Source organism: Phragmites australis, chromosome 3 (genome assembly GCF_958298935.1).
Source record: "Phragmites australis chromosome 3, lpPhrAust1.1, whole genome shotgun sequence".
Classification (NCBI taxonomy): Eukaryota; Viridiplantae; Streptophyta; class Magnoliopsida; order Poales; family Poaceae; genus Phragmites; species Phragmites australis.
Genome location: NC_084923.1, coordinates 16659640 through 16731728, shown reverse-complemented (window position 1 = coordinate 16731728; position 72089 = coordinate 16659640). Strand labels below are relative to the sequence as shown.

At 41.8% G+C, this 72089-nt stretch overlaps 2 protein-coding genes and 1 pseudogene across 2 annotated transcripts in view; 2 read left to right on the top strand and 1 right to left on the bottom strand.

Annotated features, from left to right (window-relative positions):
- Window positions 1-15817: 15817 nt before the first annotated feature.
- LOC133912430 (endoglucanase 9-like) lies at window positions 15818-22579 on the top strand. The gene is made up of 6 exons (XM_062355147.1): window positions 15818-16573; window positions 17107-17414; window positions 17504-17965; window positions 21505-21640; window positions 21722-21894; window positions 21974-22579. The coding sequence occupies exons 1-6, from the start codon at window positions 16192-16194 to the stop codon at window positions 22370-22372; spliced, it is 1860 nt and encodes a 619-aa protein (XP_062211131.1). The 5' UTR covers window positions 15818-16191; the 3' UTR covers window positions 22373-22579.
- Window positions 22580-40440: 17861 nt separating this feature from the next.
- On the top strand, window positions 40441-42760 carry LOC133910538 (protein NRT1/ PTR FAMILY 8.3-like; annotated as a pseudogene).
- A 27200-nt stretch (window positions 42761-69960) lies between these two features.
- LOC133912429 (zinc finger CCCH domain-containing protein 22-like) overlaps window positions 69961-72089 on the bottom strand; it is a 4464-nt gene continuing 2335 nt past the window's right edge. Inside the window, exons 4-9 of the mRNA XM_062355146.1 lie at window positions 71969-72054; window positions 71609-71863; window positions 71404-71515; window positions 71028-71237; window positions 70863-70937; window positions 69961-70728 (exon numbers count right to left, since the gene is read on the bottom strand). Coding sequence (XP_062211130.1) covers window positions 70904-70937; window positions 71028-71237; window positions 71404-71515; window positions 71609-71863; window positions 71969-72054 — 697 coding nt within the window. The 3' untranslated portion in view covers window positions 69961-70728; window positions 70863-70903. The remainder of the gene's footprint in view (window positions 70729-70862; window positions 70938-71027; window positions 71238-71403; window positions 71516-71608; window positions 71864-71968; window positions 72055-72089) is intronic.

Below are 72089 nucleotides of genomic sequence, written 5' to 3'. Positions count from 1 at the left end.
TAAGAACTTGAATTTTTCAAATATAATCATATAGTGAGATTGTCATTAATTACCAAAATAGCGGAGATTGAAGGTTCATCTAGCCATAAGTGTGGTTTTGGTAATAATGACAGTACATATGGACTAACAATTATGCTGAGAATTATTTGTAGTATGTTCCATAGCTGATGAATGATTGATAGAGAATGGATTCATTGAGGAATGATATGAAGATCAAAACAGATATGCATCAAGATGAATGAACTCTAATTGATGCTCGGGATTATTTCTTTAGAGATGCATAAGAAATGAAACATGAATTCATTGAAGAATGATATGAGATCAAAAGAAATGTATAGTTATCATTGAGCTCTTAGTGATGCTCTTGAGATGAATGAGAAGTTCAAAAAGATTGACGATAAGCATGAAGGCTAAATTATTTGTAGAGATTAAGTAATTAAAGGTATGAGATTATCAATTAAATTTTATAAATTAACACATATGCTTTGTGTTTGAGGGTGAGTTAGAGTTAGGTTGCATGAGTTGGCAGTTCTCTCCAGTCCCTCTCGCACGTCAAATTTGCTACGACGGCAACCCAAGCTTTGGCAGCGGTTCTCTCCTTATCCTGGCTCTTCCTGCTCCCACTACTACTCCTCTCTCCAGGTCAGCTCCTAGATCTCTCGCTACTACAATTAGGTGATTAGATTTCTAAAGGGAAGGAATTGAGTGAGAGATTGCATTCAAGGATTGGGTGTTTCTCCTATCCGTATCCTGACGTTGTCGTTCCCTAAGGATCGAGTGCGCATTCTTGGATCCTTGCTGGATCCCTATCCATATCAAATCAGCAGGCGCGGAGGCAGTAGGGTATTATAGGTATTATACCACAAAATCTTAGAATCAAGGGTCTTAAAATTCAGGATGTCAAATAACAACAGCTTGTGGTGACTCAGCTTTTGAATCCAGCTTTTAAAATCACAATACATAATCCAAATTATGACAATCCACAGTAAAATAAACAGTCTCTTAATCCTATCTGTCTCCCTTACTGACTTGTTGGGCTGGGCAAAGAAATGCTAATATCAGATGACTTCTTTTTTGAGAGGGTACATTCAGGATACACCCCACCTACACAACACGTACGTATACACACGCGTGTGTCCCTTACATACTAGGATATATTAGAGGGTTATAGACTCTTAGTGTGCAGGAAACATATAATATCACTGAATGTACAGGCGTATATACTCACAACCTACCTAGAATTAAATCCCGTGGGTGAACATACCTAGAAATAAATCCCAAGTGAAGGTGAGCATCTGTGTTCACGCTCAGCGACCTTTGCCAATTGGCCAATTGAGCTCTGTCCAGGTGGCATCTTTCTTGAGGGGGCTTTAGCTGTCTAAAATCCATTCCCTGCTTGGACCAGGCTAGATTTCAGTTTGGGATTTTGGCATGTCTTGGCACTCAAGCTACTATCAAATTTAAAGCCCACTCCGGCATGTGCCCACGCCAAATGAATTTGGCCTTGCCCAGTTGTCCACAAGCCAAATTGTTGGCCGAGCAGGAGACAGCAAAATTGCTGGCCAAATTTTGGCTCCGCTGTATGGTGAGGTGACAGCTGAAGAGTGGGCCGATAAATACTTCACTTTTCAGTTAAAAATTTAAATGACTATATTTCATAAACGATGCATCCAAGTAGTAATCAGTTCGTAGCGTTATATATTCTTGCAATTTAATCTACAATACAAGACCCATGTGGATATATTTTGACAAATGAAAAATAATAACATGTGCCCCTACATGTCATACTACGGTTTTGAAAACTTCAATAAGGCTGGAGTCCAGAAACCAATTTTTTTTATCTCCAAATTTTGGCAATGCCCAACTTTGATTTGGTCACAAATTAAACACTACTTTTAGCCCCAATTTTGGTATTCCCCTAATTTTGATCATGGCCAATATTTGGTTAGATTTGGTGATGAGGGTATCATTTCTTCAGTTCAACCCATATCACATGTTGTTGCTACTAGGACCAATCACTCGGGCTCGTGAACGTGAACTCAATTATGTGGTTGTTTTAAGGAACGAAGGACCAGAAGATAACAACAAATGAGAGTAACATCAAAGGGATATTGTGCCACCTATCTTTAGGCTAGGCCTATGTAATGTAGTCTGCATTTATGTAGTTTCGTCAAATATAGAAAGGTTGGGAGGAGATTTTGCCATACCTCTTGTGCTGGTCGAAATCCCTTCCCCCATCTAACTATTTATACCCTGGCTACACTTCTTCACACAGCGGGTTTTCTTGTGTTTAGTTTAGCCATTGCGCAAAATTTCTGTTCTTGAGTTGTATCGGACGACCACCTGTTAAGATAGTCATTTGAGAATCCCGCATCTTCTGTCGACAACTTTGAGATCTTCAATTCTCTTTGCAATTTTAGATTGTTCATTTCTTATTCTTGCTAGTTCTTCGATTACTCGTAGGAATCGAACCTTGTGTTCAGGTTGATCATGCTATCCAGCAAGGTCAATAATCTTTTGGAGTTGGTCCTATGATTGTTAAGGCGCTCACGAAATGTTTGTTTGTAGTCGGATCATGAGAGTCAGTTCCACCAGATCGATAGTTATCATCTCATCGAAAGATTGGGACACCTCAACTATATGAAGTGGTACCAGATTTTCAGGTTGCTCGATGAGATTTTTCCTACTCTTGTAGTTAGGTTTTATCTTCCTATATTTCACATAAAACCACCACAAACAAAAACAAATCATAGATTTGTCTATCCAAAACCTTTGTGCATTGCATTTTCATTCTGTTATTTTGCATTGTTGAGTTTGTATTGCATCATCGTTTCATGTTGCTGGCTGTGCAGCCGACTTGTATTACTCACCCAGCACTGCAAACCTCCTTGTTCTCCCCACGCAGCTACCTAGACCTACTATATTCTTGTTACCAAAAAAGCGCATGCCTTTTCCAAGTAGCAAGAGATCTGTTGTTATTTTTTTGGAAGGGTAGCTGTCGGTGTATCAAGAACCGGGGGTCCCTGAGTCCCGAGGCCAGGCCAGCCATCCACCACATGGCGCCATCCCGCGAGGTCCCTCCTGCGGGGTGAGGAAAGTTCAAGTCCCGGGAGAAGGTGCTCGAGGCCACAGTCACTGGTCCTCGAGCACCCCGGTTCCCCGATGATCCGCGGAGTCTAAGTACCGGGAAGAAAGTGCTCGGGGAGGTGCCCGGTCACCCCCGAGCGCCCTAGTCCCCCGACGATCAGAAGAGCTAAGTTCGGGGAGAGAGTGCTCGGGGCTGCATGTGGCAGCTCACGAGCGCTCGGTTCCCCGAGGGTCCGCGTAAGAGTGCTCGAGAGAGAGTGCTCGGGGCTGCACGTGGCAGCCCCCGAGCACTCGGTTCCCCGAAGGATCGTGTGAGAGTGCTCGGGGAGGTGAACAGTACCCCCCGAGCACCCGGTACCCCGAGGACAAGGATAGGCATTCTCGGGAGAGAGTGCTCGAGGAGGTGAACAGTACCCCCGAGCACTCGGTGCCCCGACGACCCATAAAGACCCCCGAGGCACCCGTCGATGAGGTGTCAATCAGTCAGAGGTCCGAGGCCGCATTTAATGAGCGTACGTGGCCTGACATCCCCAACTGCTCCCGTCCCAGTGTCAGTTCCTGCCATATTTTGGCAGAGAGGCGTGGGGCTATTAATTGCACGGGTCCTGTCCCGTATCATCCAGCGTGTCTCGGGATAACATCGCCAGGATCAAGGCGTTCCGTCTGCCGCCCTGCCATGGCAGAGGAACAAGACAGGGCGGGCACGCTGGGTTGCTCTGCGGCTGCCCGGTGGGCCCTCTCTACGGCACCCGTTGCCAGGGCGTTTATGATGACAGGTGACCGGGCGTGCGACGTTTTTTTCCACCCCCGGTCACTTCACCCAGAAGACATGATGACGCCCTTCCCAGTCACGGCGTCTTGCAACTTGTGCCCCCTCCTTCCCGTTCGGGGCATGTCTCAGCCGGCGAGTGCATAAAAGAGTCGGCACACAGAAGAGAAGAAGAAGACGAAGAGAACCCAACCTAATCCGAAGGTCCAAAGATCGATAGGGAATTCGAGCAAGCCAACAATCCAAGCATCGAACACAGAAGCACCAAGAACCGAACCATAGATCAACTCAAGGCACAGTCCCTGCCCAAGAACAAGGAGCCTCAAGCTCTTAGTTAGACAAATATTCTTGTAACCAGCAACATCCTTGAGGGACTTCCTCAGGACAGTTATTACATCCATACAGGAGTAGGGTATTATGCCCCCGTGCGGCCCGAACCTGTCTAAATTTCGGTGTATTTACTTCTCTTTGCACTAGATCATCACCCCCACCACCGACCGTTGCATTTACTCTCATTCATTTCTCCGACGAACTTATTCAGGATCATCCCCCCGGCCGAATCTCTAAAAAGGGGTCTCTCGGGATCCCTGCAACAGGAGTTAATCCTCCGACAGTAGCAATCCGACAATACACAGAAATCAATTCTAAAAATTTTTTGGTTGTTGTCACTGATCCGTTAGCCAAAGAAGAAAAGTATCCATGTATTTTTTTTTCTTGTGTCCTACACTGCCATATACACCTTCCATTCATCTCAAAAGGAAAATCGTCGCAATTTTTTTATTCCTTTTGTTCCGCACCCAACAAAAGTAAGACCAACAAGGCCACTCTATGAAAATAGCAAGAAAAGATACAAGTTTTATCTAAGTTCTACTTTCTTTTTAGAGAGGGTATCTTTTAATTACCCTTTTTACCCCTCATCTTTACGAATTTGTTGCTTTGTGACACCTTTCCCTGGACTCGTAACAGGCCATAAAGGAATTTTTGGTTGCTGCTGATTGCAAAAAAAAAGGAGAGAAAAAAAACAAAAGAGAAAAAAGAAGGAAAGAAAGAAAGAAGAAAGGAAGAAAAGAAACATAAGCATACACAGCTAGATATTTTCCATTGCCCCCTTTTTTTGTTTTTTTTTTGTTGTCCAGTAGTTTTTCCATCATCTCCCTAGCCACATTAAGAGCAGCAGCATTAACATGCATTTTGAACACCTATTCAACTTTGCATTTGTTGCATTGATTGTCCTACTTCTTGCTACTAATTTGAACTTTCCTAGCCACAGCTTTTTCCTATAACGAACATACTTGTTTCACTGGCAATCGCTCCACCAATCTCCTTACAAGTTTTGACACCGCGGGTGGCCATCGTCCCTGTTGGCTTGGTAAGAATTGGTAAGGGTTCGATAACAGCTTGAGAGTGTGGGATTTGATATAACCACATCCCATTAGTTTGCATGACATATAATTGTGTTCTTTGTTTTTTTTTCTCTTTTTCCTAACCATGACAGGATCCGCAAAGCATTCTGAACATGAGGCACAATCTCCTCATACATGGAGCATCATACAACATTTTGAGCGCCAAATGAGGCTGCACATAGAAGGGCTTGAGGAGGATGTCAGGATAACAAATGGGCGCCTTGCTCAACTTGAGAGGGTGCCCAGATTGAGACCAGTGCAACTCTCACTGAAATGAAGAAGGCTCAAGCCACCACCAAAACTAATATGGTAAATATTGTGGCACGCCTTGATGACCTGTCACAAACACTTGGTACTGTTGTACAAGCCAAGTTGCCCACAGTGAGATAGAAGAACAATGTGATGTTTATTACGTGGGTGATACCAAGTAGGAAGAGATTATTAACCACAACACTGCTCGGGATCATCATTGGCAGCATTTTAATCAACAAAGTATGCGCAAAAAACAGCCTCGATGTGCAGTACATAATCAAAATGATTCTTTTTCTAAGGTTAAATTCACTATACCTATGTTTAATGGAAAATATGATCTGAATGGTTATCTTAATTAGGAGCTAGCTATTAATCAAAAGTTTGTATGCCATGCTTTTCCTGTAAATAACCATTAGGGTTGCTACTAGTGAGTTTACGGATTGCATCTACTTGGTGGGGTGAACATTGCCTTAAGCATCTCAATAATATTCCCACAACTTGGGAAGCTTTAAAATTGCTCATGAGACATAGATTTGTTCCCCCATACTATGCTCATGACATGATAAATAAATTATAATGTTTATATCAAGGTATCAATTCTGTAGAAGAGTACTATCAGGAGTTGCAAATTGGTATATTGCATTGTGGTTTAGTTGAGAATGAGGATGCAGCTATGGCACGGTTTTTGGGTGGGCTGAATCATGACATCAAAGACATTCTTGATTACAATTTTTACAATTTTGTTACTCGATTATTCCATATTGCTTGCAAAGCTGAACATGAGGTCCAAGGACGACAAACGAGGACACGAGCTAGTTTTTCTGCAGGTCGCACAAACTCTTGGAAGCCAAGCATCGCAATAGTAGTGGTTTCTCATTTGACTATACCGAATCTCTCCAACAACAAACATCGCACTACTATTTTAGCTCCAGCACCACAAGCTTCTGCAACAGGCGAACCTGCACACCATGGTTTGGCACAGAGTACCTCAGTTGCTTCTACTGGGCAAACCAAAGACATCCAATGTCATCACTACAAGGGCTATGGACGCATCATACGTGATTGTCCAAAAAAGCAAGTGTTGGTTATACGTGAGGATAGTGAGTACTCTTCTGTTAGTGACTTGGATGATGAAACATATGCCATGCTTGTCACTGACATGGTAGGACAAAATGATACATTTGATCACGAAGAGCATGTTGTTGCTAAGGATGATGATAGGTATCTAAGTATTGTAGTACAACGTGTCCTCAGTACTCAGATTGTGAAAGCGGAACAAAATCAACACCATAACTTGCTTCAAACTAAAGGCATCATTAAGGAGCATTCAATTCGCATCATAAAACAAAGAAAAAACAAAAACAAATCATAGATCTGTCTATCCAAAACCTTTGTGCATTGCATTTCCATTCTGTTTTTTTGCATTGTTGAGTTTGTGTTGCATCATCGTTTCATGTTGTTGGTTGTGCAGCCGCCTTGTATTACTCACCCGACACTACAAACCCTTCTTGTTCTCACCACACAACGACCTAGAGCTACCATATTCTTGTTACCAAAAAAATTGCCAACCTTTTCCATGTAGCAAGAGATATATTGTCATTCTTTGGAAGGGTAGCAATCTGACAATAGACGGAAATCAATCCTGAAATTTTTTTGGTTGCTATCGCTGATCCATTCGTCAAAGAAAGAAAGTATCCATGCATTTTATCTTGTGTCCTACACCGCCATATACACCTTCCATTCATATCAAAAGGAAAATTGTGGCAATTTGTTTATTCCTTTTGTGCCGCACCCAAACAAAGGAAGGACAACAAGGGCACTCCACAAAAATAGCAATGAAAGATACAAGTTTTATCCAAGTTTTACTATTTTCAGAGAGATATCTTTTAATTACCATTTTACCCTCATCTTTCCGAATTTGTTGTTGTGTGACACCTTTCCCTGGACTCAAAATATGCCATAAAAGAATTTTTGGATGCTGCTGATTGCAAAAAAAAAAAAGAGAGAGAGCAAAAAAAAAAACAAAAAAAAGAGACAAAAAGAAAGAAATAAAGAAACAGACAAAGAAATAAAGAAATAAAAAAAGATAAGTATATGCAGTTGGCTATTTTTCATTGCCCATTTTTTTGTTGTCCAGTAGTTTTTTCATCATCTCCCTAGCCACACTAAGACCAGCAGCAATGACATGCATTTTGAACACTTATTGAACTTTGCATTTGCTGAATTGATTATGCTACTCCTTGCTACTAATTGAACCTTCCTAGCTCAACCTTTTTCCTACAATGAACATGCTTGTTTCACCTGGCAATTGCTTCGCCCTATCTCTTGTGTTGTCCGAAATCCCTTCCCCATCTACTTATTTATACCCTTGGCTGAACTTCTTCGCGCGGCGGGTTTTCTTATGTTTAGTTTAGCAACTGTGCAAACTTTATGTTCTTCAGTTGTGTCAGACGACCACCTGTCAAGACATTCATTTGAGAACCCCATCTCTTGTGTCGACAACTTTGAGATCTTCAATTCTCTTTGCAATTTCAGATTGGTCGTTTCTTATTCTTGCTAGTTATTCGATTTCTTGCAGGAATTGAACCTTGTGTTCAGGTTGGACGTGCTATCCTACAAGATCAATAACCATTTGGAGTTAGTTTTGCGATTGCTAAGGCACTCACGAACTATTCGTTTGTAGTTGGATCGTGAGAGTCAGTTCCACCAGATCGATAGTTATCATCTCATCGAAAGATCAGGACACCTTGACAATATTAAGTGGTATCAGATTTTCAAGTTGCTCGTTGAGATTTAGGTTTTGTCTTCCTAGAGTCCACATAAAACCGCCAAAAAAAACAAAAACAAATCATAGACCTATCTATCCAAAACATTTGCGCATTGCATTTTCATTCAGTTATTATGCACTGTTGAGTTTATTTTGCATCATCATTTTTTGTTGTTGATTGTGCAGATGCCTTGTATTACTCGTCCGGCACCTTGTTCTCCCACACAGCTACCTATACCTACCATATTCTGTTAAAAAAAACCGCCTACCTTTCCCAAGTAGCAAGAGATATGTTGTTATTTTTCTGAAACGGTAGCAATCCAACAATAGACGGAAATCAATCATGGAAATTATTTGGTTGCTATGTTGTTCCGTTCGCCAAATAAGGAAAGTATCCATGCATTTTTCTTGTGTCATACACTACCATATACACCTTCCATTCATATCAAAAGGAAAATCACGACAATTTATTTATTCCTTTTTGTGCCACACCCAAAGAAAGGAAAGCCAATAAGGACACTTCACAAAATAACAAGGAAAGATACAAGTTTTATCTGAGTTTTACTTTGTTCAGAGAGAGTATCTTATAATTATCCTTTTAACCCTCATCTTTTAGAAATTATTGCTACGTGACACTTTTCCATGGATTCAAAATAGGCCATAAAAGAATTTTTTGTAGCTGCTAATTGAAGAAAAAGGAGAGAAAAAAAAAGACAAAAAAGAAAGAAAGAAAGAAAGAATGAATGAATGAAAGAAGGAAAGAAAGATAAGCATACGCATCTGGTTGTTTTCCGTTGCCCGTTTTGTTTATGTTTTTTTGTTGTCCATTAGTTTTTTTTAATCATCTCCTTAGCCACATTAAGACCAATAACATTGACATATATACTGAACACTTATTTAACTTTGCATTTGCCGAATTAATTGTGATACTCCTTGCTACTAATTTGAACTTTCCTAGCTCCATCTTTTTTCCTACAACGAACAGACTTTTTTGCCTGGCAATTGCTCCACCCTATCTCTTGTGCTGACCAAAATCCTTTCCCCCATCTACCTATTTATACCCATGGCTGAACTTCTTCACACGAAGGGTTTTCTTATGTTTAGTTTAGCCATTGTGTAAACTTTATGTTCTTTAGTTGTGTTGGACGACCACCTATCAAGATATTCATTTGAGAACCTCACATCTTGTGTCAACAGCTTTGACATCTTCAATTCTTTTTGCAATTTCAGATTGGCCATTTTTTATTCTAGTTAATTCTTCGATTACTCGCATGAATTGAATCTTGTGTTCAGGTTGATCATGCTATCCAGTAAGATCAATAATTATTTGGAGTTGGTTCAGAGTTTGCTATGGCACTCACAAACTGTTTGTTTATAGTCAAATTGTGAGAGTCAATTTCATCATATTAATATATCATCTTATGGAAAGATCAGACACCTCCACTATATCATTTGGAGTCTTGAACCAAACAACCCCAAGCTGCCTGGGTTCTATGGTCATCTGAGATTGGCTAGGTACACAAAAGCCTCTGTGTTACGAGGCCACAAGAAATTTTCTCCTCTTATGAGGCAACTTTATGACCATCTATGTTTCTTCATATTCATGCTCCAACAATGGTGATGACATCAAGTTTTATGCTTCGCCAATGCCAGTAGGCATAGTTAGTGACGCCAACGATCGACGAAGAACTACAGTTGAGGAGGTGACGGCCGAAGCCACACGACGTGGGGGCGAAAGAGGAGGCGCCATGGGTCGTTGTGGAAAGTGGTAGCACGATGGCATGGTCGAGTCATGCTAGTGGGAGCAGAAGCAAGCATAAATCTCAAAGCAATCCGAGGGCTGGTAAGGTACCTGCTCTTTAGCGAGAAAATATGCACATTACGTTTGAATAGGTTTTCTCTGTCCTAATAGCAATAACAAAAGGTTTTCGACGTATAAGCATTTGCGATTGTTTAATTAAAATATGATATATAGAAACTTTTTAGTGTTTTTAATATTGGAAAATATTGTTTTCCCTGAGATTACAATAATAAAATATAAGTGATCACGAAATAAGTCGATTATAAATATTATTTCATAGTTTATAGATACTCGAATATGTCAATTACAATGATCATAGATACTCAAATAAATCAATTACAATGATCATAAATACTCAAATAAGTCAGCATCATCTGAGAGTAGAAATAAATAATTACGATTGTCTATAAGACCATCTCCAACAGATACTTAAAAATTCATCCCTTATAATACTATTACAACCCCTTTAATACTATTACAACATCATCTAATATTATTATAGTATTTTTTATTTTTTTAATCTCCAACAACTACTCTATTTATTACTTTCTATTACCCTTCTCCTACATTCGGATCTACAGTCATCTTCTCGCTATAGTGGTGATGGAGCTCATCAGTGTAGAACCGGAGCATTGGACTGGCGCCACCTCCAGCAGCGGCACCGCTAGTGGTTCTACGCCTGGCGCAAGTTTGAAGCAGCTGCTGCAGTCCCCTGGCGGGTGCATCAGCATTGGCCACCATCTTGTCTTAGCTCTCTCTGAATGGCAAAACAAGGTTCAAACGTAAGACTTGAAGCACTAGAACCGTCAAAGACCTGACATAAATAGGATTTGATGATAAAAAAGTAGTCGTCGAAGATAAGTGCTCGATAATATATTCATAATTAAATAAAAGTATCTTCAAGATTAGAAATCGAGTAGAAAATAAGACATACAATATATATAATTTTAGAACCTCGATTAGAGTAACATCATACATCATATGTGGATGTTGTTGTATATTGATCACCTTAAGTACAAACAGTGTAGCTAAATTTACAACAATGAAGGAGATTGAATCTATACTAGTCTATGATCGAACTCGTCGAGTATCTTCAATTGCTAAGGTTTTGGTGTCTCTTGCCTCAAGTTCCTCTCCTCCTTTCATGGGTTTACATCCCCGCCTTTTATATAGGTCCAGGTACTAGCTTGGTTTAAACCGTAGTTGATAGGAAGTTTTTTTTTTATCTTATTAGCCAAGGCAAGGCAACCGAATCTGATTTGAATACTAGTTGTACTTAATCGGGTAACCCGATCAAGATCTTCCTAATGTATATCTCCGTAATCCCCGAGCGTATTAGGTCATGCAGATTTAAATTCACAATATTCGAAGTTGGTGGGCACATGCATGATATACTCTATTTATATATAACATACTCTTATACATATATATCTTATAGTTAGATATTCTGATACAAATAATATAGAAGCATTTGTAGAAATATGAGGAACCATACCTGTCAAAGACAAAATTATCAGTGCAGAGAGCTAAATTGAAATTCACCCCCAAATCATCTTGTGTTGCTGCTTTGACCGAACACACCTTGACCTTATATACTAGTTACATCATAATATATTAGAATGGTATGCGCCCACTAGCTTCCCATTAGATAAGCAATGGCATGGCATAGCATCAGATAATGCAATAAGGTGGCTCATTGCGTGATAATTATTGCCTATATAAAGACAGGCTGAAAATCGTAGAGCTATAGCAGAACTACAGGCAAGAATGTGGACGAAACAGCCGGCGAGGCGCAAGCAATCGAACGAGAGGGAGAAGCGGCCGATCAGAGAAGGGTGGGATGGCGGAGAGCTGCGCGCGCACCCGACGGTGATGAATTCACGGTTCCTTCTTCTCCGGCTGATGCTGATCAATTTCTTTCGATTCCACAAGCTCAAAGAAGAGGAATCAATCTTACCGCTGCAGCTCCCTGAAGAGGTAGACAAAGGCTAACCCGCCGTCGCTGATACACACGCCGTCACCGCCCGTCGCTGGTCACACCTCGCCACCGCTCAAGAACACGCCCACCACCGGACCACTCCCAAATAGGCCCATAATTTGTTATGTCACTGTCAATTCATCTATAGATAGCATAAAAGATTACCTCTTCAACAATTAAATTTGAAGACTTCTATTATACATCTAAAATAGCATAAAAGATTACCTCTTTAACAATTAAATTTGAAGAGTTTTACGGTCCATTTAGTTTATCCGATGGTTTAGATTAGTCTAATGATACTTTTTTGCTTACTAGTATCATAGTTATCATTAAAGAGTGTCATGGGTATTATAAAAATAGGAGTAGAAAAAATGATGACAAATTTGTAAATTATATACATCAATAGACCATGATACTTATAATACTCCTTAATTGGATAGGTGTTGATGTATTCTCTAGTTTTCTGGTATACTTATTTCCTGATACACATGTACGAGTGGTAATCGAATATGGCTATCAGATCACAAATTGCATCGAATTATTCTAAATAATACCAGTGACATGTGGATTGTCTGCGGTACATATGGAAGAATCGAACATGGACCTCATATATTTCACCAATACTAAGATAATTATAATAATACTTATTTAAATAGACAGTTAGATCATAATAATGATACTCTCAACTATCTTAGTATCGTAATGTATTGTAAAGACCTCTTAATTTTTACCACACTGCATAAAGTTTTTATAGATCTCGCGTGTTACATTATTTTATTTATTCCTTCACCTTTTCCAACCATCTCATCCTCATCTCCACGGCGGCATCACATTATGCTCACAAGCCACATGTATTCTACTCCAAAGCCACCAACCTTCTCCTCCACCTCGTCCACTGACCTCTCCCTCCACACTTGATGTCGTCTCCCGCCGGCCAATGCGCCCTCCTCTTTCCCGCTTGCTACCGTGCCTTCCTTCACGTGCTCAACCGCTACCCTCATCACCGTGCCGTTGGGAGTGACCCTACTCTTCCATCCTTACCGTCAAGCACCTCCCTTCGCCTTCCAACTCGGTGCCGCCTTCTCTTGGTTCCCCATGGTGGAACCAGTGAGATCTTACCGCCGCGGCTCTTTGCTCCCCACGTCGATTGCACCTTCTTCTTATCGTAGCGGGTGGGCCCTTGCCCCGATGACCACCCGCCGCCTCCCTCTCCCTCCACTGTTCCATGGTCAACTCGAACAAAAATACGATGAATGTGGGGTGGGCCCCGCTTAAGCATGGTGCGCGTGTTATAGTTTGACGTTGGCTATGGCGATTGCTTTTCTCTCCTCCACATCACCAATATATCTTAGGTGGATTCACTAAAGATATGTGAGGTGGTATTATTGGAGCTGTCCTTACCTCCACATGGTTTTACACATGCCTTTGTACAGGCACCGGTCTATAAACCGATCAACTCAATGTATGTTTTGCCTGCAAACTAGTTTATAGAGGTGGCAACTAGGTAGCACCAGCGCGCGCGAAAGAGAAGATCACAACAAAGAATCCTATCGAAAGATTTAGGTAGTGTTTGGTTCTTTGAATGAGTTGGTACATGTATTGAATGATTCTTAATATGATTAGATCCTTGTGTGTTGGTTGGTTGAATCGTATTATCTCATTTAGGACAAGTGATATATATTTTGAGAATATTTTCTCAATATCTTGTACCATACTATTCAGAAAAATTAGTTGAACTACAAATATAAGTTCTGTCAACGTCACTAATCAGTTGTGGTTAATGATCCTCAGTGATTATTAAGTATTTTTAGGTAAATATTAGCTACAATAGATAGTATTAACTATAACTAATTAATATTATAGGTATTTAATAATGACTATTGACAACTTAAGTTATGACTAATTAAAATTAGTAATAATTAGCATAGTTAGTTGGTAATAACAAATAACAATTACTATTTTTAAAATAATTAAGTTATACATAAACATAATATATAATTTTTAAATAACTAAACACGTTCTTATATCATATAACGTATCTAATATAATATATTTCTATATTATATTGCCATCTAATCAAATAATCTACCTATATTGTCAGGACGATCCTTCCAGCCAACCTTTGAGCCTATCACGTGAAGACATCAATAAACCACCAGCCGAGACCTCGTTCGACACGGCTTTAACTCGGGCCCCATGCGCGCCGCACCCCTGTCGTGGCTCGTCTCGTGATGCCGCAGTTCCTGCCTGGCACACGCTCGCTTCCACTCCCTGGGCCGCCTGTGTCCAGCTGTATACAGCGCCTCTTGACGAGCACACGTCTTTCCCCGGAGGGCCAGCCGTCCATGGCTCCATGCCCATGCATGGGTTTCCTGTGGCCAACGGAGAAACGGCTCAATTTGTGTGTTCCTGTCCGGACAGCTAGCTAGGGATTAGAGAGCGGTGCATGCTGTTTTATGTTCGGATGAACCTGCGGAAACACGGAATCTCGAGCCATTAGCTGATTGATTGTTCTTTGAAAAATCAAAATTTCGGCTGTCAGATCGTTTTGACGCACATCTATCTCCCTTCCCCCTCGTAGTTTTTCTCTCATCCGGAACACAGTAACTTGACCATCACTGCTTCTGTTTCTATATTTGTTACTCGTGTAACTTGGAGTTGTTCGCACTCAAAGTCGAACGAGGAAATACTCGGACCCGATTTGGTTATGGCCGTGCTCCATGCTCCACTAACAGCAGACGAGTCTTGCGAGTATTGAACAGTAGAACATCGTTGTGTTCGAAAGAGCAAAGGAAAGCTACAGATAAACAAGTTCGGAAGTGCTCGCTGCTCTCGGCAAAAGCCAATATGGCTGTTGCTTTTAGTCGCGTTGGCCTCCCGTTAGGTCGTTCGTTTACCTTGCCTTGTAAGAGAGTCGTCTCGTCGCTCTCAGCCTCTCATCTCCTCAAAACTTTTCAGTTTTCACGAAAGAACAGATTCATCTATCTCATCAAATCTATCTACTCCAAACCATCTAATTCCTCGTTGAACATAGAAGAGCTGCCAGTGCGTGGTCTCCATCGCCTTTGTCAGCTGGGCGTTACGCCTTTCCGGCACACTTTCCCCTAACCACAGTACAGGTGCTTCCAGATTATACGCGATGGACACCTATTTAGGGCCTGTTTGTTTCAGCTAGAGATTCTGAAAAGCAGTTTATAAAAGTTGGATTGTGAAAAGCTAGATTGTGAAAAGCTTTTAGACTGTAGATTCTAAAAAAATTTAATGGACAGTTTAGTAAAATGGACTTTCACAATCTATCAAAAGCTGAGAAAAACCAGCTTATCAGATTATCACAATCCAACCAACAGATTTTAAAAAGCTATAACCAAAAGCTACCTATTTGTTTCAGCTTCGAATTATAAAAGCTAAAAGTCAGAATCTGAAGCTGAAACAAACAGGGCCTTACTGATTGATGCTGGAGGAACAAGCCATCCCGGAAGGTGCCGCCAAGCATGGCTCACCGACCCCATTCGCCCCCCATGTCTTACAATCGACTACTGGGGTACAACAATACGATCTAGATGATAAACCACCATCAGTGGCACTTGGGTCACGGAGAAAAATATTTTATTTTTCTACTGTATCAGAAAAACAAAGATAAATATAGTCAACGGAGAGTAATCAGACATGCTGAAACGAATAAAATTCTGGCACAACACCTCTTACAGTCGGCAATAAAACAAAGACCCTGATCCAAACAAATGAGCACAAAACACGGCTCATCCGGGACGAGGAAGACCAAGGAAGATCATCAAGCAGCAAGAAAACAAGCTTATCCCGTAAGCATCCATCGCCATCCCCACACCCAACTCCACACTACAACCTCAACTCGGCTACTACCAAACAAGCCAACAGCCCAAGTACAGCAGACATGCGTCCCCATCCCTGATATCCCACTCCTCCCTGCCCCAACTCCGGCCGCCAACAAATCCCACTTCCCCAGGCACAGCTCCAGCTCGCATCCCTCCCCCGCGCCGCCGGGCACGCACGCCGGAACACCACCCTGCGCCCGCTGTCTCGGGAGGAGGCGCCGATCGGAGCAGCAGCATTTGGGAGGAGAGTTTGTAAGCAGGGTGTTAGGCGGCGAGCGGCGAGATGAGCATGTACGGGAGGGACCCGTGGGGCGGGCCGCTGGAGATATGCCACGACTCGGCGACGGACGACGACCGGAGCCGGAACCTGGACATCGACCGGGGGGCGCTGTCGCGGACGCTCGACGAGACGCAGCAGAGCTGGCTGCTGGCGGGGCCTGGGGACCAGGGCCGCAAGAAGAAGAGGTACGTCGACATCGGGTGCCTCGTCGTCAGCCGCAAGCTCTTCGTCTGGACGGTCGCGGTGCTTGTCGCCGCCGCCGTGTTTGCGGGGGTCGTCGCCGGGATCGCCAAGGCCATCCCCAGGCACCACCGCCCGCTGCCGCCGCCAGACGACTACACCGTCGCGCTGCACAAGGCGCTCATGTTCTTCAATGCCCAGAGATGTCAGTGCCTCCTCGCTGTTTCTCTTTCGTTCCTTTTCTCTTGTGGTTTTGCCCCTTCTTTTGGAGATGGCGTGTGGGAAAGATTGGATTTTTGGTGTCTTCGGCTGGTGCTGGGTTAGAATGGTGGACTCCAAGGCGATTTCGCTTACGATTCGAGAATTGGTATTGGCTTGGGGAATTTAGGTGTCAGGGACTGATTTTTGAGACAGCTGACAGTGTTTTTTTCTTCGTAGAAGTTAGAACAGGAAAGTTTGGTTTTTTGGTTGGTGTTTCTGGTGGTTTTGTGGATGCACATTTTCAACATTTGGGATTTTCTTCTGACGATTTGGAACGCCGGTTTCGAAAGATGGGTTTTTAGGCGTTTTTAGCTTGGTATTTTCCGTTCAATACCTGAAGTGGGAGAGCCAAGCGCCTCCAAACTCTCTTGTCCTTTAGATCCATCCGTAAAGATGGCAATAATGCATTTTTGAAGCTTGATGTCCAATTTTAAAGCCACATTTTGCTGATCTCTTCGTTGTTAAAATTTTCTGCAGCCGGCAAGCTTCCGAAGCACAACAATGTACCATGGCGTGGTAACTCTTGCATGAAGGATGGACTCTCGGACCCAGCGGTCCGGCGAAGCCTGGTCGGCGGGTATTATGACGCTGGCGATGCCGTCAAGTTCAACTTCCCAGCAGCCTTCTCCATGACCCTACTCAGCTGGAGCGTCATTGAGTACAGTGCTAAGTACGAGGCTGTTGGGGAACTTGGCCATGTCCGTGACATTATCAAGTGGGGAGCCGACTATTTCTTGAAGACCTTCAACTCCACGGCTGATAGCATTGATCGTGTCGTTGCACAGGTAAAAAGGTTCATCGCAAACAAGGACGCGTGGAGGGTTATGTTCTCGCCACCGGGCCATTGCTAATCCAAATTTTGGGGAGGGTGCAGGTGGGGAGTGGTGCAACATCGCCTGGTTCAACTCAGCCCAATGATAATTATTGTTGGATGAGGCCAGAGGACATCGACTACCCACGTCCAGTGGTCGAGTGCCACGCTTGTTCCGATCTTGCTGCTGAAATGGCCGCGACATTGGCCGCGGCATCCATTGTATTCAAGGACAATAAGGATTACTCGCATAAGCTGGTACATGGTGCTACCACTCTCTTCCAGTTTGCAAGGGATCGGCGGGGGAGGTATAGTGCAGGCGGTTCAGATGCTGCAAGGTTCTACAATTCAACCAGTTACTGGGATGAGTTTGTGTGGGGTAGCTCATGGATGTACCTTGCCACCGGCAATTCATCATACTTGACTCTGGCCACACACCCCAAGCTTGCAAAGCATGCTGGTGCTTTCTGGGGTGGTCCGGACTATGGTGTGTTCAGCTGGGACAATAAGCTCACTGGTGCACAGGTAACTGTTTTAATGTTATCTTGCCTAATTAAATGTTAGAGACATTCCCCACACTGACCCACTGGCATTTAGTTTGGTTGATGGTTGATACCAGGTACTTGTCTGGTATATTTCATATCTAACATGCTGAGTTGCTGACCATTATAATATGGCCTTTCTATTGAATCATCAATATTATATACAATACATCAACTTGCTCAACTGCAGTAGTAATTTAGTGCGGAGTGACGGAGTCAACTTTCTGTCATATTTTAGGTACTAACTACTGTTTAAGTGTGTGGTGTTTCCAATTATAGAGCATGGGGTTCACGGTGGTTGATATACTAAGGGTGGTGTGGACACGATTTCAATGTTGTCCTTTCTTGTTCGGGAGGAACGTCTCAACCTTAAAACATAACCATCAGGATAAGAATAGTCTACACACAAGACGATGCACACGATCACAGACAATATCTTTGTTAATAAGGTTTAGTCGAAGCCTATATCTCCAGGGTATGATTATGGACGCTCATCCGCATGTAGCAACACTGGCCGTTTCTAGGGTTCCGGTAGAACCGTTGCCATCCTCTGCGAATATGTCGCTATGCCGTCATGGTTATAACAACAACCATTCTCTCATATTTATGACGAGGTCTGATTACAGGAGTCCTACTCTAACTCCACTATGTACCGCTAATAAAACTCTAAGTCCTATACGTAAACAACTCCGTACAATTATTCGACATATATCCAACAAACTCCACCTTGACGAATAATCTGTCACTTTGAAGCTGTTATGCGCGAACCTCCATATACACCAGACTTGAGTTGTCGCATTTGCTACTTAACGAGAGCTGTTCGATGACTTTTACTCAGACTCACCGCTTTTTAGCGACACTTCTATCCCTACAACTTCAAACTCCATAACTCCACCTGCAACTAAGCACATTTCTCTCCTATCAGCACAATCTCTTTCGAGCGAAATCAAATTCCTCTTCAGCCTTGACACATGCCTAACTCCTCGAAGCATGTAACTCCATTATAGATCTTGATTTTGATAGCATCTACTGCAACAACACGATAGCCTGTGTTGTCATATAAGTAGATAAAACTAGAATTACTAGACTTCATGAAGAGAATTGCTCTCTGTTGGGCGTCACATGAAAAAGCCAACTAAATTCAATATCTACGCTCCTGATTGACTATTCTTGATACTGAGAACTTCATTGTCGTTTTTCGAGTCACTCGTAGAAATTGACACATTAGCATTGCTCCTTCACTTAACTGTTAGGTTACGATTCTTAGACGTTTTACACCGTAGCCTCCTGCAGTCTCAGATCAACTAGATTATTTCAGTTGCAAATAAAGATCCATAATCTCTACTTCCTTCCAATTCAGCCCTTGAAGCTTCTTCACGCCCTTTTGATCCACACTTCAGAAACCCGTGCACACAACTTGATTCGATCCGCGCCCTTGCCGATTCAGAAGTGCGCAATCCCTCTCCAATGCAAACATGCACCTTGAGCTCGCACCACGTGTTGCCACACCACAGAGAACAACCATCACCAGTCCTCATGCTCCTATATCGTTGTTGCCAATCTCGTCATCTCTGCTATCCATGGTATGATTGGCCAGTCGTCGCCAGCCTGTCCGCTCTGCATTCCCTGGACCGTCTGCCATGTGCCCACAAATCACCATCGTCAAACTCTTATCAGTTGCCATGTGCATCATAACCAAACACTGCTGAGCATCGTAACAGTGGCCTGAGGTCTGGCCAGCTGGCCGACTGCCTCTCCTTTGCCTTTTGCAATATTCATCAGTGTCTCTACAACCTCCTATCGCGCTCCAACACCTGTGCACCTCATGCATATCCACGCGACACACCTTGTTACTTGTACGCCAATCCATCTCGTGCCTAACCAAAACTTGGATCCCGCCTCACCGAATACCAGACTATTCGCCCTCATCGCGAATTGTCTGCCCCGGTCCGTCACTGAACCTGCATGTCGTCATCGAATCTCTGTACATAAGCCTATCAGTTCACACCGTCACCTGCTACCATAGGCTTGCCAGCTGTGCCTGGTGCTCCAAGAACGAACACCCCAACCGACTGGGCCACCCCATAGCCATGTGGGCCTGCCTCTGCTACTGCCTGGGCCGACTACCCAGAGCACGCCAAGCTTGGGCCTCTGCTTGCTGCAAAGCCTCATTGCGCGCATGGGTTGATTCCCCCACGTGGGCTCCTCTGTTGCACTATCGGGCCTGCTCGACTTCTCCTAGCCTCACCGTCTGCACCACCCGAGCTCCTCAGTCCTAGCGCCCACCGCCTAAGACTCCTCACACGGGAGCATATCCCGACTCAGAACTTGAGTCATGTTGATTTCAATTTGTACAAGCGTCACGCAAAAAACAACTTGCACACAACCGCGACGAACACGCTTCATGCCCCGACCATGGACCAACGTGCCCGTGGCCCTGCTTCTCACGAGACACACGTGCCTGCATGCCATTCACATGCACGCACAAGCCCCAACATCAGAATCAGACCACACTATGCGCTCGTCTCATTGCCACCCTCGACGACGACATATAGCTAGAAAATCTAGTCGTTGTCAACGCTCCTGTACTCAACTGTGCATACCGTGTGTTCGCATTGCCTTTGCGTTGTCCTCCACGCTGCACTGTCCGTAGTCCTGTGTCAACCCGTCGCGGCCGCACGCGCCTCGCCTGTGCGCACTAGCCGGCGTGATGCTCCACCTTGCGCCGTGTCCATCCCGCATTGCCCGTGCGTTGCACGACGCCTTGTAGATACATAATCCTTGCTCCTCCACGTGATCCTTCACCCGCTGTCTCTAGATCCAATTCAATCATGGCTCTGGTACCACTTGTTAGGGAATTAGCCATCAGCGGAAGCAACGTATTGATCTACCGAGACGATACATACGATCACATACGACAAACGGTGCTTGTTAACGAGGTTCAGCCGAAGCCTACGTCTCCACGGCATGACTATGGACGCTCCTCCCCATCTAGCAACACCGGCCGCTTCTGGGGTTCCAGTAGAACCGCCGTCATCCTCTGCAAACCTGCGCTATGCCATTATGGTTATAACAAGGGCCCTTGTATTTATGAGAGGCCTAATTACAGGAGTTCTACTCTAATTCCACCCTGTACCGCCAATACAACTTCAAGTCTTATACGTAACCAACTCCGTACAATTATTCGACACATATCTAACAACATGGAATCTGCATTTTGGATTAACTGATTAAGAAAGCATCATAAACTTCTTAGGTTATCTCGTGCAGTGACGGCTAATGTGGTACTAATAGTTGGGGTTTCACGTGCTTATGTTCCACAGCACATTTCTGCAATATGACCCATAATCATGCTGTAGGTTTCATAACATGAACCGATTGCTTTTTTTTTCCTTGCATGGTAGTCCAGTTCCCTTTGTGTACTAGAAAAAGGTAGTAACATTTTTGTTTGCTGTTGAATGATTGAATTACTTTGACATGTTTGTCTATCCGACCTTATTTAGTATTGTTTTGGCATTCCAGGTTCTTCTAAGCCGATTAAGGCTTTTCTTGAGTCCTGGATATCCATATGAAGAGATCTTGAGGACATTCCACAATCAAACTAGCATTATCATGTGTTCATACCTTCCAATCTTTAAATCTTTCAATAGAACAAAAGGTTATTTGGGCTTCAACTCAGCGTATTACATTATTGCTGTCACTTTATTAGAACAGTTTACTGAATTTTCTTGCATTACAGGTGGCTTGATTCAGTTAAATCACGGGAAGCCACAACCTCTTCAGTATGTGGTCAACGCTGCATTTCTTGCTTCTGTTTTCAGTGACTATCTTGAGGCTGCCGATACCCCTGGGTGGTACTGTGGCCCCCATTTCTACTCTATTGAGGTTCTTCGCAATTTTGCAAGGACTCAGGTAAGCTGGCAGCATTTAAATATCGAATGTTCCTTCCAGCAGTTTGTAACTCCTGACGCCAATTTACTACTTTTATGAGGTCGAGTACATCTTAGGCAAAAATCCTTTGAAGATGAGCTATGTTGTTGGGTTTGGAAACCATTACCCTAAGCATGTTCACCACCGGGGTGCCTCAATCCCCAAGAATGGTGTTCACTACGGCTGCAAAGGAGGGTGGAAGTGGAGGGACAGCAAGAAACCGAACCCTAATATCATCGTAGGGGCCATGGTTGCTGGCCCCAATCGCCATGATGGATTCAGAGATGTCCGCAAGAATTACAACTACACTGAAGCAACGCTAGCAGGCAATGCTGGTCTAGTCGCAGCATTGGTAGCTTTGTCGGGTGAAGGCCACGGGGTGGACAAGAACACTATGTTCTCTGCTGTGCCGCCCATGTTCCCTTCACCACCGCCTCCTCCAGCACCATGGAAACCATAGTGGCTGCAACTATCCGATTCTTTTGTACACTACGTATTTAGGTTGGTGTTTTCTTTCTTCTCATAGTGCTGTGGATCTAACAAGTGAAGATGTAGCATCGCCATCTTTTTTGGTTTTTAAGTGTCGTATAATTGCCATGCTGTGTAAGGACTAAGTTGTTATGTTATGAATTTCTGTGTTCTAATTCAGTAACAGTTATGTGTTTTCTTTTCGGAACTTCCGAATTTAGTCTGAAATGTTTAGTTTACGAAGATCGGAACTTCTGGATTCAATCCAGAATATTCAGTTTATCAAAATAAGCTAAGATAATTAGGGTTTTCATGAGTATTGATCTTTTCTCGGTAGTCACCACCAAGTATTTATTACTTACATCACTGACAAGATTTTGCTCTAGAGAGCATTATTAAATGCACCACTTTATCATAATGTAGAATTTCAAACAAAAACTAACTATCTAACTTCAAGTGTTCACAATCACCGAAGATTGTGAATAATTCGCACCTACACAAGATTAAAGAGGCTAGATATTTTAAAGTATGTATTTGTTATCGAGATGTCATTGATTCTTGATATTGGAACAATAATCTTCATACTTAGTGTCCTTTCCATAAATGATGAGAAATACCACTTGAAAGGAAACTTGATATGAGATGTGTAATATAATTTTTCTTAAGTAAGATAAGTCTTCAATACGTCTTCAAGTAGATATTTAGCAAATTAAGTATTTTGTGGTACCTAAATCATGTTAGGTCATTTAAGGTTAGTCACAAGAGACTTAGACACCTAAATTGCCCTTGCATTAGCATGAGGTGAAATAATCATATTAGCAACACAAGTATCATTCTTAGCCTTCCTAAGCAAATATTGATCATTATTGGAAGATTTATACTTATAAATGTTGCCATTGGGATAATTTTTGCCAATATGTCACTTTTCGAGGCATGTGTAGCAAATTTTTCTGTCCAACCTCTTCACTTGAGGCTTATTACCTTGATGACCATTTGTTTGACCCCTTTGCTTGTATAATCTTGAAATAATTTGGGGCCTCTTCTTTTGATGTTGGTCATCTTGATAAGAATTTTGTTGATCTTTTGATGATGAAGGAGCTTCTTTCTTTATAGACCTCTTGTCTTGTTGTTCCTTGATTAAGGACCTTTTCTTCTTCTTCAAAGGGCAATTCCAAACATGATGACCCTCTTTCTTGCACTTGAAGCAAGTTATGAGTGCGGTAGTCTTCTTTTAACCTAAACCCTTCTTCTTAGCATTGTTGGATTTGTTTCTCTTGTTGGAATTGAATCCAAGTCCATTTTTATCTTTTGGATGTTTTTGGTCTTTAAGCATCTCATATAGAGTGGTATTCCTTTTGAAACACAGTCACATATTTCTTCAAGGAAGTGACTTGATCCTTGAGCTACTTAGTTTCCTCTACAAGTTTAGTCTCACAAGTAGAACTAGAGGAGACAATTTTGTTAGAGCAACAAAAAATAGATAATTCATCATTAGATATAGAACTTTTATTAGATGAATTTCTAGGACTAGCACATGTTAAATCTAAATTATGAAAAGAATGTGTGCTATTATCCAAATGAGGTTCATATGATTTTACCTTTGAGAGAATTACCTCATAAGCTATTTTTATCTTGGTATGAGAAGCTACAAGATTTTCATGAGTGAACAAAAGCTTGTCATGATTTTCTTGTAGTTCCACATACTTGCTAGCTAGCTTTTCAATTTGAGCCTTTAGCTTAATATTTTCTTTCTCCAAAGATGATACATGAGAAATAGAGTTAGAAGCACAAGTATTATCAATAGGTTAAATAGTGAATTTATCTTTAGATAAAGTATTGCAATTAGGACAAGATATTTCTAAATCCACTATATGCATAGCATCTAATTTATCAATTAGAGAAGCATGTTTAATTTTAAGATTCTCATAAAGATCAGATAAAGAACTATGAGATTCAATAAACTTTTCATGTTTTCTATTTAAGGCCTTAAGTTCTTCAATTTTCTCAATGAGAAATTCCTTTTGTCTCTCGAGGCTTTTCTCATGGCCTTATAATATGCGCATGAGTTTGATCATTTTAGCCACATCATATTTGCTCAAAAGATCAAAACCGAGCTCATCATTGTCACTAGGATTAAAACTAGCATTGATATTGTTGACCTCACTTACTGCTTTCTTTTTACCTTTTGCCATAATGTATAATGGAGCATCAGAGTGAGGGGATGAGCATCCTGAGAAAGTAGATTCTTCACTTCTAAGTTGAGGATAATCCATCCTATAATATCCATATAGATGACATGTATAGCATATCCTCCTTGATCTTATTTTAGGTGGACATTTCTTGAGTTTTCTAGAGGCTTTTCTACCTAAGTTTTGTCTCAAGTAAGCTTCTATTTACTTCAAAATATTAGTCTCATAAATACTAATAGAAATATATTTATTATAATATAGACAATTAACCATATCATTATGATAAATAGATATTTTTGTATTAAATGATATTCAAGGGTTAACGACACTATTAGATATAGAAATTTCATTGCAAGTGTTATTAAAGTTCAAAGGAATGTTTGGACACTTACTAATCCACTCACCATATCATTCATTACCTTACTCGAATTTATCAATTGGTAAGGTGGATGATAAAGTGGCATCCTTTTGAACAAGGGAGGAAGTCATTTGGTGCTTTTTATGATGTGATGATGTCGTAGAGCATTATACAAATGACGTCTCCGAAAAAAGTTCTTTTTTGTCACTCCCGGTTTCAACGGATAAAACTAAGTGCGGCTTATGTGTGCTCAGGATGTTTAACACACATAAGGACATCACATGTGAAGTAACAAAAGCAATAATTTAATTTACAACCATTTAACTCTTATATTAAAGACTTCACCTAAACAACTCTATTTGCTAAACTATAGCAGCTAAACGATGACAGCAGAACAAAAGCATCGGCGACCAAGCAACTCCACAGGCACCAACCGGAAGACACGCTCCTAGAACACCAGGTCATCGTCTTGAATGTCTTCAAAGTCCTCCACTGAACAGCATATGTGTTGTGAGAGATAGCAAGGGTGAGTACATGAAGTACTCAGCAACTGTGGGAAAATAATGACATGCAAGCTTATAACAAGAATAGACTGACACATGATATTGAAAAGTATTAAACAAATGTTAAGTGAATGTACCCAATTAATCCAATATTGAAAAGCATTAAACAAATGTTAAGTGAATGTAACCCAATTAATCCAACCTTAAACCAACACCTAAGGCTACCTACCTTGTAAACTATAACCATCTAGTACTCCCTGTACCATAATCAAACCATAACTACAACCATAGCCACAACCATACTAATTATGTGAGGATCCAAGTCCCCATAACCGCGGGCACAACTGTTATAACAGTTTTTACACTCTATAGAGGTTGTCCAGCTTTCCCCATGAGTCAGTGAATTCCTTGTTACCGTGTCATGCAAACACTTAACACACACTAGTGGTGTGCCGCTCGGAGATCACTGTATGACATTACCACTAACCAAAGCCTACACCAGTATGCATCTGCCCACTAGGTCCCACCGTCGGGGTTTACAAGAACGGATGAATCCCTCTCTACCCAGAAGCCCCCTTTGTGCTGATACAATACACATCGGATAGAACTCTAACTCGTATGACAAGCGTTACCCATATCAGCCTCGTGGTTGGTACGTTACTTCTTGAGTTGTCACTCCACAAACTGGTCCTTACTTAGGTTACTTGAGCAAATACTAACCTACCAACATAACCATAACCATCATCACCAACACTCTTTGCCCAAGACCTAAGGTTCCATGTTGCTATACCAAATTCATCACCATATTAACCATCATTGTTACACGTGTTCATTAGTCAAGTATATGACATTTCTCAACATTTTGACAGCATGGCTAAGCAATTCTACACTAAAAGACTCACACTAACCACCACTTAAGCTTCAAGGAATATGAAGGAAGAACTAGGTAAAACATAACATTGGTGACTACCCATCAAGTTGACAGACATTGCATGCAGTTTTGTAAAATAAAAACATTTAAAAACATAGGTTCAAGATGATCAAGAATACTTGCCTTCTCCTTGCAGCTGCTCAGTGAACTCTAGCTCTTGGTCTTGATGTTCCTTAAACTGATCCGGGGCGTTGTTGTCTAATCGCACAATAATTGGCAAAGCATACAAACAAAACACACCAAGAACAGAGTATAAAACAAAAGAACAACAATACAAAACCTATCTAGAAAGATAGAGCTCAGAAAAATAAATCTAACGGCACAAGAATTGCTAAAAAAGAAGCTACGACGAAAAACTTATGATAGTTTTACTAAACGAGGGCTTTTCTACAAAAATTACATTAATTATCAGAATTTTTTTATATTGGAAATCCTATTTATTGCGTAATTGATGACGTCAGCACATCTACTATTCGGAGAACCGGGTCTATGGACTCGTGGACCGAACCTTTGACCCCGATCCGTGGTCTACAGTGGACCGTGCATAACCCAAAGGGGTATGGATCTATCTGGGCCCTTGGATCTGAATCCGACGGATGAGAGAGAGAGCAGGGGGTTGGCAGCCAGCAGCAAGGCAGAGACGACAGAGGAGCTTTGGGTGTGACGGCGCACAGCCAGGATTTCACCAGAACAGCGCTCCGACAGCCTAAGGACTCCGGTGAGCGATGGACCATGGAGAGGGGAGCTCAGGGAACTCACCTAGGGCGTCGACAAGGGCGGCAAAGCACCGGAGCGGCTCGACGATGCACGACGGTGACTTCAAATGGTAGAGCTTCGCGGAGAGGGTGCTGTGGCATCAAAAACTTGTTGAAAAGTTGGGGAAAAGTGTCATGGTGATTCAGGGAGGGCATAGGGGTGCACATATATAGACGGGGAGGCTCGAGAAGGCCGAGGAGAGCTCGGTAGGGTTTTGGGCGGCGACGGACAAAAATTCGAGTAGAACTCTTCATTTAAATGCTATTCCCTTGGCGATAAAGTGGCAAGAGATAGAGGGGATCATGGGGATTTGATTAGGCAAGCTTCTAGATAATCTTTGGCTCAATTTTGGTGTGGGATTGGACGTGATTCGGTCGCCGGAGTGGCTCGGGATGAAGTCGGAATCCGACTTGAGGTAGGAGAAGCACCTGGTAGGTGTGGTCCACTTGTCGGTGGCTCAGACGAATGCTGGTTGGGTGTGGGCATTTTTAGCAGTGAGAGGCGAATGGCGGCTCTGGCTGACTCAGGCGCTTGCGCTTGCGCTTGCTGGGCCGGCTGGCGTGCGTTGGCCCAAGCGGGTGAGCGGGAGGGAGAGGGGGCTAGTAGGCCAGTTAGAGAGAGCTGGCTGGGGGGAAGGAAAAGGGTTGGGCCGGCTAGGGTTTTAGGTCTTTTCCTTTTCTAATTTATTAATTTCCCTTTTCTATTTCTATTCTATTCCAAACTAAGCAAAACCACTTCAAACAAAAGCCAACAAAAGCCAATAAAACTCTACATGCCTAGTAACAGCATGGATCCAGTTCAAGAAAAAAAAAACCTATGTAAAAATTTGGTTTTAATTTAGAAAATATGTTTTACCCTATTCTATTTGTTTAAACCTTATTTAAATTCTAGAAAATTTTAGGACATTGAGAAATTGAAAACCAGGGTGTCACATTTTTCATCATATTTGGGCTTGTAATATCTTTCTTTAAGAGAGTCCAAATGAGATAAGCGTATTCAAGCGGCATGATGGTGTCAAAAAACATCTTCACTCAAAGCATTAAATAAAGAATTCGTAGCTTGCGCATTGAGATATTTGCATTTATCTTCCTCATCAAATGATATGAGTTTATCACTAGGAGGAGAAATGCTCACATCTACAACTCACTCTATTTGAGGACTCATAGTTCTAAAATTATGAAGCATGCGAGTACTCCACTCGATATAATTAGATCCATCTAATAGGAGTGATTCTATGTGTATTAATCTACTAGTCGATATCTTTACTCTGTAGGCGGTAAAGCACTAAAAGAGGGACTTGGTTCTGATACCAATTGAACAGACAATGATGTCACCTAGAGGGGGTCAATAGGCGATCTTGAAAAATTAAAACTACATAGTGGATTGTGCAGAATTTGGAACTTCCGGGTTCAAGAGATTTTGCAGTGGAATATGCAGAATATAGAAGTTCTAGGTTAAATCGAGAGCTTTCACGTTCAGCAGAGAATGAACTCGAAACTGAAATCAATGTATACCTAAAGAGTTCTAGCTGAAACCAAATGATATCATGTATTCCAAGAGATGATTCCAAGTAGATCCACGGAAAACCTACAATCAATTTCACACGAGTAAGTAGATCGAGCAATATGCACAAATAGTAAGCAAGAACTCAGAAACATGGTAACAAGAGAGGAGACACACAATTTGTTTATCAAAGTTAAGACACCTCCATTAGAGGTTTCTATATCTCAGATGAGGGGCTTGATCACAACTGAGTTGGGTCTCTCTCAACCCTTTTTCTCTCCAAGCTCGGTCACAGATGAACTTGGCTTCCACTCTTGATTTCTCCTCTTGCGGAGGCGAAATCGAAGCCTTCACAAACTTTTTGTGGCACACCACAATCTTGGGTGCTCAACGGTGATGCCTAGCTGCCTAAGAGGTCCAAGCTCTAGGAGTAACAAACACGACGATCAACTTCTTGTCGATGAACTTGAGTGCTCAAGATGGGAGTTATGATCACTTGCACTAACTTCCAATTCATCAACCCAACTCACTTTTCTTCTCACATATCACACTAGATTGGAGTGGGAGAGCTCTATTGGCTTGGCTTTGAGTGTTTTCGTGGAAGCACCAGCAACTAATGAAGAGACGGGGTTGAAAGTGTATCTAGCCCTTATGTGTGGTTTTGGTGATTAATGACAATACCTATGGACTAACAATGGTGTTGAGTTTATTAGTAGGTTGTTCCATAGGTAATACATTGAGAGATATGCATAAGCTCTAGGTGTATGGGGAGATTGAAAATGCATCAAGATAAATAAGCTCTAGGTTATTTCATAGGAGATGCATAAGTGATGAATCATGGATTTACTGAGAAATGCTATGAGAACAAAAGAAATGCATCTTTGTTAATGAGCTCTTAGTGATGCTCAAGGAGAAAGAAAAGCTCAAAAAGATTGGCAATAAACTTGAAGACTAAGTTACTTGTGGAGATCAAGTAACTAAAGGTATGCCATTGTCAATAGAGTTTTATGGACTAACCCATGTGTTTTGTGCTTTAGAGTGAGTTGGGGTTATGATCCATAAGAAGGCATAAGTTGAATTGAAATCATATATGCCAAGAGTGAAGAACAAGAGTGGACTCCATATTTGATAAATGAATTCCTTGAAGATGTTGAATACAATGTGGTTTTCTATGTCAAGACGGTGAAGGGCAAGCAAGACTCGGCTGCGATGGACCATCCGTGGTGGAGGGCAAGCAAATGGCTTTGCGCCGAAGGACCAAGGTGGTGGTGAAGAGCGAGTGAAGATTTTGCGCCAATGAACCGTGTGAAGCCATAGGAAGCTATGAGTGATTCGCGTCAATCATATGAAGAATCAAGAAAAGATGGAGTGAGAAACATATGAAAGTTGGCAACCCTCAAGGTTTAAATGAAAGAAGCGGTTCTTGAAAATTATTCAAAGGCTCAAAGTAGTTTAAATGAGTTTTATCTTTGAATTTGAGTATAGGTATGCCGCACTATTAAGAGGGATGCAACATGAGCTAATTGTTGTGTCTTACTGCTCAAGAGTTTCTAACCAAACCCAAGTGAGAGTTCTTTTTAGAAATTCCAATGTGGAATGTGTGGAAGTGTCCGAATAAGGTTTTGGAGTGTTCCTAATTTGATCCAATGTGGTTTAGGTCATAAATTCAGTTGGGATGTGTAGCCCTCTGAATAAGCTTTCAATAGGGTCTAAAATCGTCGAAATCGGACTCCATAATTAAAAGTTATCGCCGTTTTTCAGTGGGCAGTTCTGCTGAATCCAGATACTCCAAGTTAACTCGGATTCTCCGAGTTGTACGGAGTCTCCGGATGAGGTTCCGAGGAGAGGTCTCGGTTTGGGCCTTTTCAGTTGACCCGGATACTCTGGATGAGGTTCCGAGTTTAGGTGCTCGGTTTTTCCTTCTTTAGCCTACTCGAATACTCCGGGTTGACTCGAAGACTCCGAGTTAGTAAAAAAAATGCTGTAACGGCTAGTTTTTTGAGGTGGGTTATTTATAACCCCTCACCCTCATCCTTTGGGGCTGCTGCAAGGGCACGAAAGAGAATATTTTTAGAGCCAAAAGAACTCATTCCCACTCCAATTTAGTGTGTGATTTGAGAAGAAAAGTGAGATGGGTTGTGAGATTGGAAGATTGAGTGCAAAGTGAGCTAAATCCAATCTTGAGCACTTGAGTTCATCGGCAAGAAGTTCAATTGTGTTTGTTACTCTTGGAGCTTTAAGCTCCTAGCCGGCTAGGTGTTGCCTGGTGAGCTCTCGTGCTTGTGGTGAGCCGCGGGAAAGTTCGTGAAGGCTTCGATTTTGCCTCCGCAAGGGAAGAAATCAAGAGTGGAAGCTAAGCTCAAGTGTGACCGAGCTTGGAGAGAAAAGTGGTTGAAAAAGACTCGGCTCATTGGAGCTTCCTTAACTGAGACGTAGGATTCACGGTGGTGAATCCGAACTTCGGGAAACAAATCTGCTGTCTCCTCTCTTGTTCCCTTTCATTTGAGTTCTTCCTTAATATTTGTACATTTTGCTCGATCTACTTGTTCGTGTGTATTTGATTGTAGATTTTTCGTAGATCTACTCGAAATTATCACTTGGAACACACGACATCACTTGGTTTGAGCTAGAACTCTTTAGACGTACATTAAATTCACTTTCGAGCTCAGTTCTGTACAGAACCCGGAGAACCAGATTTACCTGGAGGTTCCAGAACTATACAACTCGGAGACTCTAGGTTGATTCGGAGTATCTAGGGGAACAGTGTTTTCAGCCTAATGAACAGTGTTTTCAGCCTTTTTCAATTAATGTTTTCTTGCATATCTTTTGCCAAAATTGAGTAATTCTTTTCAAACTAGTATTGTAACTTTCACATTTATTTAGGGTGATTGTGCACTAGTTGAGCTTAGCATATTTAGTTTTCTCACTTATGAAAAAATCGTTAATTTATATTCCGCTGCAAATTTAGGCCCACGGTAAAATGGGACGAATTTTTTTAAAATCCCCTATTCACCCCCTCTAGGCTATATCATTGTCCTTTCAGGGGTGAGGGGGTATTTATACCTAACCCCCCAAAACTAGCCGTTATGCAACTTTTTGACTTAACCTGGAACTTCCGGGTGGAAACTAAAACTTCTGGGTTGACACTTGAATGTAGAACTGAGAGACCTAGCCTAGACTCAATCCGGAGGTTCCAGCTAGTCACCAGAATCTGGAAATTTTGACCCAGTCCGGAATTTCCGGATTTAGACTTGGAATTCAAACATAGAACATAAGACCAGTCCTCATCTGGAACATCCAACTGCCGAAACTTTTGGATATAACCTGGAACTTCCAGGTTGCTTAGAAAAGTCATACCGAGAACCCCTGTCCGGATCGTAATTTGGAGGTTCTGGCTTACCCGGAACTTTTGGGTTGCACCCGGAACATCCGGGTACACACAGTATGTTAGAACTTCTCGGTGTTCGTGGGGTGATTTGTGTCTCTTAACTTAGTTTAAAAACGGTACTTTGAGCACTGAGACATGACAAATTGTTCTATGTTGCATCACTGGCCGCAAAGCAAGGTCCTGCGACCAACCCTTGCTGGTCGTAGAGCAGGTCCTTATCTAACTAGTCATGTCTCATTTAATGCTACCTACTTGAGTGTTTTCCCTTCCCCAAGGTATTTCTTTCGGTGATGCATGACCATGGGATGGTGTGGAGTTGTAGTGACACGTCCTGTAGCATTTAATACCACATGATAGTCTGACGGGTGAGGTTGATAGCATTCAGTGATGGTATAGGGTGCGCAGGATGACTAGAGCGAAGCATGCATGCCTATCCAACGTCATGATGAGCTAGGGGTAGTTGGCTCTATCAGGGGTAGGTTTGCCACAGGGTTTGACACGATCAGTTTGTTTGTGCATCTTTACCCCTGGTGTATAATGGGGTGAAGACTTTGTTTGTAAGAAAGAGGATATTATGTAACAAGTTTACCCAATTCATAAGATAGTACACAGGACATAGGACTATTATCCCACGAGAGGTCCGAACTTAGATAAATCATGTCGTTCTTGAGTGTAGTTTGATATACACATATAGGAAATATAGATCAACGTGCCCGTCGTTCGGTATACCAGGATTATTATCAGGGATCATTCGGCGACAAGTTATATTCTCTACTGATAACTTTGAAATAGTTTTAACAAGGTATGTCTAAGGGTTTTCAGTCCTGGGAGGGGCTACACTTCACTCTACAGTCCCTACCAATGTGTCTGGTGTTCCTCTAGTACCCACTCATATCCTGGTGGATCGAGCCAGCAACCTCATCGTACGTACACCTAGTCTACACACTCACTCATCAATGATATACATTATTTGAGTCTAACCAAGTGAGGTCATTGCTTTGCATATCCATGATTGTGGACACAACTATTTGAATAGATTTAATTTCTGCAAAGGTTGTACACTATACCCACATTTCAATCACATTCCTTCGCTGGACTATACTACGAGACACCTCAAGTGCTTCAGGCCAATGTAAGGGATGTTGAAGGGATCGGTGATGTCCTAAGAGGGGGTGAATTAGGATACTTAGAATCTATTCGGCTCCAAAAACTACACAAGATAAAGCTATATCAATTTCTATCTAAATGTGCTCTAAGTTTATCTAGTGTATCTATTCTACCGATCAAAGCATTTGCAACCTATCTAAGAAGTAAATTGCAAGAATGTAAATGCGAAAACGTAAATAAGGTAGAGAGGACAAACTTGACACAAGGAATTTTTATTCTGTGGTATCGATGGCATGAATGTCACCACTACTCCATGTTGGAGCTCTACAAAGGATATGCTCCTGATTGGCACCCGGTCATAGATATTAAGCCACCAAATCATAAAGACAAGGCATCTACCCGAATGAGCCACAAAGCCACCAACGAAAGGTCTCACCATTAGGCTCTCTTCTGATTCCTTACCGCTATGATCACTTCGGAGCTTGAGTTACCAAGGCAAGGGTCTCCGTGTCCTCGTATACGCTTCTTATCGCCGCTCCACACCAAGTCAGAGGTCAATAAGCTGATCACTGGACCTTCACCTTTCTCTGAAAGAATTGCTCCGGTGAGCAAACACATTGATCATTGGACCTTTCGGTGAGGTCTTTAGGCATCTCTCTCCCTTTGCCAAATATGCTCTGGTGAGTTCAATACCCAAAGCACCGGACCATCCGATGAGGCAAATCTTCCTAGGACTTCTCCAATTCAGTCCAACTTTGTTCCTGTTGCGGTAGCTTCTTCATGTATTGCATCTATGAGATCTACTAACATATATTCTTGAAAAAAATGTTAGTCTCATTGACTATATTGTCATTAATCACCAAAATCACAATCGTGGCCTAATAGGGCCATTTTCGCTACAATCTCCCTATTTTTGGTGATCGATGACAACACAACTAAAGCAAGTGGCAAGTAGTAAATGATACCAAATGTAAAGATCACAAGCGAGCATAAAGTCTTACCATATTGCTTGGATGCATGTTCTTACCACTTACTCCCCTTTTTATTGTGGCTCCCCCTTTCTCCATTTCCCTTGATCAACCTTCTCTCCTCCACAATGTTCATCTTGCAACTTGCATCTTGCTTTAGTCATCAAAATTCTCCCCATTTGTCAACAATCTCTTAAAAAGGCTATATGCACATGTTGAATTCAAAGGGAAAAAAACATTAGAGCACATGAGAGAGAGCTTCACAAATCATGATCCAATTAAAAGGATACCAATTGTATGGATATAAAAAAATGAATGATATCAATTGTAGGCTATGAAAGCATATGGATCATAATTTATGAAACACATAATATAGTCTCAACTCTCCCTATATGTATGCATATATATGATGAGAAAGAAACATATGCACAATTAGATAATGGGTCAATATAGGATGTTTAAGATATTATGCATGAAGGTAGCTTAAATGAATAAAAGATTTAACAATGATATCAATTGAAGCATTTAATCATTGCATACCTTGGGGGACATGTTGATTGCTCAATGAGACTACAAGAGATACAACTCGGAACACATGTTAGTCTCAAAATCACAACCTATAAAATATACTCCACCTAAAAGTGTGCATACAAGTGTTGAATACTTGTGAGATATATGCACTTGTTATTGATAACAATAGGGATTTATCCTATAGATTGGATCATGGCACATAAGAGATAGCAATTGTAAAAACTAGTGCCATGAAATAAACCTACAACTAATAAACCATCTAGGTTGCTCATGGGTTAGACATAAACACAAGCAACCTACCATATGAAAACCTACACTAGGCATTGTAATAAATTGAAATAAGCATATGCAATCCTAGACGAGGCAAATAAGCTAGAAGCAAAAAAAATGTATGAACATAAGTCTAGCTACCATTTACCTCTTTTACCTTTGAACGGGGATTTGGGTATACGATGATCATGATTTTCATCAAAGCGTCCGAACTTGTATATTTGACTTCTTCACTTGAACATTCACTTAATCTTGTGAGCCAAGTCTCCAAATCTCCACAGCCACTTCGGGCTTCAAGTCTTATTTGAAACCCAAACCGATTGGAGCCTCTGTATGTTGGTGATGATTTCATTGGGCACCCAAATGGGTTGGTTCCATCTCCGATCCTTTCTCCCAACCATGTGTGCAACCACCTTGCCATTTGCTTTCTTCTTGAGCTTGTAGTGGTTGCTTTTGGTCTTATTCTTGTAGTTGAGTTTGGTGTATAGGTTGGAGGTCTTGTTGGAGAGGTTTACCATATTCTTCTTCTTCTTAGTCTCCTTCTTCACTTGTTTGCATTGGAAGGGCTTGTGACCTTCTTGATGGCATTTAAAACATGTCACGATGGACCCCTCCGTAAGCTTCTTCACCATGAAAGCACGATTATCTTGAGGAGGTTGGATATGTCCTTTGCCCTTTAAACTCGCCAAGTCCTTCTTGAGCTTCTCCACTTCTTGCTTAAGTTCATCATTCTCTTGCGCAATGAGGTTGTTAGATGATTCTACAACAATATTCTCAACACAAATCTCATTGCAAAAGGGTGAGCTAGATAAAATAATTAAATCATCACAACAAGTAGAAGCATCTACCTTATAATTGAAATTGAATAGAGGTAGATTACTTCAAAGTAAGCATAGTTTGAGATTCACTGCACTCAAATTTAGCTTTAAGCTCATCATGCTCCTTGTTTAGCAAATTGAATTTGCTCAGTAATTATTCATAATTAGAAATAAAGGTAGCATAGATGTCATCAAGTGTATTGAATTTATTAAGCTCATTAGATTATTTCTTAAGGGCCCTTTGTTGCTCATTTATCAAATGAAGGAGTTCATCATAGGAAGGAGAATCCTCATTGAATTTATGATCACTTACATCACTATCCATACATTTGGCCATAAAGCACTTGTGAGATGACTTGCGTGATGACGACTTATGTGATGACGACCTTGAGAAAGAGATTTTCTTAGAGGAGAGGATGGTGAAGCTTTCATCACTTGACTCTTCATTGTCACTCACCCATCTTCGTATGCTTGCGAATGCCTTGGCTCTTCCCCTTGTCTCCCTCTTGTTCTTGGCCTTCTTCTTCTCCTTCTTGATATGATCAATTGTGTTGATCAAGCTTTCAATGGAGATAGGATGATCAACCTTAGCATTGATTCTCTTCATGTTCTTCTCTAACTTTGAGAAGAGGTTGGCCATCATTGGATCAATTTCTTTATCACTTGATGTGCTTTGATCATCCTCTTTATCGCACTCTTTATCTTGATCACCATCATCTTCGCTTGAGCTTGACCCTTACTCTTGTCTCCTCATACTTGTCTTTATGTGTTGGCATTGAGCTTGCTTCCTTGTGAGAGTAAAGTTCTTGGTGTCGGATGAGAAATAAGCTTCTACCCCCATATTCATTGTCATCTCATGGGCGGTGATCTTGCCAAGCACTTGACTGCAGTCATCTTCTTGATGTCATTGTTGTCGTAAATGATGGAGATTATTAACTTGTACTTTGAAAGAAGAGATTGAAGTATTCTTCTCACCACTTGATCATCTTCAATTGGCGTCAAACATAACCTATTGATCTCATTGACAAGAATATTCAAACGTGAGTACATGTGATTAGAACTTTCATAGGGTAGTTGCTTGATGCCATTAAGCTTAGTAACAAGAACATGATATTTCTCATTGCGTACATCATTTGTATCTTCATGTATTTCAATAAGACTATTCTAAATATCATATGGATTGGTGAGAGAATAAACACGATTAAATGTATCAACATATATAGATGATAAAAGGATACTATTTGCCAATGCATCTTATTGCCTCTCCTTGTTAGTGATGCGAGGTTTCATTCCTTTCTCAGTGATTCTCCGAATATCCAACCCTCAAGCTTACAAATAACAAGCCATTAGAATTTTTCACCGAGAGAAGTTTGTGCCATCAAAAAGTAGAGCACTATGGGAATCTATCTCAACTCCAAACGTCACAACTCACTAGGCGGTGAAGCCTAACCGATCACAATGAGACTAAGGCTCAAATGCCACTTGAATTGGTGAAACCTTATGAAAGGTGTGAAGCTCTAACACAAATTAAAGAGCTAGATGTGAGCCATAGCTCTGATACCATCTGAACGGATCAGGAGTGTCCTAAGGGGGGTGAATTAGGACATTTAGAATCTATTCGGCTCCAATAACTACACAAGATAAACCTATATCAGTTTCTATCTAAATATGCTCTAGGTTTATCTAGTGTGTCTACTCTACCGATCAAAGCACTTGCAACCTATCTAAGAAGGTAAATTGAAATAATGTAAATACGAAAATGTAAATAAGAGAGAGAGAGAGAGAGAGAGAGAGAGAGAGAGCAAACTTGACACAACGGATTTTTATCCCGTGGTATCGATGGTATGAATGCCACCCGTAATCTATTTTGGAGCTCAACAAGGGATATACTCTCGGTTGGCACCCGATCACAGCTCTTATGCCACCAAATCACAAAGACAAGGCCTCTACCCAGATGAGCTACCAAGCCACCAAACAAGGTCTCACCATTAGCCTCTCTTCTGGTTCCTTGCCGTCATGATCACTTCAGAGCTTGAGCCACCAAGACAAGGGTCTCTGTGTCCCTGTATCCCTGTATACGCTTCTTGTCGCTGCTCTACACCAAGACGGAGGGTCAACAAGCTTGTCAGCGAGTCACAAAGACTCTAAGGTGCCAGCATATAACTTGGTACAAGGTTGGATCACTACTTGATCCACTCACTAGGCAACAATTACCTAGTAGCACTCTCTCTAGGCCTATAAGCACTAATCACTCACTGATCTTGTGCTTAATCGCTTTGGTTAATCACATTAAGCACTTTGGTGGCTTGGATGTCTTCTCAAGTGTATATAAGCTTCACCTAGACTCTAGCAGCATACCACCCCTTCAAATGATTAGGTGGAGGGGTATTTATAGCCTCAAACTCGCGCACTAGTCATTAACCCAACGGCTCAGAAAAATTGTTAACACAGGATGATCTAGTAAGAACAATAGTACTAACATCGGATCATCCGGTGAGTACACTCTCACAAACTAGCCATTGGAACCCCACTCAAGCCTTTGTGAACACCAGATATTCTGGTGTATACTTCATCTCCATCACCGAACTATCCAATGAGTTATCCTGAGCCATCCGAGCCAACTGCATCCTCTCTGTGTAAATTGCTCCGGTGAGAACATCTGGTGGACATCACTTTATCACCGGACTATCTGATTTCTTGAACTTTGTTTTGCCTCTTTGCACTGTTCATTGTCTGGTGTAGCCTTGCTTCATCACTGGACCTTTTGGCGTGTTGATCTTCGATCTTCCACGGTTGCAACTTTCTTTGGTGGAAATACTCCAGTGTGTATCTTCCTCTGATCACCATACTTTCTGGTGGGTTATTCCATTTAGCTTTCTGGACAGAAACACTCCAGTGTTGCCATACTTTGATCACCAGACTATCCAGTGAGGCTTAGCCTTCATTCTTTAGCACGACACTCTTCTCTAGAAGAATTGCTCCGATGAGCACACTTGCTAATCACCGGACCTTTCGGTGAGATCTTCAGGCCTCTCTCTCCCTTTGCCAAATATGCTCCAGTGAGTTCAACTCCTAGAGCACCGGACCATCCAGTGAGGCAAATCTTCTTGGGACTTCTCTAATTCAGTCCAACTTTATCCCGGTTGCGGTGGCTTCTTCATGTATTGCATATATGAGACCTACTAACATATATTCTTGACAAACATGTTAGTCTCATTGACTATGTTATCATTAATCACCAAAATCACAATTATGACCAAATAGGGCCATTTTCGCTATAGATGTCAGGGTACAACTTGGGCCGTTGTAAAGAGACTAGGTTCAATGAACATCCCACAAACAGACTAACAAATGCTTGGGTTCTCGTTGCTCCCCTGGCCTCCTAGTAAAATATCCAGCTTGGTTGGGAGATAGAAAAGTCAAGTCCTTGCTATAGCATGACGCATGTTGCACTAGGGTGGTTAGCATGATAGTGCAATGATTTGGTACTTATATGACCGGGACATGCATCTTCAAGCTAGCAATGAATACCACTCAGATAACTTAAGCCACCAAGAGCATCATTACCGAAAGACTACTCTATTTACCCCTGCCAAAATAGTTTTCACCATTTTTACACACGACCCACCATATCCCACACTATATCAAGGATTCCACAATCACTAAAGATTCATGGCATATGAGTTGAATTGATATTCAGTAAAACGATATCTCCAAAGAGATGCATTCAGTCCTAAGCATGCTAGATATCAAGGCATTATCTGACGTTAATATATATACGACTGGTAATCCTAGGGTGACATGGATTCATGATAATGATATTTAAAGCATGGAAATTATTTGATAGGATTTAACTACTGCAAGCAATTGAAATAGCACATTACATAGCATATAGGATAATAAGTCAAGTTTTAAGTTGATCAATTAGATTATTGAAACTTTGGTTCAAAATGATCAAGGAGATAGAACTTGCCTTCTCTGAAGTCTTCCTTTGGTCCTAGGTCAAAGTCAAAGTTCTCCCATTCCTCCGCGAATTCCTCCGATCTACAAAGTGCGATTACGATTAACATCGGCCTATGCTATTGAAGAATCAATTAACACCAAATGGAAAATCAAATGAGTCCTAATGGATAACACACTGTGATAGAAGGATAGATATCAAATTTAAATAAATTTAGGTGAAAGAATCGCCAGAATCGGAGTCGGAACGGAGAAGTTATGACTCCCGAAAGATTTAAATAAACTTCAGCCACTAGGCAGGCCAGCTCGTCCGAGCTATGCTACCGTGGCCAGAGCCCAGCGGCATGCACGTATCTCGCCGGACAGCACAGCACAGAGGAGGAGCCAATGGTGAGAAATCACGGTTATGTCCCACTGGGAAGCTCGCTAGAGTGGGCTAAATGGCGAAAGGTTTGGTCGAGACTAGGTGGCTACAGATCTACACGTGACGGGGAATCCATTTTGGTGTTCATCGTCGGCAGGCGACAGCAGGTGCATTCTCAGGCAGTGGTCGGAGTTGGTCAAGGCGGCGGTAGAGAAAATGGGCAGCACCTACCCTTGTTCTTGCGCACTCTGAGCCACATGCAGACTTTCCTAGCCTAACCTATAGCTACTTAGTACGACAATTGGCACACAGAGAGGGCGAGGGTTACTAGTGGCGACCAGATCGCGGTGGAGGGGGAAAATCCCGCGGCCAACCTCTGCCACGTGAAGGCGGGTCATAGACAACCTACAAGCTATGGGGAGGATCAAGGAGTGGGGAGGCTCATCAGCGTGCGAAGAGAGGGTGTGGTAGCCTGCGGTGAAGGATGCATGGCGGCGGTGGAGGCAGAAAGCTTGGCTTCACATCCTCGCGCTCCGTCCTAGCGTCTGGACCAAGAAGGGCATAACATAAGTGGTTACGACGTTGTAGTGGCGGCAGCGAAATGCATCAATCGGCGGTGGCGAATGGGGAAAAGGGGAAGTAGAAGGTCGGGAACTCCATTTATAGCGGAGGGGGAAATAGAGGGGTAGTGAGACGGTGTGGCTTGGCCTCTCGCTGAATAGGATGCAGACGGGGCGTGGGAATGCGGCACTGCTGAGAAAGGCGTGACGAGTGGCAACATGGCTAGCGGATGCCAAAGTCGCGGGCGACAGTCATTCATCTTGGGTCGCACAAACTAAGAGTAGAGAGTGCGAGAGAGAGAGAGAGAGAGAGAGAGAGAGAGAGAGAGAGAGAGAGAGAGAGAGAGAGAGGGTGAGGAAGTCGTTGGCTTTGAATGTGGGAAAAGCGGTGGCATCGACTGTGAACACTGCGGGCAGAGCTGGAGCTGGGAGAAGCTTCCGGCGTGCGGGTCCCGCGTGTCGGTGGGAGTGAGGGAGATAAAAGATATGTGTCACAGTAACACAGGATCGACTTCAAGGCGCGTCTTAGAGACACTTTCCTTAAGGCTTATTTGTCACCAACGTAAGGTGTGCACCGGGTTACCAACAAAAAGCCTCCCAAGATACAATAGAGCCCCATCATTTGCACATGCACTCGTGAAGACGACCAGGAATGCTCTTCAAAATTTTCAAGATAGCATCATAGCGATACCCCTGTAGAAGTATCACACGCTAGTGATCTGAATGAGAGTGTTTTGGCATTGTAGTTCTTGGTTTAGCCTTTCTTTTTATAAATAACATAGAGCCGTGCTCTATTTATACTTTACCAATAGCCATCTTTAAGAGACATGACTCTTCATGAATCACCAATAGACACGATAGTTCATCACTAAGACACATGACTCTTCATGAATCACCACTAGACATGATGATTCATCACTATCAAATGAATCATCAAATTACACAATGATTCATCAACCATCACGACTATTCAACATTTAGTACATGTCTAAATTGTTGTCACGGCGTCCAAAACAATAACCACCAATAGGTGGTTACAAATGTAGAGGTCGTACACATGTAATATTAAACTTAATACAAATGGCTATTAACATGGTCTATTAAATCATTTTCCATGACAATATTTCTCTCACTTGTGATAAAACAAATAAGAAACAAGCAATGAAATTTGGACCCAAAATAATTTACTTTATTTTGAAAATCTCCAACAGTTGTATCCCTAGAAGCTCCCAATCAGTTTCAGTATTTCACAAATTTAAAAAGAACACTTACAGCACAACCAAGGGTGTTTCTTCAGTCAGCAAATACTAATATTGTTCTCTCTCGCAGGTTCTTTGATAAAGATGCAATTGTGACATCATCTGACTTTGAATCTGTTGGCCTGCTGAATACATGGAGAATCTGTACTGTCACTGAAGTGGAGGAGTTCAAGATTCTGATCACAATGCTTCCTATTTGGACCACAATGATATTATTTGCTACGGTCCTGGAACAAATGTTTTCAACATGTGTAGAACAAGGGATGGTAATGGATAGGCACATTGGCTCTTTCGAAATACCTGCGGCATCCATCCAATCTATAGATGTCATTGCTATCTTTGTTCCAATCCAATCTATGAAAGGGTTCTTGTTCCAGTATTTAGAATTCACTTGCATGGCGAATGGCATTACGCCCGCAACAGTGGATGCGGGCCAGTTTAGTTTTTTCCACACTCTCAATGGTGTCAGCAGCATTGGTCGAGAGTAATCGCTTGCAGATTGCACATGCCAAAGGTTTAGTGCACCGTAAGGTGGCTGTTCCAATGAGCATCCTGTGGCAAGGACCCCAATACTTTCTAATAGGTGCCGGCGAAGTGTTCTCCATTGGGTTAAATGAGTTTTTCTATGATGAATCACCAGCCTCCATGAGAAGCTTATGTCTGGCATTTTCACAAGCTAATACTTCGGCTGGAAATTACCTGAGTGCATTCATCATTTCTCTCGTGCCTGTTTTCAAAGCCAGAGGAGACAGTCCAGGGTGGTTATCAGATAACTTAAACGAAGGGCATTTGGACCGATTCTACTGGATGTCTGGGTTCAGTATCTTGAATCTGCTAGCCTTTATATTTTGTGCAATTAGGTACAAGAGTAAAAAGAGGTACATGAGTAAAAAGGTTTCCTGTGAGCTCCGTTGATTTTGACATTATATTGACAAATAATAATCTGAGAAGGTCAGTGATTTTGAGATACTCGATATGAGAATCCGGTGCCATTTGAGAAATGATGTTGTTCTGAAGTGTCAATCTATACCTTTTTAGTGGGAAAATGAAAAATAATATTTGAAATGTGTTGTGTTGATTTTGTTACTAGTAATAGGTCATTCCTCACTCCATCTCTGCAGTTAGTTAGGATATTTAAAAAATGTACAGATGGTTAGTGATGGCAACGAGTGATAGTCATTGTTCTGCAAGTTAATTATGATCTTTCAAATAGGGATATCACAAGAAGCAGATATTTTTGTTTGTAATTAGGGTCCACATTATTGAGTATGGGATGTGTTTTTTTTTCAAGAAGTGTAGCCTATTTCTCTCCTCTCTTTTTTTTTCTTGAGCGATTGTAAAACATCATTGGTCGTACTTTTATTGCATAAAAGATTGCAGATATGAACATTCCAGTTTCCCTCTATGTGGTATTGTGCATTATTGACATCAACTTCAATACCTCGATTCCTTTTAATAAGGCATGACATTTTCGTCTTGTTGCCCCCATTCATCACATCTTTACTTTGATGCATTGGTGGGTAATACATTCACTAATCGTTTTCGCTTCCATTTTCAACGTGCTCCCTGCGATCTAAAACAGATGTTCTGCGTTTTCGATGCAACATTTTTCACATATTAGTCTGCTTGTTTTTATTTTTTGGATACGCATACTAGTAGCTTCTCGGTAATGAAGTTAACCTGATGGGCTAGTATTACCATGACCTTTGAACCAACAAGGGCTCTCGACTTTATGGGCTGTACATATTTTATTGGACCAAGGATTTCCATGCCTGGGATCGTTGCCATTCGGATATGGGCCGAAGAATATGCGCAACCCATCTCAGTCGGCTGGCCTTAGACTGGTACACCGCGCGCGCACGCATCGACTCGTTTCGTGGAACACGGTGACGCTCATGCGTGTGCCTCACGCGACGCGAGTGACCGGGAGGAGGGATGACGACAAACATCGCAACCGTGCAGTACGCTGTACTACGCTTCCGCGGCATCGGAGGCCGCGCCGAAACGGCGAGGGCACCGGATACCCCGGCCCGAGGAGAACAACAACCGCGCACACCAGCCGCTGGGGACAGGGAACCACAACCACCAAACCACCGTGCAGCTGAAGGGAATCCGTCGTCCGCGCACGGAAGCACGCACGCGCGGTTTGAATCCCCGCCTCGGAGACTGCGAACCGGCGAGAGGCGGCAGGTTTGGTGGATAGATTAAGGCCGTGTTTGTTTGAGCTTCTGTTTTTGAGCTTCTCTGAAAAGCAGTGCTTTTGGTTTTTCTGAAAAGCTGCTTTTGAAAATAGGTTGTTGGCTTCTGCAATAAATTTTTGGCTTCTCAGCACATAGCTTCTCAGAGAAGCACATCTCAGCGAGCTTCTCAGCTTTAGTTCATTTTCCTCAGAAACAGGCTTCTGATTTCTCCAGAAGCCACTTCTCCAAAACCTCGTTTGTTCTGGCTTCTGGCTTCTGGCTTCTGCCAGTAGCAGAAGCAGTTTCAGAAGCAGAAACAAACACAGCCTAAGTGCATGTTTGGCAAAGCTATTCCACCATTTTTTATGATGAAATTAGTGTAAGTTATGCTAAATATTAGTTTTTAATTTTTAAAATAATTCTGTTAGAAAGTTCTTGAGACGAACTAGATACCAGAACTGAAAAAATCAATTTCTCTTACTTCATTTTTCCCTTAAAACACTTTCTTTATACAATTTATTTAAAAAACAATTAAAATCACTTTTAATCATAAAATCACTTTCTTAAAAAAAATTATATAAGAGAACTCTATAAAACATGTCCTAAACTTCCTCCGCATCTACTCAGTTTCGTCTCTTTTGTGTTGTTTTCATGACCAGATCAGCCAGTAGGCCCGCCATTAATGGTTCCCCGCGGGGCTAATCCAACCTGGTCCACTGCTACTTGTGGATATTTGAATTTGAGGTGTCTTTGTTCATGGTACAGGGTGAATGGGATCGCTACATCCAGATTTAATGGATCAGCGGGCTGTTTGGTTCGCGTTAAAGGGAGCTAAGTAAAATTTTGGTTGTGTTCAGAAATTTTGGTTTTTATTTCGTTAGAGGCTAAAATTTAGTTAATAGATCAGCGGGCTGTTTGGTTCAGGTTAAAGGGAGGCAAGTTAAATTTTGGTTGTGTTTAGAAATTTTGGTTTTTATTTAATTCGAGGTTAAAATTTAATTATATCTTAAAAAAATTTAGCCGGCCGAAATTTTTCTATACCGTTTTAAGGTAAATCTTAAGTGGCCAATCATCTACTAAAATTTTTGATCGACTAAATTTTAATTTAGTCTTAAAGTAAATTCTATTTTAATAACTAAAATTTAGCACTGATCCGGTTTAGTCCTTAACCAAATATTAGCTTGACCTGCTGCGCCAAAAACCAAATAATCCGAGCGGGCGGATTATTCAATCAAAAGGAATATTCTCTCGGATACCGAATGAGCTGATCCGGTCAAAAGACCAGGCCCCCACGTTATTTTACTCTCTCTCCTCTCACTTCGACTCAACAGCAGGACCGGCGTCGTCGCCGCCGCCGCGGACCCCCTCCGTTGCCGCTGGTTTCAGGGACTAGCGATGGAGTGATCTTTTACCTGTTTTGCACACTTGCCGAGTGTAGAATGAACCGATATTTGTCACACATAGCAGTAAAATCCTAACAAGAAATACTCCAGAAATGGTCAAATCTGCAACGAGCTTGGACACATATTTGTACAGCACATAAATCAACTTGCAATTGTTCATCAAGTTGCATCTATTCTAGATTTGGACACATGGTCTCACTGACGAATGGAAGGTTTTCCAGTGAAGTGCTTTCAAGAATAAGTCATCGAGATCTGTCCGAAACATGCCAAAGAAAAAGGAGATCACAAATGCAGATTTCAAGAACCCTAGGCATAAGTCACAATCAAGAACCACACGACTAGCTTGTTCGTACTTACAAATTGAGTTCTCCAATGAGAATGGCAGCACAAGGGATCCAAAAGTACTCGGCGCAAGAGCCTTAATCCCTCAAATCCTGTGCAAATCATCCACAGATTAAAAAGTTAGGCACCAATCTTTAGTTTTACAAAAGAAATTTTTGCCGCGGTCGTGGCACTGAAATCTAGCGCCACTGCTTGGCCACGCACGTGCGCGGAGGGAGAAACGCGCTAACGTCACCGTCCCAAAAAATATTGGTGTGAAGGGGATCTGCAAAGCCGTGCGAAAACTTCAATGTGGCTCTTTTCTTTGCCTCTCTCAAGCTGATTCTGGGAGTCTAAAGAACGTGTCTATAACGTAGCTTACCTCATCTTCCCATATCCAACATACACTCTCTCACTCTCCCCCTCCACCAAATCCACTCTCATACTCTCCTCTCCCCCCCCCCCCCTAAATCTAGGTCTCCCTCTCCCCCAAATCTGATTGAGAGATCGAGTGAGGCACGACTCACCGCGTACTGCTACTCTAGAACAACTTGCTGCTCCTCGAGTGAATCTGGGAGTCCAGCTGGCGAGGAGATCGAGTGGGGCAGGACATAGGATAGGGCTTCAGATCTACTCTAAATCTTGGTGTGGGTAGCTCTCCCTCTCGTCCAAATCCAGCTCCAGGTCTGCTCCTCCATTAGCACTGTGCTCGAATAGTGCTCGTAGTGCACAGCCAATCGACCCCCTGCCCTGCCCCAACCAAGTAATGTGCATACATCTTCTCAGGTGATTCTTTCTCCATTTCCCCTTCTAATCACCAAGGACATATGGACAGGGTTTTTTCATGTGATTGTCGTCATCGTTGCATCTAATTTCTATCTCGTGTTGTCCAAATTGCTGTGGCTCTAAGGTAAAATCCATCCTGTTACTTAGATGGACCAAAGGAGGTAGTTACACTTGCAATATTTCTTCAATTACTATTATCACTACTCATGTCGAGAAAAATATTGCTTGCTGCTGTTATTTTATGTCTAGCCAGTTACTCGTATTTGATTAATATACGAAAGAGAAAGCAAAAGAGGGTTAGCATATGGTCCCTTGCTGGATAGAGATGTGTAACGAGAGACACGGCTAAATCATTTGTATAATGGTACTGAAGCCCATTGTATTTCCGAGCAGCGCATGCGGAAAGACATTTTTCACAGGCTTTGTGGTCATCTCAGATCACAAGGTCATTTGAGTGACACCTTTCATGTCACAGTGAAAGAAAATGTTGCAATGTTCATGTATGTAGTGGGATAAAAATGGTCTAATAGAGCTATTGGTTTTGAGTTTATTCGATCGGGTGAGATTGTTAGTAGATATATGAATGATTTTATGGATGCACTTGGTATACTGGCTAAAGAACTCATATACATTAGAACCACTGAAACACATCTAAAGATCATAAGCATCCCTAGAAGATTCCACCCTTACTTTGAAGTAAACTCACCGCATTCCTTGTGCTAGGCTTTCAAGCATATGCGTGGATGCATATTCATCTAATTGAAACAATATTTATGTTCTCTTAGGGACGCATAGGAGCCTTGGATGGTACTCATGTACCAGCATATGTCCTTGTACATATGCAAGACATGTTTAGGGGTAGAAAGTCTATTTCAAGTCAAAATGTTCTTACAGCTATTGATTTTGACTTGCGATTCATATATGTCCTTGCTGGGTGGGAGGGATTAGCCCATGATTCACATGTGCTTCAAGACACCTTAAGTCATCCCAATGGCCTAAAAATACAAGAAGGTATGACCTCAAGTTGTGATAACATTAAACATCACATTAGTTGACCACTAATCTTAGGGGGCATGTTCATATTGTAGGAAAATTCTTCCTAGCTGATGCTAGATATGCAGCAAGACCTGGGATACTATCACCATATTGTGGTGTTCGTTATCACCTTAAAGAATATAAAGATGCTGAAGAATCAGAAGATTACAAGGAGTTGTTCGATCATCGACACTCCTCACTTAGGACAACAATTGAACGAGCATTTGGCACCCTGAAGAATAGGTTTAATATCCTAACAAGTCAATCAAATTTCCCTTTGAAAACACAAGTGAAGATTGTGGTTGCATGCTGTGCGCTTCACAATTGGATACTAGAGAATGGTGATGATGAGTATGGTTATGCTGATGCATCTTGGTATAGAGCCCTGCCAAGGAGTAATAGGATCTATTGTGACATACCGCATGAGAACCGGGACTGGGTACTTAAAAGAGATCAGCTAGCACAAACTATGTGGGAAGATAAAGTTAGAGCATCTGCGTTAGAGACTAATCAAGAAATGGGTAATGCAAACATTGATAGTTAGTTAGCACATTTTGCTTATGTACTTATGTGGCAAAATTAGGTCTTGTCCTTGTGACATTATGGGATTGATCTATGTAAAACATTTTATTTACATGCTCTGACTTAAAAGTCTAAACCTCCAAAGTTACTAAATCCTATATTTCAACTTTTTTTATTTCATGTTAGATATATACTTAGCATGTAGCATCAGAGAGGTAAAAAGTCTTCAACTAAGAAGCAGCCAAAGCCTAAGAGTCGTTTCACTAATGCCATTGAAGAAATGTGCACCACAATGAAGGAAATCGAGAAGGCCCTTGTTACCCCCCCCCCCCTCCTGCATCCCAATGTTGCAACCTGCTGATAGAGGCACCATTCTGGAAGAGGATAGAGGCACTGAACATTGCCACTAATGATAAGATCAATATTGGTCAGTACTTAGCGCTTCCTGTGAATGAAGGTTTGCGCGGTTTTCTACCAGCAGCCACTGACACAACTTTGGAGACCTGGGTGTACCAGTTCTTATGCGGTTGGGATGACAGCCACTGATTAGTTGTGTTGCTTGCTCTTAGGTCTTTTGCTGACCTCTTTTGTTGTTTCACAGAGTGGATATACTAACCAGCTGATATCAGAACCTTGTAAATTTATGATCTTGGTAGCAAACAACTAGTGCATGCTTTTGGGTAGTAGTAGTACTAATATATCCATCCACTTTTATGATCAATGTAAGAGCAGCTGCATCATGCTCCTGCTATGTAAAGTATAGTAATGGCTATCAAGCTCTCGTTATGATACAGCAACGCTCCGTTGTTTCTCCATTGTTTTGCCTGTACAACAGCTTGATTCTTCTCATAGAGATCATATCGATCTCACAAAATTAAAGTATATTATGTAATAGATATGATGCAAATATTACAAGCGCCATCTTCTAAAGTTCTAATAGGTAAGATCTAGCTGGTGCTGGAACGATACTATGGTGCAAATCCTATAGATTGCTACAGGTCGTAAATACTTTTACCATAGCTTTCGGGTGTTATAATTCCGTTTACTTTAGTTCTGTTGTCCATACCCGAGTTGTAACTATTGTTACCATGACTTGAATGGTAACTGCCGTTGATATTTATATGTTTAAAAATACATGTTGAAAATACCATGGTTTGAATTGTAGCCATTTAAATATTGTGACATAATTAAGTGATATGGCCATTTAGACACAAGGAAGAAAAAGAAGGGGTAAATAATTTTGTTTGGATTACTGAAAGAATTTTCATCCATGATATTGCTAGATGTGAGCACAGTGGTGGTTGATCCTAGCTTGTTAACACTGGCCTGGAGTCCACGTGTGGAGATTGTGAGACAGTTAGGTAACCTCACCACTTCATACCTAGGGGTGATTGTATCAAAGTTTTGTCACAACCAAACAATGGTTATAAACTTTTGTCAAACTTGTAGCAAGTCTTGCTGTAATAATCCAAACACTGGCCTTATTCAATTTGCCACAAGTTAGGTAATTTTTGATAACCAACCAAACAAGCTAAATTCTCCAGGGAATTAGCCATGTCATAATCGTGGTTCATGCCTCACCTTAACCGTGGCATGCTTAGTTACCAACCAAATATGCCCTAAGTCCATAAAAGTCATCACATCTGACTCAACCTATCTCATTCATACAACTAAATAAAAATCGATACATTTTGTCCACTCTAATCCTACTAATCAAACAATAAATTAGATTATTCTACTCAACCAAACAAATAGAAAATTAAATCATCGCATCTTAAAAAATAAGGATGATTTTATCTCATCCAACATTTCTCTCCAACCAAACGCACCCTTCTCTGGCGCCTCTGTGGTTCTTCTCTGTCATGCGGGATATATTGTTTCATTCTCAGTCTTCATTGATTCAAGCGTACAAATTGAACTTAGGCGCCTTCGGATTGTAGCCATTTATGGGAATTTTAGAGCACATTGATCATTATGATTTTTCTTCAACAAGGGTTGTTTCGTACATAGAGATAGTGTCATGTCTCTAATATTGAAACCCTGTGCAATTCTACAACATGTGACATTCGATTTCTGCTTCTTTTTTTTTTGGTGATACTGATGCTTCAGTGCCATTTACTTCCTCCGGTAAAAAATGCATGATGTTTTTTTTATTTTTTACAGTTTTTGACGTGCACCTTTGATCACTATTTTTTATTAAAATATAGTATTTTTCAAGACAAATTTACATATTTGATTTTATCTTTCTAAACTAAATATTTTGAAAGCTATTGACGGTCAGAATTTTAAAAATTTGATCGCATCTTGATCAAAGCATCAAGAATTTATGACTGAAGAGAGTAAATATAGAACATTGAAAATGCTCCCATGGAGATTTGCACCGTTTGGAGCATTGAAATTGAAATATGAAAATGCATGCTCCTCTTATGGAACACTTGCATGGAATCCAATTACAGCATTGTGTAGTACCCTCACTATTGAACCCAAGAGTTTTATGGAAAACACACACGTGAGAAAGAACAATTCTTACGGGAATATTGAGAAAAATCTCGTATTCGAAATTATTTAAGTCGAGCTCCTTGTATGAATAGGTTATCCGGTATGTTGTATGTAGCAATGTCAACAAGATCACAACATGGGTATAAATAGTTGTAATATACTTGTACTTGCGTGGTAGCCTCCTTAATTGCGTGGCTAGTATCATTTAACTGTGCATGCATCGTTGTGTCGTCCTAATTTTTCATAAATTCTTGATCCTTGATAGACATAATTTACACATGGGTCTACTACAACAATATTTTATTTGTTTGGGCATTATCATCATCTATTTGCTCTATTTCATTTAGATTCTGCTTCGCACACAATTATTGTTGTTTGTCTTTGCTATGTCAATTGAATAAATTTTGTTCTGGTTTACGTCCCATCATCTACGTGACATCGAGCTATAGAGTCCAAGTTCGGTGTAGCTACACATATGTCCTCCCCTACCAATGATGTCCGTTGCCGTACATATCAATAGGCTTCTCGTTTTTGTTGCATACGCCTCGGTCATTCGATATGATACGCAGTCCAAACTCGTTTCTTGCTTTAACACCAATACTCTTTGTGACATTCTTAGAGTAAACGTACGGCCACCTGACACCGCACACATCCCTTTCTGTTGTTGCAGAGCGAGCAACAGCGTCGGCCAGTCTAGCCGCCAGTTTATCTACATTGTCTGTGAGAGAGAATATGTTATTATTATTTTTATGTGAGAGCACATATTACAAGAAATCTGACTATCAATGATGATATATTATTATCACGGTATAATAATATTTTTGTCATAGAATAATAATAATGACGTATTTTTCATGTCACGCTCTTCATCACAGAATCAGCATCATAGAATATACTTAGTGATGAAGTCCACGAAATCTTCATGAAACGTCTTACATTTTATGATGATTATATTATTATCATGTAAGAGAGACTACTCGGTGATATTTTATTTATTATGTAATGTGAGGTTAAACATCATTATTGGCTCGTGTTTCGTCACTAAAATTCCTCCAACCGCTGCTTGTCTATGATGAAATAAAGAAATTTTTATATAGTTCTCTCTATATCATCACACATTCTATAAGAGCAACCATCTGAACATTTGGACCATTTCCTTGTAGTAAGTCACATAATCTTTCACAAAAATATAGACTACACTAGTCAACTTCACAAGTGCAAAATATAAGCATGTCTATATCTTACCATACATGAAATCATCACAAACTTCAAAAGGTACTTTGTACCATGTTCCACTAAAAACATGATTAACCTGAACCATGCATTCATTAAAGACTTCAAAAGCTACCTTGACCGCATCTAGAACATCCCCTTAATCTATGTCCCCTTGCTGCTACTAGTCTCATGATGCCCGCTACCGGTCAAGCGCAGTGCCAAGCCGGTAGCCTCGGCCATCCCAGACGAGCTCTTAATCCTCACCACTTCCAACCTGCATACATACAATAACACAGAAAAATTAGTCGTGTATTTTCATATCGAGCAATATTCAAATTAAGGTTAGTTTCACTGTTGTTACACTGACTAAGAACTTAAGTTGTATATGTGAACTAGTGTAGTCGAACATTGTTATTATAAACAAACGATAATGAGATACTACAATTATAAGGGCCTACTGAAAAAATTTGGTAAATGAGGGCTTGAGGCTTATGTTGTACAGATTCATACTCATTGTATTTCTACAAATACAACCAATGCCCACTTCAATAAGTTTAGCAGTAAGTTCTTTTTTACATAGTTAAATATCCTTTCAACCAGTCTAGTGTTAGTTAATTAAGAATCAGGAAATACAGAATGGCCTAAAAGAACACAAGCAGTACAATGCAAAAACAGTTTAAAGGTAAATTCTTCGGAAGAACTTACATTCATTTATTTTTTGTTGATTTTTTTCTGGATAAGAGGCTAGGCATTGATTTGCCACCGACTTTATGCTTTCTCATTTGTTTATTACTGCTTTCCTATCGAGAATCATTGAATCGTATTTGAAAGAAATGCTTCCGAAGAAATTAAGAATGAACATTCACAGGCATTAACTGTTTAAAGCGTAAATGTTTTGTCCATCAGCTAGGAAACACAAGAAATATTTGGAACTGTGTTCAGAAGAGACCCACATAGTTCACTTGGCCCATGATAACGCAGCACAAATGGAATGGAACATGTGAGCTTGGTGGCTAAATCAGTTTGTGTTATTAGTTTAGAGACAAACTAGAAAATGGCGCACCATTTGCCACGCCGCGGCCCGTCCTTTTTTTTTTCTTTTCTTTTCTAACTATGATCAAAACCTTGTGAAGAAAGAACAAAGGCATGTACTAACCAGTTATTCATAATATCTCCGGAGATGAGACATCAGATCAATGCCATTTAGGTTCTTAAACACTTCACGGTACAACATTGTATTTTTTTGTTGTATTAGATTGTCTTTCTTGTACCGCATATTCTAGTGGCAAATTAATGAAACCTACCAACCATTTTATTTGTAAGCACCACCATGGTAATTATATCGATATAGTTTAAAGTAAATAAATGTTTTTCTCAGCAAAATAAAAAGGCTGCTTGTGTGATTTCTCATAAGTTTAGTTGTCATGTACGTGTTCCTTATATTTTCTATGTATGAACCATATAATTCAGATGTTCTCCTCACTAAAAACAATGAGAGTTACATTGATGCCAAACCAGCTAATCATTGACAAAAATTTATGAACCATATAATACAAACCAATGCTCACCACTGGAACAGCTATAAATTCATTGTGATATTGGCAGGAGGACATCCAAAACTTATTCGTGCATAGAACATAGCTGAACAAAATTAAGCCCACCTGAACACACAACAAAGAAAAGGGATGAGACAATGGAGCAATCGTATGCATTTTTAGACCTCCCTCACAGTGATCACTGCAACTTCTCATATTAATTTCATTGCTGCTTGTGATATTAAAAATCTCTTTTTCACTGAAAGGGTCATGGTGTAGGATCTAGGATACCGATTAGAGGAGAATGAATAGATGGTTTAAAACTAATTGCTTAGCGATCAATAAAACTTACGGAATTTAACTAGAGATTACTAGAGCAATATGTAGCAACTAAGAACTATGTCAAAATTTGCAATCCTAGGATGACATGTAACAATGTATATTCTAAGAAAATAAATTATATAAGTTAAATTGTATGAATATAAATAGCACAAGAGATGACATCCAAAATTTATCCCGTGGTATTGGTGATTTGCTTATCAACCCTAATCCACGTTGAGGTGAGCTCAAGCTTCTAACCGATTCTCTATCAAGTATGCAATTCTCAAATCAAGAAATGACTCACATTGAGCAACTTGATCTTAAACCGGAATAGAGCATTAAACTACTCAATACCTCAATTTCACCAGAATAGAAATTTACCACTTCGGCAAGGCATGCTCAAAGTCTTTCACAATTACCATTGTAGTTCCTTCACAAACGTCTTTGAAAGACTCAACGATGCAATCACCTCCAAGCTATCTAGAATGCGGCAACCTTCAAGAGTAAAAAGTTGACGACACTTGCTTGAAAGATCACTAGTGCCACAAAGCTCAACCGCTACAATACAATGCACTAGATGCTCTCACACTCTCAAATGTGCAACCACTAAGCCAAGAGAGGGAGAGGAGGAGGGCAAGTGCTCAAGAGTTTAGAAATGATGTGCTTGCCTACCCCTTTAAACCAACAAGGGGTCTATTTATAGCCCACAACTCGAAATGTGGCTGTTGCCCAAGATTTGATAACTCTGCGCATCTGGGGTTAGAACACAGTTTACCTGGCGGTCAGACCGCCGCCAATACAGCAGCTATAAAAGGTGTAATGATGACTCTTACATCAGTCTGGCTGTCAGACTGCCACTTGTCTCGATCAGACAACAAGCCTAGAATACAGTACCAAAAATCTATATTCCCTGGCAGTTAGACCGCCCACTTTCGATGGTCAGACTGCCAGACATAGCAGAAAGTCTGAACCTCTTTGTTCCTTGGTGGTCAGGCCGAAACACACCGCGATCAGACTAGGACTGAAGTCCTTCTACAAATCTAACATGTTTATGCAGCGGTCAGAACGGCCATGCCCGCCGGTCAGATCGCCACACCTCGAACCTGAAAGAAACTACCTTGTCTATACAACGGTCAGACCGACCATTGTTGGTGGTCAAACCGGTTACTACTGGCGGTCATACGGCCATGACACAGAACACACATAAGGCAGTTTTTCTTTGATTCTTTTCAAACTAAATTCCTCATTCTAGATTAAATGCAAGTTTGAGCAATTGTAGCACTTTTGATATCTCAAATAAATGCACATCAACCTCTCTTAATAGTATGACACTTATCCTATCAATCTAGTCATTTCTTTTTCACTACATGAAAAATAGACAAAGGTGACAAGATTTAGTGACGGGTCATTATACGACCAGTCACTTGTATAGCCTCAGGCCGAGACTGGGCATAGACACGTCACTGATGTAGGTGACGGGTTATAATACTACCCATCACTTATGATATAGGTGACGGGTTATAACTACACCCGTTACTTATGACCTGGTCATAGGTGACGGGTCTCTCCGCATCAGTTATAAGTGATGGGTCATATTATGATCTGTTATTTATAACATGGCATAGGGTTGTGAAGTAAACTAGGGTTGGTTGTTAAGCATGTAACTTCATTCCTTGTTAATACCATCAGATAGAGATGAACACAGGCTAGAAAAATCCTAGGCATGTGCGAGTGTAGTGAAAATGACCCTATTATGATTTTAATGATTAATGACAACATAGTCAATGAGACTACTCCCTCTGTTTCGCAATGTTTGTCTATGGCCTCGGGAGTATTTGTCTCAAATTATTTGTCCATTGCGGTAACCAAGGGTGCTTTATGGTCCATTTTCCTGTTATGCCCTTGAGTGCATGCATGCATTTACTCCAATGCTGATGAGTTATTTGCTCTCATCCTTGCATTAATTAGGGGTAGCATGGTCATCTCTATGTATTTTTTCACTCGATTTCAGTATTCCTTGGTTTGTACGTAATGGTGGGTGTGGACAAACATTACGAAACGGAGGGAGTAACATGTTTTGCAAGTTGTATCTCTTGCAGTCTCATGGAGCAATCAACATGTCCCTGGAGGTATGCAATGCTTAAACGCTTCAATTGGTATCATTATCAAATATTTGTTCATTTAAGCTACATCCATGCATAATATATCTTAAACTTTATATCTTTACATATTGTCTAGTTGTGTATCTGTTTCTTTCTCATCATATGTATGCACATATATAAGGGGAGCTTAGACTATATTATGTGAGTTTCATGAATTATGATCCATGTGCTTTCATAGCTTTCAATTGGTATCATTCTTTTGTAGTGAGATTCCTACAATTAGTATTATTATAATAGGTATAATTTTTAATTGGATCATGATTTGTGAAGTTCTCTCCCATGTGCTCTAATGTTTTTCCCTTTAACTTCAACATGTGTATATAGTCTTTTTTGGAAGATTATTGATAAAAAGGGAGAAGTTTGACAACCAAAGCAAGAAATACAAGATGAACAATGAGAAAAAATTGTAGCAAGTGCAAGATACATGAAGGTTAACAAATGGGGATAAGCTCTTGCTTACGTCAAATCAAGGGAGAAAGTGGCAATGGAGAAAGGAGGAGCCACAACAAAGAGAGACTAAGTGGTAAGAACATGCATTCAAGCAATATGGTAAGATTTTGTGCTCATTTATAATCTTTACATTTGGAATCATTTGTTATTTGTCACTTGCTTTAGTTGTGTTGCTATCAATCACCAAAAAAGGAGAGATTGTAGTGAAAATAGCTACATTAGGTCATGATTATGATTTTGGTGATTAATGATAATATAGTCAATCAGACTAACATGTTTGTTAAGTATATGCTTTAGTAGGTCTCATGGATGCAACAAAAGAGAAGTTACCGAAGCCGAAACAAAGAGAGGAATGAATTGGACTTGTTTCATGAATTTTGATGTGATAAAATAGGATAGATTTCTATATAATCTTGTAGATCTCTTCACAAGCTTTCCATAGAGCCCAAGATCATCAGAATCGGAGTTCGAAGTGAAAAGTTATACCCAAAATACATAACATTGTTCTGCTGAAATTTGTCTGACCGGATAGTCCGGTGCTCACATAAAAATTAGTCTGGTGCTACACAGGATAATCCGCTATTCACAGATGATTTTGAGTGGGTTTCAACGGCTAGTTTCTTCTGCTACACTCCCCGGATGATCCGGTGTTCACAAAATGAATACACCGGACTATTATTTTCATGGAGCACCAAAATGAACATATACACATAGAATAATCCGGTGCATTTGTTCGATGTTCAGTGAGTCATCATAGGATAATCCGGTGTTCACAGAGGCTTAATTGGGGTTCCAACGGCTAGTTTGTGAGAGTGTACTCACCGGATGACCCGGTGTTAGTATTACTGTTCTCACCGTATTATTCGGTGTTAACAGCTTTTTAGAGTCGTTGGGTTAACAGCTAGTGCACGAGTTTGAGGCTATAAATACCCCTCCACTCAGTCATTTGAGTATGCTGGAGTCTAGAGAAGTTCATATATCCCTGAGAAGACATCCAAGCTACTAAAGTGCTTCAAGTGATCATCCAAGGCGATTATGCACAAGATTAATGAGTGATTAGTACTTATAGGTCTTGAGAGTGAGTTGCTAGGTGATTGCTGTCTAGAGAGTGGATCAACGAGTGATCCAACAGTGTACCTCTTGGTACGTCGGTGTATTAGAGTCTTGGTGACTTGACGGCAAGCTTGTTGACCCTCCGATTTGGTGTGGAGCGGCGGCAATGCAATTGTGCAGGGACGAGGAGACCCTTGCCTTTGTGGCTCAAGCTCCGAAGTGATCACGGCGGCGAGGAACTGGAAGAGAGGCTAGTGGTGAGACCTTATCTTGGTGGCTCATCCGGATTGAGGCTTTTTCTTTGTGACTCGGTGGCTCAAAGGCCGTGATTGGGTGCCGACCGGGAGCATATCCTTTGTGGAGCTTCAACGTGGACTAGGAGTGGTATTCATGCCATCGATACTACGGGAAAAGTTATTGTGCCGAGTTTGCTCTCTCTACCTTATTTACGTTTCTACATTTACTTACTTGCAATTTACCTTCTTAGATAGGTTGCAAGCACTTTGATCGGTAGAGTAGACACATTAGATAAACTTAAAGCATATTTTGATAGAAATTTATATAGGTTTATCTTGTGTTATTTGGAGCTAAAATAGTTTTAAGTGTCCTAATTTAATCCCCTCTTAGGACGTCACCGATCCCTACAATTGGTATCAGAGCCTCGTGCTCTTGATAGGCTTAAAATACTAGAGTTGTGACATACGGGGTTGGGATGGATTCCCATAGTACTCCACTTTTCGATGACACAAATTTTTCACGTTTTAAAATTGTAATGTCTTGTTATTTGCAAGCTAGAGACTTATATATTTGGAGAGTCACCGAGGAAGAGATGAAACCTCACATCACCAACAAGGAGAGACAATTAAATGGCATTGGCAAAGAGTATCCTTTTATCATCTATATGTGTTGATGCATTCAATCGTATTTATTCTCTCACTAATGCACATGATATTTAGAATAGTCTCATTAAAATATATGAAGGCACAAAGGATGTGTACAATAAGAAATATCATGTGCTCGTTACTAAGCTTAATGGTATCAAGCAACTACTCCATGAAAGTGCTAATGACATGTATTCACGTTTGAATATTTTTGTCAATGAGATCAATATATTAAGTTTGGTACCAATTGAAGATGATCAAGTGATGAAAAGAATATTTCAAGCTTTTCTTTCAAAGTACAAGTTGATCGTCTCTATCATCTACGATAACAATGACCACAAAAAGATAACTCTAAGTCAAGTACTTGGCAAGATCACCTCCCATGAGATGACAATGAATATGGAGGTGAAAGTTTCTTCCTCATCCAACACCAAGAATCTTTCTCTCACAAGCAAGCAAGCTAAATCTCAACATATGAAGGCAAGGATGAGGAGACAAGAGCAAAAGTCAAGCTTGAAGATGATGAAGATGAAGATGAATATGACAAGATCTATGAAGAAGATGAGTAAAGCACCTCAAGTGATGAAGAGATGGATCCCAAAGTCATCAAGCTCATCTCACAAGTGGAGAAGAACATCAAGAAGATCGATGCCAAAATTGATCTCCCAATCTCCATGAAGGACTTGGTCAAAACAATTGATCATATTAAGAAGGAGAAGAAAAGGATCAAGAATAAGAGAGAGACAAGGGGAAGAGCCAAAGTATTCGCAAGCATAGGAAGATGGGTGAGTGATGATGAAGATTTAAGCTCAAGTGATAAAAGCATCACCATTCACTCCTCCAAGAGAAGCTCTTCCTCAAGGTCATCATCACACAAGTCATCTCGCAAGCCATCCCATAAGTGCCTTATGACCAAAAGTATGAATACCGATGTAAGTGATGAATCCAATAAGAATTTTCCTTCCTATGATGAACTCTTCCATTTGATCAATGAGAACCAAAGAGTCCTTAAGAAACAATTAAAAGAGTTTAAGAAATTCAATGCACGTAATAACATTCATGCTACCTTTGTTTCTAATTATGAACAATCATTGTACAAATTCAGTTTGCTAAATAAAGAGTATGAAGAGCTTAAGGCTAAATTTAAGTGCATTGAATATCAAACTCAGGTCCCTTTGAAGCAATCTACCTCTCTTTTTAATTACAATCCTAAGGTAGATGTTGCCACTTCTTGTGATGATTTATATGCTTTATCTAGCTCACCCCTTTGCAATGAGATTTGTGTTGAGAATATTGTTGTAGAAATTTCTAATGAACATATTGCACAAAAGAGTGATGAGCTCAAGAAAGAAGTAGAGAAGCTCAAGGAGGACTTAGCGAGATTGAAGGGCAAAGGATATGTCCAACCTCCTCAAGATAGCCGTGTGTTCATGGTGAAGAAGCTTGTGGGGGGTGTCAACTGTGACATGCTTCAAATGCCATCAAGAAGGCCAGAAGTCCTTCCAATGCAAGAAAGTGAAGAAAGAGATCAAAAGAGAAGAATAAGATAGCAAACCTCTCCAACAAGATCTTCAACATCTACACCAAGCCCAACTATAAGAACAAGATAAAGAGCAACCATTATAAGCTCAAGAAGAAGGAAAATGGCAAGATGATTACACACATGATTAGGAAGAAGGATCGGAGGTGCAACAAACCTATTTGGGTGTAAGGAAGTCATCACCAACATTAAAGGGCCCTAATCGGTTTGGATTCCAAAGAAGGCTATGGGGATTTGGAGGCTTGGCTTACAAGATGAAGTGAAGATTCAAGTAAATAAGCCAAGTGTACAAGATGGGTGCATTGATGTAGATTATGATCGTCACATACTCAAATCTCCATCCAAAGGTAAAAGAGGTAAGTGTAGTTAGATTCTTGTTCATACATTTTGTTTTGCTTCTAGTTCATTTGTCTTGTCTAGGACTGCATGTGCTTATTTTAATTTATTACAATACCTAGTGTAGGTTTTCATATGGTAGGTTGCTTGTATTTCTTTCTTATCCAAGAGCAACCTATATGGTTTATTAGTGGTAGGTTTCTTCTATGGCACTAGTTTTACATTTGATATCTTTTATGTGCCATGATCCAACCTATAGGATAAATCTCCATTGTTATAACAAGTGCATATATCTCACAAGTATTCAATACTTGTATGCACACATTTAGGGGAAGTATATCCTATAGGTTGTGATTTTGAGACTAACATGTGTTACACGTTGTATCTCTTGCAGTCTCATGGAGCGATCAACATGTCCCTGGAAGTATGCAATGCTTAAACGCTTCAATTGGTATGATTATCAAATCTTTGTTCATATAAGCTATCTCTATGCATAATATAGCTTAAACTTATTGTATTTACATATTATCTAGTTGTGCATATATTTCTTTCTCATTATATGTATGCACACATATAGTGGGAGTTTAGACTATATTATGTGATTTTCATGAACTATGATCCATATGCTTTCATAGCTTTCAGTTGGTATCATTCTTTTGTAGTGAAATTCCTACAATTGGTATTATTACAATTGGTATAATTTTTAATTGGATCATGATTTGTGAAGCTCTCTCTCATATGCTCTAATGTTTTTCCCTTTAAGTTCAACATGTGCATATAGTCCTTTTTGGAAGATTGTTGACAAAGAGGGAGAAGTTTGACGACCAAACTAAGGAATGCAAGATGAACAATGAGGGGAGATTGTAGCAAATGCAAGATACATGAAGGTTAACAAATGGGGAGAAGCTCTTGCTTACATCAAATCAAGGGAGAAAGTGGCAATAGAGAAAAGGGGAGCCACAATAAAGGAGGACTAAGTGGTAAGAACATGCATCAAAACAATGTGGTAAGATTTTATGCTCATTTATAATCTTTACATTTGGAATCATTTATATTTGCCACTTAGTTTAGTTGTTATCAATCACCAAAAAGAGGAGATTGTAGCGAAAATGATCCAATGATCATGATTATAATTTTAGTGATTAATGATAATATAGTCAATTAGACTAACACGTTTGTCAAGTATATTCTTCAGTAGGTCTCATGGATGCAACAAAATAGAAGTCACCGAAGCCGGAATAAAGAGAAGATTGAATTGGACTTGTTCCATGAATTTTGATGTGATCAAATGGAATGGATTTCTGTATAATCTTGTAGAGCTCTTCACAAGCTTTCCATAGAGTCCAAGATCATCAAAATCGGAGTTCGAAGCAAAAAATACCCAAAATACATAACGTTGTTCTGCTGAAATTTGTGTGACCGGATAGTCCGGTGCTACACAGGATAATCCAGTGTTCACAGATGAGTCTGAGTAGGTTCCAACGGCTAGTTTCTTCTGCTACACTCACCGGATGATCCGGTGTTCACAAAATGAACACACCGGACTATTATTTTCAGAGAGCACCAAAATGAACATATACACATAGTATAATTTGATGCATTTTGTCCGATGTTCAGAGAGTCATCACAGGATAATCCGATGTTCACAGAGGCTTCAGTGGGGTTCCAATGGCTAGTTTGTGAGAGTGTACTCACCGGATGATCCGGTGTTAGTACTATTGTTCTCATCGGATCATCCGGTGTTAACAGCTTTTTAGAGTCGTTGGGTTAACGGCTAGTGCGCGAGTTTGAGGTTATAAATACCCCTCCACTCAGTCATTTGAGTATGCTGGAGTCCAGAGAAGTTCATATACACCTAAGAGGACATCTAAGCTACCAAAGTGCTTAAAGTGATCATCCAATACGATTAAGCACAAGATTAGTGAGTGATTAGTACTTATAGGCCTAGAGAATGAGTTGCTAGGCTATTGCTGTCTAAAGAGTGGATCAACGAGTGATCCAACAATGTACCTCTTGGTACGCTGGCACCTTAGAGTCTTGGTGACTCGCCGGCAAACTTGTTAACCCTCCAACTTAGTGTGGAGCGGCGACAAGGTGATTGTGCAGGGACATGGAGACCTTTGCCTTTGTGGCTCAAGCTCCGAAGTGATCATGGCGACGAGGAACCGGAAGAGATGCTAGTGGTGAGACCTTGCCTTTGTGGCTTCATAGCTCATCCGAGTGGAGGCCTTGTTTTTGTGACTCGGTGGCTCAAAGGCTGTGATCGGATGCCGACCAGGAGCATATCCTTTGTGGAGCTCCAACATGGACTAGGGGTGGCATTCATGCCATCGATACCACAAGAAAAATCATTATGCTAGGTTTACTCTCTCTACCTTATTTACGTTTTCGCATTTACTTACAATTTACCTTCTTAGATAGGTTGCAAGCGCTTTGATCGATAGAGTAGACACACTAGATAAACCTAGAGCATATTTAGATAGAAATTTATATAGGTTTATCTTGTGTTATTTGGAGCTAAAATAGTTTTAAGTGTCCTAATTCAACCCCCTCTTAGGACGTTACCGATCTCTACAATTGGTATCAGAGCCTCGTATTCTTGATAGGCTGGGAACACAAGCTGGGAACATGTATTTGCTATTCATACAAAACAAGCACAATCAAAATTCATACAAGAACAACTTCATTTCTATGTTCATTAAACCAGTCAGGTTCCAAAATATGCTCATAACATCCATGTCCTTGAGCAACCAAATCATAAAATAAGCCATGAAACATTGCTCTACATGATTCCACTGACTACATTCATCCATCGACCCAGAGCACTGACTGCTTGCACTACTACTACTGGATGCTACCTACTTGAGCCACAAGAGCACAAGAACAAGTAGTGCTACTAAAACATTCACTGAAACAACCTAGAGCAGCCTATCAACAGCTCAAGAATTCGCCTTCACCATTGCAACATTGTTGACCATCCCAAACCTGACTACTCTCACTGCACCTTTCATTTCCGTGTGCATCCTAGTTATGGCTTCATTCATTGCCCTAAATGTTCCGGGCATTGCTGTGATGGTAGCCCTCATTTCGATCATGCCATTCTTCATTTCATCCACTGTGTCCTTCACCTCGTGCAAGGCAATCTCCATCTCACCTTCAAGGCTGCTCACATCCCCAAACAACAGCCCCTTCCTAATCAACCACTCCTCATACTCGTCTTGAAACATGTAAAATTTACACGTTTCCTTCGTCTGCAGTGGTGGCAAAAGCATCACAATCGAAGTTCATTGCTAAAACCAACCAAAATTGAACCCTAATTAGTCAAATCCCCATTCACCAGAAATCCTAAATCTACAAATTCCCATTCACTAGAAACCCTAAACCCTACAAATCCTCATTCACCACTTACATGTTCAAGTTTGAAACACTTGTAGAACTTCTTCCCTGCGTTCGAGCCTCGAATTGCCGTGCGCACCACCACGGTCTTTTTGCAATACGGGCAGGGAACAAGGGGAAGATCTCTCCCTATGCGTCTTCCTCGACTAGGACGATGCGCTCGAGGCCGAGTGGTAGGATGCGAACATCGCCGTCCACTGACACCACCTGTCCCGTCTGGGCTAGGAAAAGGGATCGAGCGGAGAAAGCGGCAGCGATGGGGGGAGGAGACCGGTGATAGGAGACAGCCGTGATGGGGAGATGAAACGACCTCCTAATATGGTTTGGCTTAGTCATGTGGGTGCTACTAGGGACCTAAGGCCATTTTCGTCCATTCAGCTCTTTTCTCTGTCCAAGAGGATGGTTGCCTCGGCTTCAAAGCTGTTCGAGAATGCGCTCTTATCACTACAGGGATGCGAGAGAAATTCCTCGATAACTTGGCAAGGAAATTTTGAATCATTGATACATGATCCTTTACACGTAAGGCCTATTGCTCATGTGGAGTCCTTTCCACTCATTGAGGATTCTATCGGAATTCCCCTTGCTTAGTTTTTGTTCCGCCTAATCTAACAATGAGTATTATAAGGGCTTTGGTATCCCATGGCCAATTTTCACCAAAGAACGGTGTCTGCTAACAAAACAAGAAAGGAACGGTGTCTTGTGTCCAATTCTAACAATAAGCGATGTCGAGTAGCAAATTTCCCCAACCAAATTATATTGTCATTTTTGGCGGTATTTAGCTTTATTTTTAATAATGACACATGTGGGTAATAGAGAAGTAGGTATAGGGGCATTTTGGATTTATTTTTCTATAATGGTAACTGTGGATAATTTATAAACATGTGTAGGGATATTTTGTTTTATTTTTCATGTGGTTAATATGATAATTTATAGGTCTTAGAGAGCGAAGGAGAATACTTCTTTTGTTGGCCAATTAGTAACTTAATAGATTATAAAAATGTGTAAGGATATTTTGTTTTCTCTCTTATTAACGTAATTATTATGAACATTGAAAACGGAGGAGCAGACTTTTTCTAATTGACCAATTTGTAATATAATAGATTACTGTATGGTGGTTATGGGTCATGGATGCGTGGGACATCGAACTGTAGCAGAAGTATGAATACACAGTATGCACTACCATCGATCGAGTTCGTGTGATCGCTTTCGATCGACAACCAGCTGAAGCTCATTGAAAACCACCGCACGACAGGGATGCGTGCGGATCACTTTGAGAGCACAGCTATAGCCTACAGTCGCATATTGCGTGGTGTTACCTTGTTATACGTATGCATGATCTCCGATACCACGGCTTGATCGTTCATGTGCATGCATGGGCTTCACAGCCCCATCCGCCATCCATGAACGCATGATCGGCGAGTATCTGCCTACGCACTTGGTACGAATGCCCGCTTCTACCGCGCGCCCGCCAGCGTGCTAAACGCCATAAGATGGGGAGAGGAGAGACACCCAGTTTGGGGCTTGACGGAGTCGCTGATGTTTTGATGCCCAAACCGTACCGCTGCAAAATGTGCGTATTGGTGAATGTACCAAAATCGCCTGTAAGTAAATATGAAGAGATCAGATCAGATCGCATCGCACTTGACAGGCTTACTGACGACAAACAAAAATGCATTAATCTAGCTAGTTCCTACCACCACTAACCTAGATGAACACGAACGGATGCCCCTGCATGCAGGGGCGCGGCGGGCTGGGATTGCGAAAGATTATATTCGCTGCAATGAACAAATCACTGCTCACAGATTACATAAGTAATCATCCCAACCTTAACCCCACATGCAGGTCAGGTGCGCCGCGCTCCGCATCCACGGCCACGGGGGGGCAAATCTGGGGGACGGGAGCCCGGGAGAGACAAACGAGCGATGGGCGCAGCACAGCACGGGGCCGGCGCACATGCCGGCACATGCGCACGCCCAGCTAGCGCTGCACAGCCACGGCGACCACCGGACCGAGCGGTACCACTACCACCGCCCTCGATCGCGTTGCTCTGCTCGTCTCAACCCTTCCTGCCCTGGCCCCTACCACGCGCCGTGCGTACGCGGCCGCAGTTGCATGGCTGCGTCCGCACGCGGTGGGAGAGGGCGACGCGGGACCCGGGACGTGATCGCGGGGCCCGCCTTCCGTGGCGCCTTTCGCCCCGACTTGTCCTGCTCACAGCGCGCCTGCCTGTCCGGAGCCCTGAGCACGAGCATATACATATGCATATGGCCGGTCCGTGGGGTACGTTGCTATTGCTATGGGGTGGCAGAGACACGGAGCTACGAGTTAGCGAAGTGAGATCTTCTTCAAATGGTTTTTCTTCAGGGATCAGAATCTCTTTACGATGGGATTTTCGTTTCTTTTAGCGCTCTAACGATTTTCTTTCACGGTTCCTGTCACACAGGATTTTCAGATCATTCCTTTTAAAACAGGATTCTCTCCTTTTCCTTCGCGATTCTCCTTAAAAGAAAACTGTTGAAGACGAGAGAAAATAAAGAGAATAAGAATGAAGAAGAGAAATAAAAAAGGAACAAAATAGAAAGAATATAGTTAGAGATATTCGAAGATGATAAATGTCTGAACCCGGGCCGTGGTTACCGCTGCACTAAAAAAATGACCTGACCTGGTCGTGGCCTCGGGTTGGAGTTTGACCGCGGAAAATTGCACCGAGGCCCCTGTGTTTTGGCGTGAGGGGCCCGGTATAGAGAATAGGGTAGGAGGGAGTGTTTCTTTTATCCGCGCCTTGATGTTCGCGCCCCTGCTTTACTTTGTCGTGTCGTGCCATCAGTTCTGTTCATTGGGTAACGATTGCCGGCCTTGTGCATGCGCACAGACTTCAGAGGCCTTTACAGGCTTTAGTTTATGAGCCTACGAGACAGTCTACAGCGTGAGGCTTTTGGTAGGAAAGTTTTTGGACCGAGCCACGCTTTTTGAAAGTAGTCTTTGCGGAAATTTTGGCCACCAATTATATGGAGGTTAATCTTTAATAGTGATTTCGGAGGTATCGGTTGATAGGTGTGTAATTTGTGTTTTAGATGTGTACTAATTTAAAAATATCAGAATTTATTCAGGTTAAGACTTTTTTTTATATAATAGCTCTATATCCTTTTTTTTATTGAATATGGTTTCTATTTTGTGTCTTTTTCGGAGCCCTCTTTTTTCCAAAATGGATTCACTTTCCTTTATAACCAAGGAGAAAAGAAGTCTTACATATAGACCCATTAAATAGACATATACCTACCTAAGTGATCTGCATATGTTATCATTATAGGATAGTATGCATCGTGCTTGTCTTGGAGCGCTATAATGCCTATCCCATCTATCGGATACGTCTTCGCTTGTCGCACCCGAATCATCCAGCCTGTATAGTCCCATCACCAGTTTCCCACGCGCGCCTCCACGCCCTCTGTAGTGTCTACGAGCCCGTCCCGTAACATTTAATGCTGCGGGACAGGACACGGCAGCCCTACGCCGGTAATGCTGCCTCAGCCGGGGTGAACTGTTTGGGGAAGGAAAATGACGTGAGTAGCGATAATAAATGAGGTTTGACTAGTTTAAACGAGTACTTGCCTCACGACCAGTCCTTGCTGGTCGCGGGAAATCCTGCAAAGGCCAATGCTATGGTCATGCTGGCGTCGACTGGACGTGTGGTGGGCCTGGGCTGGAGAACGAAAACGAATAATGACAAAATCGATCGTTGTGGGCCATCCCGGTGTGTTACCCTATACTCTTTACGTCGACATTAGCCCTCAAGCTCCCTCACAGATATGATGATCTGAGCTGCTTTTTATAAGGAGTGGTCGGACCTGGTCATACCACTTGGGTCCCTAGTGAACAAAAGCTTTGTCCAAAGAGTGGTTAGTGACATAGTCCACCACCGTGGCTAGCTTAGAAAACCGCATCCCGAGAGGAGGTTAACCGTCCATAAAGAGGATCATAGGAGGGAGAAACATTGACAGCTGCCGGACTTTATGGAAATTTCGGTTCCCCAAACGGCCCTCGAAATTCGAGGCAATGGAATAGAGTTGATCTTATAAATCGAAAGGCGGAACCCTCGGATACCCCTTCGCACTCTAAAGTCCTTGCGCTAAAGCCCATTGCCCCCAGTCTCCCATGGCATCGTACACTGGAAAGGAGCCTGACTTCCCCAAGTCCAAGTGCACCACCGTGAAGCTGAAACAGATGTACGAGAATCGCCTGCTTCCACACCGCTTGTCTTCAAGATATCACCCTAGGGGAGGTACCTACTCTCCGTTAAGGAGAAATCATAATCTTGACCTCGTTTTTCTTGGCGGGTCTCGTCCCCTGCTTTTCTAAGTTCTTCTGCACCGTCATTCAATCTACGATATCTGTCACCTCCATCTCAACCCCAACTCCATCATCATGCTGAGCATCTTCGCTCATATGAGTGAAAACTTCATTAGAATCAAGCCTTGCCTTGATCTCTTTCGGTTTTTTTACACGGCCAAGGTGCAGCCCGGGCCGGCCACCAGGAGCTGTGGCTTTCGTCTCCGTAATGGTGTCGTGAGCTTCTATGTGGATATGAATCTCAAATCGTCGTGGTCGAACTGGAGGGAGCAGTGGTTCTACCTCACGATCAACAACTCTTTTGACAACCTCCGCATGCTGGAAGCACCGACGTGCCTCATAGAGAGTTGGGGAAGCTCTCCCACACCGTCCATCGAACTATTGTCCCTTGTCATCCACGACTTCATTAAGCGCCAGCTATGTCCCTACGGTGGAGAGCACACCTGTTATATCTGTACATCGGAAGTGATGATGACAACCGGGAGAGCTCCGCAGGTAACATCACAACTGTCTCCCTGTTGCTAGGTGCTAGTCACGGGAAATTCTATGAAGGCCAATGTTGTGGTCACACTGATACCGACTAGCCGCATGGTGAGACTAAGCTAGAAAATAAAAGCAAATAATAATAAAACCGGTCGTCCCGAGCCGGTCAGGATTGTACTCTTTATATCGATAGATTACTACTACTTGTATGGACTACGAAGTCAAACAGAGCCTGCAGCTCATTCCAATGTTCAAGTAGTAGTTCTACACAGTAGTATGGTGCATGGACGATGTCATGATTTGAGCTCTGGCGTCAAAAGTTACACCACTGCAGTTTGAATTTTTAAAAGATGAAGGGGAAAAGATGAAGGTCAAAAACTGTACCAATGCATGACAGTGTGACACAATGCCATGCATGTGTGCTGCACAAGTTGGCCTGCGAGAAACCGGTACGTGCCGGGGGCAGAGGACCAGTACCGTCGTGTTGATGGGCTTGATAAAAGCTGCGGCACGCTGCGTAGGCCAGATGGGCGTGACTAGGCCTGACAGGGTGGGACCCGTCACAGCTGCGAGACCTTTTCACTCGGGTGTACTGGGGCCGGACCATGCTTCGTCTACGCCGTACGCGCGTACGTGGTGAATCTTAGGTCTGTTTGTTCCGGCTAGGGATTCTGAAAAGCAGTTTATAAAAGCTGGGTTGTTAAAAGCTGGATTGTGAAAAGTTTTTAGACTGTAGATTCTAAAAAAATTTAATGGACAGTTTAGTAAAATGGACTTTCACAATCTATCAAAAGCTGAGGAAAACCAGCTTCTCAGATTATTACAATCCAATCAGCAGATTTTAAAAAGCTATAACCAAAAGCTGGCTGTTTGTTTCAGCTTCAGATTATAAGGGCTGAAAGCCAGAATCCGAAGCTGAAACAAATATGGCCTTATACGCGTCCATGAAACAAACAGACATGCAGAAACGGAGGTAACAGTGAAGGCTTGCTCGTAACCATCATAGTATATGTTTACATAGGATCTCTTTTATTTACGAGCCCCGTGATCAAATCCAAATTTTAGTGGTGACCAGAAAATTTAGCATGGGTTTGAGGCCTCCCAAAAAATTGCTCACATTTTTTTCTATAGCAAACATAGCAAAACTCGGCCAATCAATATTTTATACACACCTACTCTCCAATTGACTAAAAATTCGAGTCCATGTTTGTAAGCGGGGCTGGGAGGCGGTGACGGATCTGACGTCGAGGGTGCCATCTGCCAACGGAGACGACTGGAAGCAGGCAGGGCGAGGGATTGAGCTGCGAGCGAGAGGAAGAAGATGAACAACATTGATGGACCGGAGAAAGAAGGATGGTAGAGCATCGGATGAAGAACGGACGGATACGATTATCGACTGAAAAGAGTTGAGTTTTATCTGTCCCTTCGTTGCTTCACAAAAGCATAATAAGTTGGGAGATATGCTTTGCATTCATGCTAACAGGTTCTGCTGGTGTCGCCATTGTAACCTGAACCTTCGCATAAGGTCCAACCAGACCATCTTGGAACGAACGAGATTGTCCGTGATGCAAATTGTAAGAGGTTTACAACGTCAACAACACCAGATCCCACATAATTTGATGGGTGAAGAGAAACGGAGGGGCAAAGCACTTGCATAATTTTCTATCACTTTACTTTCATTCTTTCTGTAGAGGTGTCAACTACACTAGATCCACTCAACCAGACGCAAACAAAAGCACAACAAAATAAACATGCTATTTCGTAGCGATCTGCCTCTGCCGATCAGGGGTGATACTAGGAGCCATAAACAGAGACAGCGACTGAAGACAACCATACGAGATCTCACACAACTCTTGCAATATATATCCACATGGCTTGCGATCTTGCAGTGACAGTAAAATACTTCACAGACCACTGCCATGGCCATGTACTCGTTTCTCCAGTCTCTGGGCCGCCCTTGTATACAATATCTGCACCCGTTGCAGCAGGCTGTAGCTGTGCTGGTGTTACATGTGACCTGTGGCTGGTACCAGCAGGGTGGACTAACCCTCACATTTAGTAAACCTAGTGGAGGTGGCTGTAGTAGTAGTAGTAGTAGCAGAGTACATGTAGGATATTGGTACAGCAACATCAACTGTGCTGATCTGGCATTAGTAGTAAACACTAAGCACTAGTAGTATATTTAATAACTAGGGGTAACACTTGATACTTGTAGTTTATATATATCTGACAATACTGCATTTGCCGCTGCTTTCTGAATCAAGGCTAATGGCATCCTCTTCTCTTGTGGTTTAGTAGAGCTATCCATCACTAAAAAAGGGTGGCTAAAAGAACAAAAGAAAGGGAGCTAACACTATGCTGACACTTCACTCCTTTTTTCCTATATTCCACCATCGCTTTTCTTGGCTTCTTGTATTCCTGTCACAATTACAAACAGAAACAGGACGACGAAAACAAAAAAAAAAGAGAAAGAAAGGGCAGCATAATTAGTAAAGCGAAAAGGTTATTATTTGAGAAGCGTAGTCGGAATAAAGGGAGGCCTAAGTGCTTACTATGATTAGGCTGGGATATCACTCACTTCCAATGGTGAACTTTACATCCCCATAGCTCCGTGATCGGAGGAGAGCCTGCTCATTGCGTTCACCGAATCATTTCACTCGAGGATCACAGAATGTATAAACATGATCGGAGCCAAGGAATGTAGAGCTGTAACGCACCTGTGCATGGGGAAGAAGTAGGGCCTTGGCGTAGGAATGTCCAATGCGGGGGGACGGACATGGTTACCTCCGCCATCTGCATTGCTGCAGGAGTCCACACCAACACGGGATGCGGCGGTCTCAGCCTCGGTAGCGGGGAAACCATCATGCGCGAACGCCGCCGACTTAGTTGGGGAGGCGAATGGGCTGTCCGGCAGATTATGCTCCGCGCTGCAGATCGCATAAAACAAGCAACGACCAATCTTTGAGACAACTCAAAAAAATTGCAACTTCTCCAAGTTGCCTGTCTACCGGATACTGATTCATGAAAGCTAAGTGTGAGAATAATATGCATGGAGAATGATGACGATGGTCTGTTTAGCGTAGTTAAATCCACCTTTGGTCGCTATCAGCAGCGATCGGGCTTGCCTCGCCAGCAGATTCCTCCTTATCACCTCCGTTGACCTTCACCTCCAGAGCAAAGCCGCAGCTTAACTCGAGCTGCTCCCCTGTCAACGGCCAAGGAATCACAATGATCAGAAACATTTGAAACAATTTGATTTACTAAAGTATAACTGCAGTTGGGTTGCTGCCACCCATACCGGACTTGGGCGGCGACTCGACTGTGGTGCTGCTCACGGGTTGGCTGGAGGCGAAGGCATTGGCAACTGGCGTGGGCAGCGTTGATGTTGTTGCGGCTGCGGCGCGAGACTTGAGGTCCAGCAGCTGAAGGCCCATGAGGCGACGGCTCTGGAGCTCAATGGCCTGCTGCAGCTCGGCCGCCTGCTGCTGCTCCTCCAGCTTGCGCCGCAGCAGCAGCTCGTTGGCGCTGTTCGAGTGCTGCAGCATCCTCGCCCCTGACAAACACCAAACCACACAAAGCATCAGTAATCAGCGCGAGTTCCTGGCAATCACACTTGAAATGAAGCAAACATCACTGTCCAGAGAATCGAATCTTTTACCGAGTTGGTGCAGATCAAAGGGGTCCCTGCAGCCGTCTAGCCCGGTGGGCGTCGTGCAGCCGGAGAAATCCCCTTGCTGCTGCTTCCTGCGACGCGATGGGCACCAAATTAGTCAAACCAA

Excerpts from the sequence above, each read along its gene's own strand:
- LOC133912430 (XM_062355147.1), top strand. The coding sequence starts at position 16,192 with ATGAGCATGTACGGGAGGGACCCGTGGGGCGGGCCGCTGGAGATATGC. Across the intron at positions 17,966-21,504 it reads ATAAGCTCACTGGTGCACAG|GTTCTTCTAAGCCGATTAAG; the intron begins GTAACTGTTTTA and ends TTGGCATTCCAG. Across the intron at positions 21,895-21,973 it reads GCAATTTTGCAAGGACTCAG|GTCGAGTACATCTTAGGCAA; the intron begins GTAAGCTGGCAG and ends TACTTTTATGAG.